Genomic DNA, 72,089 nt, shown 5'->3' on the forward strand with positions numbered 1-72,089 from the left:
GATGTCCATCTACGAGAGGGGATGAGTGATCTACGTACCCTTGTAGATCGTACAGCAGAAGCGTTAGTGAACGCGGTTGATGTAGTGGAACGTCCTCACGTCCCTCGATCCGCCCCGCGAATAATCCCGCGATCAGTCCCACGATCTAGTACCGAACGGACGGCACCTCCGCGTTCAGCACACGTACAGCTCGACGATGATCTCGGCCTTCTTGATCCAGCAAGAGAGACGGAGAGGTAGAAGAGTTCTCCGGCAGCGTGACGGCGCTCCGGAGGTTGGTGATGACCTTGTCTCAGCAGGGCTCCGCCCGAGCTCCGCAGAAACGCGATCTAGAGGAAAAACCGTGGAGGTATGTGGTCGGGCTGCCGTGGAAAAGTCGTCTCAAATCAGCCCTAAAACCTCCGTATATATAGGTGGGAGGGAGGGGACCTTGCCTTGGGGCTCAAGGAGCCCCAAGGGGGTCGGCCGAGTCCAAGGGGGAAGGCTCCCCCCCAAACCGAGTTGGACTTGGTTTGGTGGGTGGGAGTCCTTCCTTCCCTTCCCACCTCCTTTTTTTCCTTTTCTCTTTGATTTTCTTTCCTAGGCGCATAGGGACCTTTTGGGCTGTCCCACCAGCCCACTAAGGGCTGGTGCACCACCCCCATGGCCTATGGGCTTCCCCGGGGTGGGTTGCCCCCTCCCCCCCCCCCCCCCCCGGTGAACTCCCGGAACCCATTCGTCATTCCCGATACATTCTCGGTAACTCCGAAAACCTTCCGGTAATCAAATGAGGTCATCCTATATATCAATCTTCGTTTCCGGACCATTCCGGAAACCCTCGTGACGTCCGTGATCTCATCCGGGACTCCGAACAACATTCGATAACCAACCATATAACTCAAATACGCATAAAACAACGTCGAACCGTAAGTGTGCAGACCCTGCGGGTTCGAGAACTATGTAGACATGACCCGAGAGACTCCTCGGTCAATATCCAATAGCGGGACCTGGATGCCCATATTGGATCCTACATATTCTACGAGGATCTTTATCGTTTGAACCTCAGTGCCAAGGATTCATATAATCCCGTATGTCATTCCCTTTGTCCTTCGGTATGTTACTTGCCCGAGATTCGATCGTCAGTATCCGTATACCTATTTCAATCTCGTTTACCGGCAAGTCTCTTTACTCGTTCCGTAATACAAGATCCCGCAACTTACACTAAGTTACATTGCTTGCAAGGCTTGTGTGTGATGTTGTATTACCGAGTGGGCCCCGAGATACCTCTCCGTCACACAGAGTGACAAATCCCAGTCTTGATCCATACTAACTCAACTAACACCTTCGGAGATACCTGTAGAGCATCTTTATAGTCACCCAGTTACGTTGCGACGTTTGATACACACAAAGCATTCCTCCGGTGTTAGTGAGTTATATGATCTGATGGTCATAGGAATAAATACTTGACACGCAGAGAACAGTAGCAACAAAATGACAGGATCAACATGCTACGTCTATTAGTTTGGGTCTAGTCCATCACGTGATTCTCCTAATGACGTGAACCAGTTATCAAGCAACAACACCTTGTTCATAATCAGAAGACACTGACTATCTTTGATCAACTGGCTAGCCAACTAGAGGCTTGCTAGGGACGGTGTTTTGTCTATGTATCCACACATGTAAATGAGTCTTCATTCAATACAATTATAGCATGGATAATAAACGATTATCTTGATACATGAATTATAATAATAACTATATTTATTATTGCCTCTAGGGCATAATTCCAACAGTATCACCGTGGAGAACTCAAACACATGCAACTAATGCAATGGCAAGAACACACGAAGTGGTGAAATCCCTCACGCTCACATCCCTACACAACAACAAAGGCTATAGATGAATATGGGAGGAAGAGGAAGGAGCTCACAAAGAACTCCAAGACTAGATCCAAGGGGTTCCCCTAACATAGAGGACACAGTGACTGGTGTGAATGTAGATCTAGATCTCCTCTCTATTTTCTCTCAAGAATTAGCAAGAATAATTGGGGGGATTAAGAGTTAGCAACGTCGAACAAGGTCAACAGTGGGGGGCAAAAGTGAGCTCAAAGGATAGAAAATCATTGGGGAAGAAGACCCCTTAAATAGGTCTCCCCAAATCCAACAGTTATGCCCACAAGTCGTGCTCAAGCGGTACTACCGACCAGGGAAGCGGTAGTACCTCTTAGCACGGTCAAAACAGACCAACGAGACAGAAAAACACGAGCAATCATTCTGCTGGAGAGGTAGTGCCGCTCGAGGGAGAGGTAGTACCGCTTGTTAGGTACTACCGCTCTACTACTGCCCGCAACACAAAGAGATGAAAATAAGCAGAAGAGTTGCAGTAGAAGGAAGCAGAAGTACCGTGTAAGCGGTACTACTGCTCGGGGGGAGTAGTACTACCATTTAGAGCAGTACTACCGCTAGCTCTACTACCTCTTTATTTCCACTTAAAATAGAAGTAATGCCCAAGCAAAAGAGATGTATGCAATAAGACCCGAACTGCCATAACTTTCGCATACGAGCTCCGAATTGAGCAAACTCAAGCTTGTTGGATAGCCGACAACAAGAACAACCCATGTGGGAGTAGAAAAATGCTAATGATGTAGAGGTGTGAACCCTCTATGAATGAAGAACCGGCAAAAACTCCAACATCGAAAACATCATAGAAGATGCGTATGAACTCCGTTTTCGATGAACTCAAGCTTGTAATGAAGATGACCATAAGCTCAAGACCCCACATACATGAAAGCCAACCAAGAACCAAGAAAGGTGATGATGCCAATAGTGCAATGGTTTGAGCTCTCAATGGACCATACAATCAAGCTACTCACTTGAGAGTCCCCCTTGATAATATAGTGATCGATCCTATAACCCGGTCTCCCAACTAACGCTCTGAGACCAGTAAAATAGAAAACCTATCAAGGACAAAACTTGGCCTTGCGCATAGTACACTTGTGGTACATGATGTTGATCTTCTCCTACTCAAGATGGACCACCTTCCTTGATTGTGCCGGCTCGATGAAGACTAGTAGATTGATCCCCCATACTCCACTATGGGTGAGCCAATTTTTGGCAAATCTATTTTCACCACCATGGATGGCAAGCTTCAAGCATGATCTCTTCGTGATGCTCCACTTCAACTTACACACCACAAATTTGATGACCATGACCGCTTGATGTCAGCCTCTATTGGTTGCCGTGACGCCCCCATTTTGATCGTACGGTAATCATACACACAAATGCGTATGACCAAGATTAGGGACTCACGTGAAGATATCACAACACAACTCTAGACACAAATTAAAGTCATACAAGCTTCATATTACAATCTAGGTGCCTCGAGGGCTCGAATACACAAGCTCGGTTACACACGAGTCATCGGAAGAAAATAATATATGAGTACAGACATACGTCAACAAGTTTTGCCTTAAGAAGGCTAGCACAAACATAACAACAGATCGAAAAGGCAAGGTCCCCTGCCTAGGAGCCTCCTATCTACTCCTGATCGTCAGCGACCTCCACGTAGTAGTTGGCACTATCGGGGTTGTAGGTGTCGGCGGGATCAACCATCTCCTAGGCTCCATCATCTAGTCGCGACAATCGTATCAAGGGGAAAGGGGGGCAAAGCAACGATGAGTACTCATCCAAAGTACTCGCAAGACTAGCATCGGAACTATGCTAAGTATGCATCAATATCCAAAGAACGGGGCTATATCTTTGGACTAAACTACAGAAATGTCAGAATAGAGGAGGAATATCTGGTCCTATTGAAGACTAGCATCTTCAGAATCTTGCAGCATTAGAAGAATGTAGATTAGTAACACAAATGTAATAATTATGTTGCATAAAATTTATTAAGTACGCCCGGAGATTCTTCCTCGACTCCCTGCAAGAAAGCAATCTCGAATATGACATTTCAATTTAAGTCAAATTTCTAGTTGTATTAGATCGGGATACAACACCAAGTCATCGTATTACCATGGACACAACTATTCAAATAGTTTAATCATCCCTGCAAGGGTGCACCATGATGGGGAATGTTGCATGGGAAACAAAAAATTTCCTACGCACAAAGATCTATCATGGTGATGATCATCTACGAGAGGGAGATCAGATCTACATACCCTTGTAGATCGCTAAGCAGGAAGCATTAAGAAACACGGTTGGTGTAGTGGAATGTCTTCGTGATCCAAATCACCGCTGTCCCATGATCCGTCCCGATCTAGCACCGAACGGATGACACCTCCGCGTTCGGCACACGCACAACTCGTTGACGATCTCCGCCTTCTTGATCCAGCAACAGAGACGGGGAAGTAGATGAGTTCACCGACAGCGTGACGTCGCGCCGGTGGTGGTGGTGAATCTATTTCTGCAGGGCTTCGCCTAAGCACCGCAGAGAATCGATCTGGAGGAGAAACTGTGATCTAGAGTTGAGGTAGCACGTGGCTAAAATTGTGTGTCAAAAAGCCCTCAAAACTCTAGTATATATAGGAGGAGAGGAGGGAGGCCGTCAAACCTAGTATTTCCCCTTTGGGTCGGCCGAAGTGGGAGGTGAGGAGGATTCCTCCTCCAATCCTACTCCTAGTAGGATTCCCCTTCTCCCACTTGGAAACCTTTTTGACCTTGTGTTTTTTCCCTTATTCCTCATCCAGCCGCATGGGCCCTTAGAGGTGGCGTCGGCCAGCCCACCAGGGGATGGTTTGCTTCCTCTCTTGGCCCATGAAGCCCCTAGGGTCGTCACACCCCTCCCGGTGGTCCCCCGGTACCCTCCCAACACTCCCGGTAAACTACCGATGAGCCCGAAACCTTTTCGATGACCAAAACAGGACTTCCTATATATCAATCTTTACCTTCGGACCATTTCGGAGCTCCTCGTGACGTCCAGGATCTCACCCGGGACTCCGAACAACCATTGGTCCCCAACACCTATAACTGAACTATACCGAAACGTCACCGAACCTTAAGTGTGTAGACCCTACGGGTTCGAGAACTATGCAGACATGACCTGAGACACTCTCCGGTCAATATCCAATAGCGGGAGCTGGATGTCCATATTGGATCCTACATATTCTACAAGATCTTATCGGTTGAACCTCTATGCCAAGGATTCATATAATCCCGTATACCATTCCCTTTGTCCTTCGGTATGTTACTTGTCCGAGATTCGATCGTCGGTATCTCCATACCTATTTCAATCTCGTTACTGACAAGTCTCTTTACTCGTTCCGTAATACAAGATCCCGTGACTAACTCTTTAGTCACATTTCTTGCAAGGCTCATATGTGATGTTGTATTACCGAGTGGGCCCCGAGATACCTATCCGTCACACGGAGTGACAAATCCCAGTCTTGATCCATGCTAACTCAACGAACACCTTCGGAGATGCCTGTAGGGCACCTTTATAGTCACCCAGTAACGTTGCGATGTTTGATACACACAAGGCATTCCTTCGGTGTCAGTGAGTTACATGATCTCATGGTCATAGGAATGTATACTTGACATGCAGAAAACAATAGCAACAAAATGACACGATCATATGCTACGTTTATAGTTTGGGTCTTGTCCATTGATACGTCTCCAACGTATCTATAATTATTGATGGTTCCATGCTATTATCTTGTCAAACTTAGATGTTTTGTATGCCTTTTATATCTTTTTTGGGACTAACTTATTAACTCAGTGCCAAGTGCCAGTTCCTATTTTTTTCCGTGTTTTGACCCTTTTCACAGGAGGATTTTAAACGGTGTCCAAACGGAATAAAACTTCTCAAAAGATTTTTTTCGGAATAGAAGATACGCATGGGACTTGAGAACCAAGGCAGAGGCCACCAGGGGACCCCACAAGCCCCCTAGGCGCGGCCAGGGGCCCGCGCCTAGCAGGCTTGTAGGCCCCGTGTGACTTGTCTGCCCTACCTCATCCGCCTATAAATTCAGGAAAAATCCAAAACTGCGGGAGAGATCCACGAAAATACTTTTCCGCCGCCGCAAGCTTCTGTCTCCGCAAGATCCCATCTGGGGCACGTTCTGGTGCCCTGCCGGAGAGGCGATTCGGATATGGAGGGCTTCTTCAGCAACACCATGACCTCTCCGATGATGTGTGAGTAGTTCACCATAGACCTACGGGTCCATAGCTAGTAGCTAGATGGCTTCTTCTCTCTCTTGGATCTTCAATACAAAGTTCTCCATGATGTTCATGGAGATCTATCCGATGTAATCTTCTTTTGCTGTGTGTTTGTCCAGATTCGATGAATTGTGGATTTATGATCAGATTATCTATGAATCTTATTTGAGTTTCTTCTGATCTCTTATATGCATGATTTCGTATCCTTGTAATTCTCTTCGAGTTGTGGGTTTTGTTTGGCCAACTTGATCTATGATTCTTGCAATGGGAGAAGTGCTTGGTTTTGGGTTCATACCGTGCGGTGACCTCTTCCAGTGACAGAAGGGGCAGCGAGGCACACATCGTATTATTGCCATCAAGGGTAAAAAGATGGGGTTTACATCATTGGTTTGAGTTTATCCCTCTACATCATGTCATCTTGCTTAAGGCGTTACTCTGTTCGTCATGAACTCAATACACTAGATGCATGCTGGATAGCGGTCGACGTGTGGAGTAACATAGTAGATGCAGAAGTATCGGTCTACTTGTCTCAGACATGATGCCTATATGTATGATCATTGCCTTAGATATCATCATGACTTTGTGCGGTTCTATCAATTTCTCGACAGTAATTCGTTCACCCACCGTAATATTTTCTATTTTGAGAGAAGCCTCTAGTGAACACTATGGCCCCCGGGTCTACTCCACACCATATTTTTAGCCTTTCACTTTTACTTCGTTGCACTTTCCGCCTTCAGATCTCACTTTGCAATCAATCTTGAAGGGATTGAGAACTCCTTTATAGCGTTGGGTGCAAGCTCGTTTTTGTTTGCGCAGGTACTCTGGACACTTGGCTTGATTCTCCTACTGGATTAATACCTTGGTTCTCAACTGAGGGAAATACTTACAACTCCTGTGCTGCATCACCCTTTCCTCTTCAAGGTAAAAGCAACGCAAGCTCAAGAGGCCGATGAGGATTCCTGGCGCCGTTGCCGAGGAGGATCAAGTTCTAGGTGAAGCTCATCCAAGTAAGTGTCGCAAACTCATCTCTTGCATTTACTTTTTTGCCTCTCGTTTTCCTCTCCCCCACTTCTGAAAACAAAAATTTACAAAAATATTTGCCTTTTTTGTTTGCCTTTCCTTTGCTTGTGTGCTATGTGCCTTCAATATGCTTGCATCTTCACTCGCTGAAAATCTATTGATATGGATCCTCATCCACTTGCTAATCTCTTTAAGAGATCCAATTATGTTGAACCATTTGCTAGTGAGTTGAGTGCACTTGACTTTCTCTATGGAGTTTTGCTTGAGATGCGTGAATCTGAAAATCGTGATGAAGAAATTTATGAAGTGATTCACGAGGGCTACTAGAATGAAAAGCATGATTGCAATGATTTCATTATAAATTCTATTAATGACAATCATGCTAAAAATATGCAAAACCCTAAGCTTGGGGATGCTAGTTTTGCTATGTCCACTACTTGTTCCAATGATCATGATTGGGGTAATGATTTTTCTTATGATCTTGAAAATTTGTTTAAGCCTCATGATGATTATGATATTTGCAATAATATTGAAAGTGGGTTTGGAGAAGTCATGACTTTAGTTGATGATAATCCCACTATTTTTGAAGAGCATCGACTTCGCATGCATGTGGATCATGAAAAGAATATACTTTGTGATAGCTATATTGTTGAATTTGATTATGATCCCACATGTAATTTCTATGAGAAAGGAAAATATTGTGGTAGAAACTTTCATGTTACCAAATTACCTCTCGTTATTTTGAGATTGCTATTGTCTCTTTCTTCTTCCTTGCATTTGGTAACTATTGGTTGTCTTGACAATCTGTTTTCCTATAAAATGCCTATGCATAGGAAGTATGTTAGACTTAGATGTGTTTGTCACATGTTTCATGATGCTCTCTTCGTGTCCGATTGCTATCTTTTATGTGAGCATCATTGAATTATTAATGCCTAGCTAAAAGGCTTTAAACAATAGCGCTTGTTGGGAGGCAACCCAATGAATTTATCTTTGATTTTTGTTTTATGTTTTGTGGCGTCCACACCATCATAATTCTCTTATGATTGTGTCTTTTGTGTTTCTTTTTGTGTTGGAGCCAAGTATAACCTTTATGACTAGTTTGGTGATGGTTGTTTGATCATGCTGGAAAAAGACAGAAACTTTTCGCTCACAAAATTATTTTTCATTTTTATTCAGAAAGAGCTTTTGAGTTGATTCTTTTTGCTGCTGGTTGATATGACTATTTCGCAGGCTGTCGTAATTGGTCAGAATTTTTGAGGTACCAGAAGTATATGAAGTATACAGATTGCTACAGACTGGTCTGTTTTTGACAGATTCTGATTTTGTTGTGTTGGTTGTTTGTTTTGATGAAACTATGGATAGTATCGGGGGGTACTAGCCATGGAAAAGTGAGAATACAGTAATCTAACACAAATATAAATAGAAATCAAGATTTCTACAATATCAAAAGAGGCGGTAGTTTGTTTTCTTGTGCTAATGATATCACGAGTTTCTGTTTAAGTTTTGTGTTGTGAAGTTTTCATGTTTTGGGTGATGTTCTCTTGGACAAAGGGATAAAGAGTGGAAAGAGCTCAAGCTTAGGGATGCCCAAGGCACCCCAAGCCAAATTCAAGGACACCAAAAAGCCTAAGCTTGGGGATGCCCCGGGAAGGCATCCCCTCTTTCGTCTTCAATCCATCGGTAACATTACTTGGAGCTATATTTTTATTCACCACATGATATGTGTTTTGCTTGGAGCGTCTTGAATCGTAGGCGTATTTTATTATTGTTGTGTCACAATCATCCTTGCTGCACACCTTTTGAGAGATACATGCACTTATCGTGAATTTGCTAGAATACTCTTTGTGCTTCACTTATATCTTTTGAGCTAGACTATGTTGCTCTTTGTGCTTCACTTAGATCTTTTAGAGCACGGCGGTGCATAACTTGGTAGTTGGCTTGTGCTATGAAAGTAGTCCCAAAGGTGATAGGTATCCAAAGAGGATACAATAAAACTTCCATCTTCATGTGCATTGAGTAGAAAGAGAAGTTTGATTCCTCTCAATTAGTTTTGAGACGTGGATTTGGTAATCTTAAGAGTCATGTTAGTAGGGTGTTGTGAATCTAGAAATCCTTGTGTTGAAGTTAGTGATTCCCGTAACATGCACGTATGGTGAACCGCTATGTTAGGAAGTTGGAGCATAATTGATCTATTGATTGTCATCCTTTGTGTTGCGGTCGGGATCGCGCGATGGTTTACACCTACCAACCCTTCCCCTAGGAGTATGCGTTTAGCACTTTGTTTCGATTACTAATAAAAACTTTCGCAATAAGTATGTGAGTTCTTCATGACTAATGTGAGTCCATGGTATAGATGCACTTTCACTTTCCACCATTTCAAGCCTTTCTAGTACCGCGCAATTTTCGCCGGTGCACAAACCCACCATATGCCTTCCTCAAAACAGCCACCATACCTACCTACTATGGCATTTTCATAGCCATTCCGAGATATATTGCCATGCAACTCCCACTGTTCTGTCTCATGACTTGTGCCGTCACTCTCATATTGCCATTGCATGATCGTAAGATAGCTAGTGAGATGTTTCAACGTCATAGGCCAAGCTAGATCGTTGCACATCCCGGTACACTGCCGGAGGCATTTCCTATAGAGTCATCATCGTTCTAAGCTTTGAGTTGTGATTAATTAAAAGTGTGATGATCATCATTATTAGAGCATTGTCCCATGTGCGGAAATAAAAAAAAAGAGGCCAAAGTTGCTCACATAAAAAAAGAGAAAAAAGAGGCCAAAGAGCCCAAACAAACAAAAAAAGAGAAAAAGAGAGAAGGGACAATGGTACTATCTCTTTCCACACTTGTGCTTCATAATAGCACCATGTTCTTCATGATTGAGAGCCTCTTGTTTTTTCACCACCATATGCTAGTGGGAATTTTCATTATATAACTTGGCTTGTATATTCCAATGATGGGCTTCCTCAAAATTGCCCTAGGTCTTCGTGAGCAAGCAAGTTGGACGCACACCCACTAGTTCTCCTTTTGAGCTTTCACATACTTATAGCTCTAGTGCATCCTTTGTATGGCAATCCCTACTCATTCACATTGATATCTATTAATGGGCATCTCCATAGCCCTTTGATACGCCGAGTCAATGTGACCATCTCCTCCTTTTTTGTCTCACAACCACCACCACACTCTATGCCACCATAGTGCTATATCCATGGGTCACGCTCATGTATTGCGTGAGAGTTGAAAAGGGTTTGAGAAAGTAAGAGTGAGAAACAATTACTTGGCCAATACCGGGGTTGTGCATGATTTAAATTAGTTGTGTGGGGATGATGGAGCATAGCCAGACTATATGATTTTGTAGGGATAACTGTCTTTGGCCTTGTTATTTCGAAAGTTCATAATTACCTTGGTAGTTTGCTTGAAGTATTATTGTTTTCATGCCAATAGCAAACTATTGTTTTGAATCTTATGGATCTGAACATTCATGTCACATGAAAGAAGTTACAATAGACAACTATGCTAGGTAGCATTCCACATCAAAAATTCAGTCTTTATCACTTCCCTACTCGAGGACGAGCAAGAGTTAAGCTTGGGGATGCTTGATACTTCTCCAACATATCTATAATTTCTTATGGTTCCATGCTATTATCTTGTCAAACTTTGGATGTTTTGTATGCCTTTTATATCTTTTTGGGACTAACTTATTAACTCAGTGCCAAGTGTCAGTTCCTGTTTTTTCCGTGTTTTGACCCTTTTCAGAGGAGGATTTTAAACGATGTCCAAACGGAATAAAACTTCGGAAAAGATTTTTTTCCGGAACAGAAGATACGCACGGGACTTGAGAACCAAGGCACATGCCACCAGGGGAATCCACAAGCCCCCTAGGCGCGGCCAGGGGGCCCGCGCTTAGCAGGCTTGTGGGCCCCCTCTGGCTCGTGTCCCTACATCTTCCACCTATAAATTCAGGAATAATACAAAACTACGGGAGAGATCCACGAAAATACTTTTCCGCCGCCACAAGCTTTTGTCTCCGCAAGATCCCTTCTGGGCACGTTCTGGTGCCCTGTCGGAGGGGAGATTCGGATACGGAGGGCTTCTTCATCAACACCATGACCTCTCCGATCATGCATGAGTAATTCACCATAGACCTACGGGTCCATAGCTAGTAGCTAGATGGCTTCTTCTCTCTCTTGGATCTTCAATACAAAGTTCTCCATGATCTTCATGGAGATCTATCCGATGTAATCTTCTTTTGCGGTGTGTTTGTCGAGATCCCATGGATTGTGGATTTATGATCAGATTATCTATGAATCTTATTTGAGTTTCTTCTGATCTCTTATATGCATGATTTCATATCCTTGTAATTCTCCTCGAGTTGTGGGTTTTGTTTGGCCAACTTGATCTATGATTCTTGCAATGGGAGAAGTGCTTGGTATTGGGTTCATACCGTGCGGTGACCTGTCCCAGTGACAGAATGGGAAGCGAGGCACGCATCGTGTTGTTGCCATCAAGGGTAAAAAGATGGGGTTTACATCATTGGTTTGAGTTTATCCCTCTACATCATGTCATCTTGCTTAAGGCGTTACTCTGTTCGTCATGAACTCAATACACTAGATGCATGCTGGATAGCGGTCGATGTGTGGAGTAATAGTAGTAGATGCAGAAGTATCAATCTACTTATCATTGCCTTAGATATCGTCATGACTTTGCGCGGTTCTATCAATTGCTCGACAGTAATTCATTCACCCACCGTAATATTTTCTATTTTGAGAGAAGCCTCTAGTGAACACTATGCCCCCCGGGTCTACTCCACACCATATTTTTAGCCTTTCACTTTTACTTCGTTGCACTTTCCGCCTTCAGATCTCACTTTGCAATCAATCCTGGAGGGATTGACAACCCCTTTATAGCATTGGGTGCAAGCTTGATTGTGTTTGCGCAGGTACTCTGGACACTTGGCTTGATTCTCCTACTGGATTGATACCTTGGTTCTCCACTGAGGGAAATACTTACTGCTCCTGTGCTGCATCACCCTTTCCTTTTCAAGGGAAAAACGAACGCAAGCTCAAGAGGCCGCCGGGGATTCCTGGCATCGTAGCATCCAACACTTGTCTATGGCTAGGAAACCTTAACCATCCTTGATCAACAGCTAGTCAACTAGAGGCTCACTAGGGACATTGTTTTGTTTATATATCAACACATGCATTTATGTTTCCATTCAATACATTTATAGCATGGATAATAAACGATTATCTTTAAATAGAAAATATAATAATAACTATTTTATTATTGACTATAGGGCATATTTCCAACAGTCTCCCACTTGCACTAGAGTCAATAATCTAGCTTCACATCTCTATGTGATTTACAATGTAATGAATCTAACACCCATACAGTTCTGGTGTTGATCATGCTTTGCACGTGGAAGAGGTTTAGTCAGCGGATCTGCAACATTCAGATCCGTGTGGACTTTGCAAATATTTTTGTCCTCCTCCTTGATGTAATCGCGGATGGCATTGAAGCGTCGCTTTATGTGTCTGGTCCTCTTGTGAAACCTTTGTTCCTTGGTTAGAGCAATGGCACCAATGTTGTCACATAACAGATTTATTGGGTCCAGTGCACTTGGCACTACTCCAAGATCTGACATGAACTCCTTCATTCAAACACCCTCCATAGCCGCCTCTGAGGCAGTTATGTACTCCGCTTCGCATGTAGAATCTGCTACGATGCTTTGCTTGGAACTGCACCAGCTTACCGCACCCCTGTTAAGAATAAATACGTATCTGGTTTGAGACTTAGAGTCATCCGGATCAGTGTAAAAGCTTCCATCGACGTAACCCTTTACGACGAACTCTTCGTCACCTCCATAAACGACAAACATTTCCTTAGTCCTTTACAGGTACTTCAGAATATTCTTGACCGCCGCTGAGTGCTCCACTCCTGGACCACTCTGAAAACTTCTTGCCATACTTATGGCCAGGCTGACATCCGGTCTTGTGCACAACATTACATACATGATAGACCCTATGGTTGAAGCATAGGGGACGACACTCATATTTTCTCTATCTTCTGCAGTTACTGGACATTGAGTCTTACTCAACTTTATACCTTGTAACATAGGCAAGAACCCCTTCTTGGATTGTTCCATTTTGAAGTTCTTCAAAACTTTATCAAGGTATGTGCTTTGTGGAAGAGCTATCAGGCGCCCTGATCTATCTCTATAGATCTTTATGCCCAATGTGTAAGCAACTTCTCCTAGGTCCTTTATTGAAAAACTTTTATTCAAGTAATCATTTACGCTTTCCAAAAACTCTACATTGTTTCCAATCAGTAATATGCCATCCACATATAATATTAGAAACGCTATAGAGCTCCCACTCACTTTCTTGTAAATACAAGCTTCTCCAAAAACTTGTATAAACCCAAACGCCTTGATCACCTCATCAAAGCGCTGATTCCAACTCAGAGATGCTTGCACCAGTCCATAAATGGATCGCTGGAGCTTGCCTACTTTGTCAGAATTCTCTGGATCGACAAAACCTTCGGTTGCATCATATACAACTCTTCCTTAAGAAACCCGTTAAGGAACGCCGTTTTGATATCCATCTGCCAGGTTTCATATTCGAAAAATGCAGCTATTGCTAACATGATTCGAACGGACTTAAGTATCGCTACGGGTGGGAATGTCTCATTGTAGTCAACTCCTTGAACTTGTGAAAAACCCTTTTCCACAAGTCGAGCTTTATAAATGGTCACATTACCGTTTGCATCCGTCTTCTTCTTAAAGATCCATTTGTTCTGAATAGCCTTTCGACCTTCGGGTAATACTTCCAAAGTCCTTATTTTGTTTCATACATAGATCCTATCTCGGATTTCATGGCTTCTAACCATATGCTGGAATCTGGGCCCACCATTGCTTCTCCATAATTCACAGGCTCATTGTTGTCCAACGACATGATTGACAAGACACGATTCCCGTATCACTCAGGAGCAGTACGTGCTCTTATCGACCCGCGAGATCCGACAGTAACTTAATCTGAAGCTTCATGATCACCATCATTAGCTTCCTCTTCAACTGGTGTTGCCTCGACAGAAAGTTCTTTCTGCTCTGCGCCACCATCTTGTTGAAGTAGAGGTTCCACAACCTCATCAAGTTCTATCTGTTGGGTAATGTAGCATAAATTCAAAATTTTCCTACGCCATATTCAGATCTTCTTATGGAGAGACCAACAACGAGAGAGGGGTGAGTGCATCTTCATACCTTTGAAGATCGCTAAGCGGAAGCGTTGCTAGAACGCGGTTGATGGAGTCGTACTCGCGGCGATTCAGATTGCGGTGTGATTCCGATCTAGTGCCAAACCACGACACCTCCGCGCTCAACACACGTGCAGCCCGGTGACGTCTCCCGCACCTTGATCCAGCAAGGAGGAGGGAGAGGTTGGGGAAGATCTCTGGCAGCACAACGGCGTGGTGTCGATGGAGAGACGAGTTCTCCCGGCAAGGCTTCGCCAAGCACCGTGGGAGAGGAGGAAGGAGGGGAGCAGGGCTGCGCCGAGGGAGAGGCAAAATCGTGTGCAAAACAGCCCCAAAACCCTCTATATATATAGGAGGAGGGGAGGGGGGGTGCCACCCTAGGGTTCCCACCCTAGGTGGTGCGGCAGCCCCCCAGATGGGAGGTGCGGCGGCCAGGGCAGGGGGTGGCGCACCCCTAGGTGGGCCTTAGGCCCACCAGCGCCTAGGGTTTCCCCCCTCTCCACCTCGTGTGCCTTGGGACTCTTTGTGGGAGGCGCACCATCCCACTTTGGGCTGGTTTCCCTCCACCTTTTGGCCCATGCTACCTCTTGGGGCTGGTGGCCCCTCCCGGTGGACCCCCGGGACCATTTCCGGTGGTCCCGGTGGTCCTGGTACGCTACCGGTGACGCCCGAAACATTTCTGGTGTCCAAACCCATCCATCCTATATATCAATCTTTACCTCCGGACCATTCCGGAGCTCCCGATGACGTCCGGGATCTCATCCGGGACTCCGAACAACTTTCGGTAACCTCGTATAATATTTTCCTATAACCCTAGCGTCATCGAACCTTAAGTGTGTAGACCCTACGAGTTCGGGAGGCATGTAGACATGACCGAGACACTCTCCGGCCAATAACCATTAGTGGGATCTGGATACCCATGGTGGCTCATGATACGTCTCCAACGTATTTATAATTTTTGATGGTTTCATGCTATTATCTTGTCAAACTTTTGATGTTTTGTATGCCTTTTATATATTTTTTGGGACTGACTTATGAACTCAGTGCCAAGTGCCAGTTCCTGTTTTTTTCATGTTTTTGACCCCTTTCAGAGGAGGATTTTGAACGGAGTCCATACGAATGAAACTGCCAAAAAGATTTTTTCTGAAACAGAAAAAGATCGCGAAGCCGGAGAATCAGGGCAGGGGGCCTTCAGGGACCCCACAAGCCATCATGGCGCGGCCAGGGGGGCCGCGCCACCGTGGCTTGTGGGCTCCCTGGGCTACCTCTGCCCTAGGTTTTGCGCCTATATATTCCCTAAAATCCCAGAAAAAATCAGGAGATCATCGAAAGTACTTTTCCGCCTCCGCAAGATCCCATCTCGGGCACGTTCTGGTGCCTTGCCGAAGGGGGGATTCAGATACGGAGGGCTTGTTCATCAACACCATGACCTCTCCGATGATGCGTGAGTAGTTCAACATAGACCTACGGGTCCATAGCTAGTAGCTAGATGGCTTCTTCTCTCTCTTGGATCTTCAATACGAAGTTCTGCATGATCTTCATGGAGATCTATCCGATGTAATCTTCTTTTGCGGCGTGTTTGTCGAGATCTGATGAATTGTGGATTTATGATCAGATTATCTATGAATCTTATTTGAGTTTCTTCTGATCTCTTATATGCTTGATTTCATATCCTTGTAATTCTCTTCGAGTTGTGGGTTTTGTTTGGCCAACTTGATCTATGATTCTTGCAATGGGAGAAGTGCTTGGTTTTGGGTTCATACCGTGCGGTGACCTCTCCCAGTGACAGAAGGGGTAGCGAGGCACGCATCGTGTTGTTGCCATCAAGGGTAAAAAGATGGGGTTTTCATCATTGGTTTGAGATTATCCCTCTACATCATGTCATCTTGCTTAAGGCGTTACTCTGTTTGTCATGAACTCAATACACTAGATGCATGCTAGATAGCGGTCGATGTGTGGAGTAATAGTAGTAGATGCAGAAAGTATCGGTCTACTTGTCTCGGACGTGATGCCTATATTATGATCATTACCTTAGATATCGTCATGACTTTGCGCGGTTCTATCAATTGCTCAACAGTAATTTGTTCACCCACCGTAGTACTTGCTATTTTGAGAGAAGCCTCTAGTGAACACTATGCCCCCGGGTCTACTCCACACCATATTTTCAGCCTTACACTTTTTACTTTGTTGCACTTTCCGCCTTCATATCTCACTTCGCAATCAATCTTGAAGGGATTGACAACCCCTTTAAAGCGTTGGGTGCAAGCTCTTTTGTGTTTGCGCAGGTACTCTGAACTTGATAAGATTCTCCTACTGGATTGATACCTTGGTTCTCAAACTGAGGGAAATACTTACTGCTCCTGTGCTGCATCACCCTTTCCGCTTCAAGGGAAAAACCAACGCAAGCCCAGTCTCCGTCAACGTGTCAATTTCTGGCGTTGTTGTCTGTTGCCGTAGCTGCTCCCACATGTTCCACGATGATCTTATCGGATGAACCACGATGTCAGGGATTCAATCAATACCGTATACAATTCCCTTTGTCGATATAGAACTTGCCCGAGATTCGATTGTCGGTATACCTATACCTTGTTCAATCTTGTTACCGGTAAGTCTCTTTACTCGTTCCGTAGCACGTCATCGTGTGACTAACTCCTTAGTCACACTGAGCTCATGATGATGTTCTACCGAGTGGGCCCAGAGATACCTCTCTGTCACACGGAGTGACAAATCCCGATCTCGATTCGTACCAACCCAACAGACACTTTCACACATACCCGTAGTGCATCTTTATAGTCACCCAGTTACGTTGTGACGTTTGATACACCCAAAGCACTCCTACGGTATCCGGGAGTTGCACAATATCACGGTCGAAGGAAAAGACACTTGACATTAGAAAAGCTTTAGCATACGAACAATACGATCTAGTGTTATGCTTAGGATTGGGTCTTGTCCATCACATCATTCTCCCAATGATGTGATCCCGTTATCAATGACATCTAATGCCCATGATCAGGAAACCATGATCATCTATTGACTAACGAGCTAGCCAACTAGAGGCTTGCTAGGGACACATTGTGATCTATTTATTCACACATGTATTACTGTTTCCTATTAATACAATTATAGCATGAACAATAGACAATTATCATGAACAAGGAAATACTCGTTACCGGTAAGTCTCTTTACTCGTTCCGTAGCACGTCATCGTGTGACTAACTCCTTAGTCACATTGAGCTCATGATGATGTTCTACCGAGTGGGCCCAGAGATACCTCTCCGTCACACGGAGTGACAAATCCCGATCTTGATTCGTACCAACCCAACAGACACTTTCGGAGGTACCCATAGTGCACCTTTATAGTCACCCAGTTACGTTGTGACGTTTGATACACCCAAAGCACTCCTACGGTATCCGGGAGTTCCACAATCTCACGGTCGAAGGAAAAGACATTTGACATTAGAAAAGCTTTAGCATACGAACAATACGATCTAGTGCTATGCTTAGGATTGGGTCTTGTCCATCACATCATTCTCCCAATGATGTGATCCCGTTATCAATGACATCTAATGCCCATGATCAAGAAACCATGATCATCTATTGATCAACGAGCTAGCCAACTAGAGGCTTGCTAGGGACATATTGTGATCTATTTATTCACACATGTATTACTGTTTCCTGTTAATACATTTATGGCATGAATACTAGACGATTATCATGAACAAGGAAATATGATAATAACCATTTTATTATTGCCTCTAGGGAATATTTCCAACAGTCTCCCACTTGCACTAGAGTCAATAATCTAGTTACATTCTGATGTATCGAACACCCATAGAATTATGGTGTTGATCATGTTTTGCTCGAGGAAGAGGTTTAGTCAACAGGTCTGCAACATTCAGATCCGTGTGTACTTTACAAATATCTATTACTCCACTCTAGACATGGTCCTGGATGGAGTTGTAGCGGCGTTTGATGTGCTTCGTCTTCCGGTGAAACCTGGGCTCCTTGGCTATGACAATGGCCCCAGTGTTATCACAGAAGAGTGTCATTGGACCCGACGCGCTTGGAACCACTCCAAGGTCGGTGATGAGCTCCTTCATCCAAATTCCTTCATGAGCCGTTTCTGAAGAAGCTATGTACTCCGCTTCACATGTAGATGCTGCCACGACTTCTTGCTTGCTGCTGCACCAGCTCACTGTCCCACCATTCAAAACATACATGTATCCGGTCTATGACTTAGAGTCATCCGGATCTGTGTGGAAGCTAGCATCGACGTAACCCTTTACGATGAGCTCTTCGTCACCTCCATAAACGAGAAACATCTCCTTAGTCCTCTTCAGGTACTTAAGGATATTCTTGACCGTGGTCCAGTGTTCCATACCGAGATCACTTTGGTACCTCCCCATCAAACTTATGGCAAGGTTTATATCAGGTCTGGTACACAGCATGGCATACATTAGAGAGCCTATGGCTGAAGCGTAGGGGACAGTACTCATCTTCTCTCTATCTACTGCCGTGGTCGGTGACTGAGTCTAACTCAATCTCATACCTTGCAAAACTGGCAAGAACCCCTTCTTTGAGTTTTCCGTATTGAACTTCCTCAATATCTTGTCAAGGTATGTACTTTGCGAAAGACCTATGAAGCGTCTCGATCTATCTCTATAGATCTTGATGCCTAATATGTATGCAGCTTCTCCAAGGTCCTTCATTGAAAAACTCTTGTTCAAATAGGCCTTTATGCTCTCCAATAACTCTATGTTATTCCCCATCAATAATATGTCACCCACATACAGTATGAGGAAAGCTACAGAGCTCCCACTCACTTTCTTGTATAGACAGGCTTCTCCATAAACCTGCATGAACCCAAACACTTTAATCGCCTCATTAAAGCGAATGTTCCAACTCCGAGATGCTTGCACCAGCCCATAGATGGAGCGCTGGAGCTTGCACACTTTGTTAGCACCCTTAGGGTCGACAAAACCTTTTGGTTGCATCATATATAACTCTTCCTTAAGATTCCTGTTAAGGAATGCTGTTTTGACGTCCATTTGCCAAATTTCATAATCATAAAAGGCGACAATTGCTAACATGATTTGAACTGACTTCAGCTTCGCTACGGGAGAAAAAGTCTCTTCGTAGTCAACTCCTTAAATTTGTCGAAAACCCTTTGCGACAAGTGGATCTTTATAAATGGTCACATTACCGTTTGCATCAGTCTTCTTTTTGAAGATCCATTTATTTTCTATGGCTCGCCGATCATCGGACAAGTCCACCAAAGTCCATACTTTGTTCTCATACATGGATCCTATCTCAGATTTCATAGCTCAAGCCATTTGTTGGAATCCAGGCCCGCCATTGCGTCTTCATAGTTCGAAGGTTCACCGTTGTCTAACAACATGATTTCCATCACAGGGTTGCCGTACCACTCTGGTGCGGAGCGTACCCTTGTGGACCTTCACGGTTCAGTAGCAACTTGATCCAAAGCTTCATGATCATTATCATTAACTTCCTCTTCAGTTGGCGTAGGCGCCACAGGAACAATTTCCCGCGTTGCGCTACTCTCCAGTTCGAGAGGGGGTGTAATCACCTCATCAAGTTCTACTTTCCTCCCGCTTACTTCTTTCGAGAGAAACTCTTTCTCTAGAAAGGATCCGTTCTTGGCAACAAAGGTTTTACCTTCGGATCTAAGATAGAAGGTATACCCAATAGTTTCCTTAGGGTATCCTATGAATACACATTTCTCCGCTTTGGGTTCGAGCTTTTCTGGTTGAAGTTTCTTCACATAAGCGTCGCAGCCCCAAACTTTAAGAAACAACAGCTTAGGTTTCTTGCCAAACCATAGTTCCTACGATGTCGTCTCAACGGATTTAGACGGTGCCCTATTTAAAGTGAATGCTGCAGTTTCTAATGTGTATCCCCAAAATGATAGCGGTAAGTCGGTAAGAGACATCATAGATCGTACCATATCTAATAAAGTGCGATTACGATGTTCAGACACTCCGTTGTGTTGCGGTGTGCCACGCGACGTCGGTTGTGAAACGATTCCACACTTCCTTAGGTGTGTGCCAAACTCATGACTCAAATATTCTACTCCACGATCAGATCGTAGACACTTAATTTTTTTGTCACGTTGATTCTCAACCTCACTCTAAAATTCCTTGAACTTTTCAAACGTCTCAGATTTGTGCTTCATCAATTTGATATACCCATACCTACTCAAATCATCAGTGAGAGTGAGAACATAACGGTAGCCACTGCGAGCTTCAACGTTCATTGGACCACACACATCAGTATGTATTATTTCCAATAAGTCGGTCGCTCTCTCCATTATTCCCGAGAATGGAGTCTTAGTCATCTTTCCCATGAGGCACGGTTCGCATGTGTCAAATGATTCAAAGTCAAGAGACTCTAATAGTCCATTAGTATGGAGCTTCTTCATGTGCTTAACACCGATATGACCAAGGCGGCAGTTCCACAAGTATGTGGGACTATCATTATCAACTTTACATCTTTTGGTACTCACACTATGAATATGTGTAACATCACGATCGAGATTAATCAAGAATAAACCATTCACCAATGGAGCATCGCCATAAAACATATCACTCATATAAATAGAACAACCATTATTCTCTGACTTAAATGAGTAGCAGTCTCGCATTAAGAAAGACCCTGATACAATATTCATGCTCAAAGCTGGTACTAAATAACAATTATTAAGGTCTAAAACTAATCCCGACGGTAGATGTAGAGGCATTGTGCCGACGACGCTCACATCGCCCTTGGAGCCATTCCCGACGCGCATCGTCACCTCGTCCTTGGCCAGTCTCCGCTTATTCTGCAGTTCCTGCTTTGAGTTGCAAATGTGAGCAACAACACCGGTATCAAATACCCAGGAGCTACTACGAGCGCTGGTAAGGTACACATCAATAACATGTATATCACATATACCTTTAACGTTGCCGGCCTTCTTGTCCGCTAAGTACTTGGGGCAGTTCCGCTTCCAGTGACCTTTTCCCTTGCAATAGAAGCACTCAGTCTCAGGCTTGGGTCCATTCTTTTTCTTCTTCCCAGTATCTGGCTTACCGGGCACGACAACGGCTTTGCCGTCTTTCTTAAAGTTCTTCTTACCCTTGCCCTTCTTGAAACTGGTGGTCTTGTTGACCATCAACACTTGATGCTCTTTCTTGATTTCTACTTCTGCAGACTTGAGCGTCGACTACAACTCGGGAACGGTCTTCTCCAATCCTTGCATGTTGTAGTTCAGCACAAAACCTTTGTAGCTTGGTGGGAGAGACTGGAGGATTTTGTCAATTATAGCATCATTCGGAAGTTTGACTCCAAGTGAAGTCAGACGACCATGTAACCCAAACATTTTGAGTATGTGCTTGCTACGGCAACAAAAGACCTTACCCTGCAACAGCGCCAGAAATCCTTCTGCTGCTGGTTGTGCCTATAGGGATTTCCTTGGCAAATATGCAAAGGATTCCCCCACGGCCTTGGAGCCTTGCGTTGGTGTTCCCTTGAAGAGGAAAGGGTGATGTAGCACATCGGCGGTAAGTATTTCCTTCAGTTTGAGAACCAAGGTATCAATCCAGTAGGAGGATCGCGTCAAGTCACAAGTACCTGCACAAACACAAAGAGCTTGCACCCAATGCTATGAAGGGGTTGTGAATCCCTTATAGATTGTTTACAAAGTGAGAACTGAAAGCAAAAAGTAAACAAAGCAAAGTAAAAGTGAAAGCTGAGATGATAGTTGTGAATAGACCCGGGGGCCGTAGTGTTCACTAGTGGCTTCTCTCATGAAAGCAAGTAGACGGAGGGTGAACGAATTACTGTTGAGCAATTGATAGAACCGCGCAAAGTCATGACGTTATCTATGACAATGATCATACATATAGGCATCACATCCAAAACAAGTAGACCGATACTTTCTACATCTACTACTATTACTCCACACGTCGACCGCTATCCAGCATGCATCTAGTGTATTGAGTTCATAAGAACAGAGTAACGCCTTAAGCAAGATGACATGATGTAGATGGACAATCTCAAATCTATGATGAAAGCCCATCTTGTTATCCTTGATGGCAACAACACGATGCATGCCTTGCTGCCCCTTCTGTCACTGGGAAAGGTCACCGCACGGTATGAACCCAAAACCAAGCACTTCTCCCATTGCAAGAATCGTAGATCTAGTTGGCCAAACAAACCCAAGACTCGGAGAGACTTACAAGGATATCAAATCATGCATATAAGAAATCAGCAAAGACTCAACTATAATTCATAGATAATCTGATCACAAATCCACAATTCATCGGATCTCGACAAACACATCGCCAAGAGGATTACATCAGATAGATCTCCATGAAGATCATGGAGAACTTTGTATTGAAGATCCAAGAGAGAGAAGAAGCCATCTAGCTACTAACTGCGGACCCGTAGGTCTGAAGTGGACTACTCACGAGTCATTGGAGAGGCAATGATGTTGATGTAGAAGCCCTCCACCTCCAAAGTCCCCTCCAGCAGGGCACCGGGAAGGGTCTCCAGATGAGATCTCGCGTAAACGGAAGCTTGCGGCGGCGGAAAAGTGGTTTCATGGACGCCCTGATTTTTTCTGGGATTTTAGGGAATATATAGGCCAAAGAGCTAGGGCAGGGGAGCTCCAGGGAGGCCACAAGCCTGGTGGCCGCGGGCCCCCTGGCCACGGCCACAGGGCTTGTGGGCTCCCTGTGGGCCTCCTGCCTTGGCCCTCAAGTCCCCCGATCTTCTTCTGTTCTCGAAAAATTTATTTCGGGGATTTTATTCCGTTTGGACTCTGTTCCAAAATCAGATCTGAAAAGAGTCAAAAACACAGAAAAAACAGGAACTCGCACTTGGCACTGAATTAATAAGTTAGTCCCAAAAAAGATATAAAAGGTATATAAAACATCCAAAGCTGACAAGATAACAACATGAAACCATCAAAAATTATAGATACGTTTGAGACGTATCAAGCATCCCCAAGCTTAACTCCTGCTCGTCCTCGAGTAGGGAAGTGATAAAGAATGAATTTTTGATGCTTTCATGCTACCTAGCATAGATGTCCTTTGTAACTGCTCTTATGTGACGTGAATGTTCAGATCCATTAGATTCAAAACAATAGTTTGCTATTGACGTGGAGACAATAATACTTCAAGCAAACTAGCAAGGTAATCATGAACTTTCAAAATAACAAGGCCAAAAGAAAGTTATCCCTACAAAATTATATAGTCTGGCTATGCTCCATCATTCTTGAAAAACGAATTTAAATCATGCACAACCTCGGTATTGGCCAAGTAATTGTTCTCACACCTTTACTTTCTCAAACCTTTTCAACTCTCACGCAATACATGAGCGTGAGCCATGGTTTTAGCACTATAATTGGAATAGAGTGTGGTGGAGGTTGCAAGGCAAACAAGGAGAAGATGGTCACATTGACTAGGCATATCAACGAGCTATGGAGATGCTCATCAATAGATATCAACGTGAATGAGTAGGGATTGCCATACAAATGATGCACTAGAGCTAAGAGTATGTGAAAGCTCTTAAACAAAACTAGTGGGTGTGCATCCAACTTGCTTGCTCACGAAGACCTAAGGCAATTTTGAGGAAGCCTATCATTGGAATATACAAGCCAAGTTACATAATGAAAATTTCCCACCATCTATATGGTGGTGGCAAAACGAGAGACTCTCAATCATGAAGATCATGGTGCTTAATAAGCACAAGTGTGGAAAGATAGTAGCACGGTCCCTTCTCTATTTTTCTCTTATTTTTTTGGTGGACTCTTTGGCCTCTTTTATATATGTATATATATATATATATATATATATATATATATATATATATATATATATATAATGGGCATCTTTGGCCTCTTTTTGTAAATGGGCTTCGCTGGCCTCTTTTATTTCCTCACATGGGACAATGCTCCATCAATGATGATCATCACACTTACAACTCAAAACTTAGAGCAATGATGACTCTATAAGGAATGTCTTCGGTAGTGTACCGTGACAATGATCTAGCATGGCATAGACATCAATGGAAACATCATGCTAGCTATCTTATGATCATGCAATGGCAATGTAGAAGTGGTGGCACATGTCATGTTGGTAATTGCATGGCAATATATCTCGGAATGGCTTTGAAAATGCCATAGTAGGTAGGTATGGTGGCTGTTTTGAGGGAGGCTAATGGTGGGTTTTATGCACCGGCGAAAGTTGCACGACACTAAAGAAGATAGTGATGGTGGAAGGTGAAAGTGCATCTAAACCATGGACTCAACATTAGTCATGAATAACTCATATACTTGTTGCAAAAGTTTTAGTAGTAATCGAAACAAAGCATTCAACACATACTCCTAGGGGAAGGGTTGGTAGGTATAAACCATCGCGCGATCCCGACCGCTACACAAAGGATGACAATCAATAAACTAATCATGCTCAGACTTCATCACATAGCGGTTCACCATATGTGCATGCTACGGGAATCACTAACTTCAACACAAGAATTTCTAGATCCACAACACCTTACTAGTATAACTTCAATATTACCACAACCACAACTCAAAACTAATTGAGAGAATCAAACTTCTCTAACTACTCAATGCACATGAAGGTGGAAGTTTTCATATCCCTTTGGATAACTACCCCTTTTGAGACTACTTTCATAGCATAGATCAACTACCATGCCACACACTGCCATGCTCTAAAAGATATAAGTGAAGCACAAAGAGCAAAATCAACTAGCTCTAAAGATATAAGTAAACACATGTGAGCTGAATTGCCTAACCAAAGGATATAAGTGAAGCTCGACAAAATCACGGTGAGTGCATGTCTCTCTCTCTAGGTGTGCTGGAAGGAAGATTGTGGACACAACAAAAATAAAAGACTCCTACGATACAATACACTCCAAGTAAAACACATAACATGTGGTGAATAAAAATATAGCCCCAAGTAACGTTACCGATGGATTGAAGATGAAAGAGGGGATGCCTTCCCGGGGCATCCCCAAGCTTAGGCTTTTTCGACATCCTTGAATCAACTTGGGGTGCCTTGGGCATCCCCAAGCTTGAGCTCTTGCCACTCCTTATCTCTTTATCCATAAGAACTTCACCCAAAACTTGAAAACATCACAACACGAAACTTAAACAGAAACTCGTGATAACATTAGTATAAGAAAGCAAACCACCACTTCCTTAGGTACTGTAGCAAACTTAAATTCTACTTATCTTGATGTTGGGTTACTGTATTTTCAATCTTCCATGGCTAATACCCCCCGATACTATCCATAGTTTCATCAAAATAAGCAACCAACTCAACAAAAACAGAATTTCTTAACAGCAGACCAGTCTGTAGCAATCTGTATACTTCGTATAATTATGGTACTTCAAAAATTCTGAAAACTTACGACAGTCTGAAGAATTTGCGTAGAGATAAGTAGCAAAAAGAATCAAGTCAAAATCTCTTACATAAAAAAAAGAAAATTCTTTTCATAAGCAGAAAGTTTCTGTCTTTTCCAGCATGACCAAACGATCATCCCCAAGACTAATCATAACGGTTTTTCTTGGCACAAACGCAAAAAGAAACACAAAAAACACAATCATCACAGAATTATGAAAGTGTGGAAAACACAAAACAGAAAGAAAAAGGATAGATTTGTTGGGTTGCCTCCCAACAAGCGCTATTGTTTAACGCCCTTAGCTAGGCATAAGGTGATGCAATCACGTATAGTCATCTTAAGTGCTCAAACCATAAGTAGTGTGATCATTTATCATCTTAAGATCTTCATCTTTTCTGGATGACTCACCACTAGCTTTAGGAACAAAAACAGACTTGAGGTCTTTTTGAGAGTGAGATTTGGAGTATTTTGCACAGCGGCAAAAGCGGAACCCAAGTTGGTTATGACATCTTCTAGTTTGCCAATTCTAGAGGAGTCATTAACTATAGGTTCCTTCTCCCTTAAATTTTTCAAAACCATTCCCACTTTGGATCCATATTGAGTAATTTGATTGTGGATCTTTCTATCCAAATCCTCAATAAGTTCAATTGTGGCAATTTTGTTTTCAATGGCGTCAAGCCTTTGCATCACGTGTTCCAAGGTCAAGGTAGTTCCATTGACCATAAGCGGGGGTGAGCCTACCAAATTCATGATAGCTCCATAGGAGTCAATAGTATGGCTCCCCAAAAAATTCCCGCCTACGATGGTATCAAGAATATACCTATTCCAAGGAGATATTCCAACATAAAAACTGCGAAGAAGAACGGTAGTGGATTGCTTACGAGTAGATCTACTTTGAGCATTGCAAATCCTGTACCAAGCGTCCTTTAAATTTTCTTTCTCAATCTGCTTGAAATTGAGAACTTCGTTCTCAACGGTATCGTTTGGAGTGGTGAGTCTAGCCATTGATGGACTATCCCACACACCAACGAGCAGGAAGTAAGCGAGTGAAACGGGCAAAAGAGAACGGCAAAACGACAAATGAAAACGGCAAATGTGAAGTGGGGGAGAAGAGAACGAGAGGTAACTGGCAAAAAAGGTAAATGCAAGAGATGAGTTTGTGACACTTACTTGGATAGATCTTGACTTGATTTCTCCCCGGCAACAACGCCAAAAATCCTTCTGCTACAGCAACAAAACACCTTCCCCGGCTACGGCGCCAGAAATCCTTCTACTGCTGGCTGTGCCTATAGGGATTTCCTCGGCAAATATGCAAAGGATTCCCCCGTGGCCTTGGAGCCTTGCGTTGGTGTTCCCTTGAAGAGGAAAGGGTGATGTAGCACAACGGCGGTAAGTATTTCCCTCAGTTCGAGAACCAAGGTATCAATCCAGTAGGAGGATCGTGTCAAGTCACAAGTACCTACACAAACACAAAGAGCTTGCACCCAACGCTATGAAGGGGTTGTCAATCCCTTATAGATTGTTTGCAAAGTGAGAACTAAAAGCAAAAAGTAAACAAAGCAAAGTAAAAGTGAAAGCTGAGATGACAGTTGTGAATAAACCCGGGGGCCGTAGTGTTCACTAGTGGCTTCTCTCATGAAAGCAAGTAGACCGAGGGTGAACGAATTACTGTCAGCAATTGATAGAACCGCGCAAAGTCATGACGTTATCTATGGCAATGATCATACATATAGGCATCACGTCCAAAACAAGTAGACCGATACTTTCTGCATCTACTACTATGACTCCACACGTCGACCGCTATCCAGCATGCATCTAGTGTATTGAGTTCATAAGAACAGAGTAACGCCTTAAGCAAGATGACATGATGTAGATGGACAATCTCAAATCTATGATGAAAGCCCATCTTGTTACCCTTGATGGTAACAACATGATGCGTGCCTTGCTGCCCCTTCTATCACAAGAAAAGGTCACCGCACGGTATGAACCCAAAACCAAGCACTTCTCCCATTGCAAGAATCATAGATCTAGTTGGCAAAACAAAACCCAAGACTCGGAGAGACTTACAAGGATATCAAATCATGCATATAAGAAATCAGCAAAGACTCAAATATAATTCATAGATAATCCGATCACAAATCCACAATTCATCGGATCTCGACAAACACACCGCCAAGAGGATTACATCGGATAGATCTCCATGAAGATCATGAAGAACTTTGTATTGAAGATCCAAGAGAGAGAAGAAGCCATCTATCCGACCGTAATTTGTTCACCCACCGTCTACTTGCTTTCATGAGAGAAGCCACTAGTAAACACTACGGCCCCCGGGTCTATTCACATCCATCGTTTACACCTCCGCTTTTACTTTGCTTTGTTACTTTGTTGCTTTTAGTTCTCACTTGGCAAACAATCTATAAGGGATTGACAACCCCTTCATAGCGTTGGGAGAAAGCGTTTGTGTTTGTGCAGGATCTTGAGATACTCCTCCACTGGATTGATACCTTGGTTCTCAAACTGAGGGAAATACTTACCACCGCTATGCTACATCACCCTTTCCGCTTCGAGGGAACACCAACGCAAGGCTCCAAGGCCACGGGGGAAATCCTTTGCATACTTGCCTAGGAAATCCCTTAAGGCGTAGCCATAGCAGAAGGATTCCTGGTGCCGTTGCTGAGGAGCACGTCAAGATAATTTTCCGACAACGTGCCTATTTATGGCGCCATTGGAAGGTATTTTGTTGCAGTAGCAATAAACATTACATGCAATCATATAGTGACATGATATGGCCATTATCATCTTTGCTCTTTCGATCTCCATCTTCAGGCATCGCATGATCATCATTGTCACCGGCGTGACACCATGATCTCCATCATCATGATCTCCATCATCGTGTCTCCGTGAAGTCATCACGCCAACTACTACTATCACTACTACTATAGCTAACCGTTAGCAATGAAGTAAAAGTAGTAAACACATGGCGTTGCATCTCATACAATAAATTAGGACAACTCCTATGGCTCCTGTCGGTTGTCATACTCATCGACATGCAAGTCGTGAATCCTATTACAATAACATGATCATCTCATACATCACACATGCAGCATCACAACTTTGGCCATATCACATCACATGTCAAACCCTGCAAAAACAAGTTAGACGTCCTCTAGTTGTTGTTGCAAGTTTTACGTGGCTGATTTGGGTTTCTAGCAAGAACGCCTTCTTACCTACGTGATAGCCACAACGATGATATGCCAAAGGTATTTACCCTTCATAAGGACCCTTTTCATCAAATTCAATCCGACAAGAGTGGGAGAGACTGACACCCGCTAGCCACCTTTATGCACGGTGTGCATGTCTGTCGGTGGAACCAGTCTCACGTAAGCGTACGTGTAAGGTTGGTCCGTGCTGCTTCATCCCACAATACCACCGAAAAAGAATAAGACTAGTAGCGGCAAGTAATTGACAAATCATCACCCACAACCTATTGTGTTCTACTCGTGCATAGAATCTACGCATAGAAAACCTCGCTCTGATGCCACTGTTGGGTAACGTAGCATAAATTCAAAATTTTCCTACGCCATATTCAGATATTCCTAAGGAGAGACCAGCAACGAGAGAGGGGTGAGTGCATCTTCATACCTTTGAAGATCGCTAAGCGGAAGCTGTGACAACCCGAGACCGACGTTCCAGAAGATTCCCCTTTCTTTCTGTTTTCGTCGTGTGTCTATTTTCTTTTGTCGCATCATCATCGCATCATGCGCATCATCTGCATTGCATCAGCACCTCTGTTGCCGCCAGTTTTCAAAATTTGCATCCGTTGTTAGTTGCCGGTTCTCGTCGTTGTCCGTTCTGAGCCCGACCGCACTCGCACGCGCCCGCGACATTGTCAAAACCCTGTTTTAAAAAGTGTGTTGAAAACTTTCTCCGATTGAGCTGGAACTTGGCGTGCGGTATTAATTTAGTGTAGGTAGGCCGTCCGTCAAATTTCATCGCGATCGGAGCTCGTTTGTTACCCGTGCCATTTATTATATAGCGGCACTATAGCCGGTCAATTGTCGGATGTTTCAGTATTTTAAACTCTGTCACCGGGTTGCCCGTTTTTCCCTGTCATCTCCGCCTAGAGCCTCTCCACAGTGCACCGCCCCTACGCGCAACCTGGTCCGAAAACCTCCCGGTGCCCGAAACACACGGTTGTGACCGTTGGATCCGGTCCAACCCCGTAATACCACAAACCATCATCGGTTTGTCCATTGGACTCCCTAACCTAGTTATTCTCGACCGTCTGATCTGCATCGGAGGGTCCTGATAAACTCTAGCCCAATTTAATAGCTATATATAAAAGAGGTTCAACCCTAATTCCTAGGGATCTAGTCCCATCACCGCCGTTGCCGCTCCTCCTGTTTCCTCGGGATCTCGTTCCCCTGTCCAACCAGCAAGAAGCATGCCCTGAGCCACCTTCTGCTCTGCATGTTGGACGCGTCCAGGAGCTGGCAGATGCCAGCGTCCGTCACCGGTAGCTCCCTGCATCCGCGCCGGTGCCCCTGCTCCTCTCTCCTCCTCTCTTCCCTGGTTCTTCTCTCTTCCTCACCCCGCTCTCTTGTCCTTTTCTTCAGGAGCATCGCTCCATGGCCGCGCTTGAAGGAAGCCAGCACCAGCCCCTTTCTCGCGTCGCCAGCAGTCGATCCCGTCGGATTTGGAGCTGTTCGTGCCACCGCCTCGGTTCCCCTGCGTCGGCCCACGTGCACATGGCCACTGCGGCGCGCCTGGTGCGCCTCGACGTGTCCAACGCCTGTAGCGGCAGCACGGCCTGAGCTTAGTGCAGGTGCCCGGTTCCTCCGTCTCTTTCGTCCTCCTTTCTCTCTCTATTGCTCAGTTCTTCTCGTCTCTTTTTTTCCAGAGAAGAACCATAGTCGCCTCCCCAAGAAGCTCCCCGCCGGCCGGCCTCGCGATGCCAGACGCCGCCGTCACCGGGAATGGAACGGCGACGCCGAGACCCTCCGGATCCGACTCGAGCTCGCCACCATGCCCATCCAAGTCGCCACAGGGGTGCTCCCCTGTTCTTGCCTCTGTTCGTCAGAGAAACGGGAGAGCCAGCGCCCGCCTCTGCCTCGAGCGAGCAGGAGGCCGCCCGTGGTGACCTGTCGCACCTCCTGTACCGGAGCGCGCCGCTGCCCTCGCCTGGACCTGCGTCCCCGGCGACCTAGCCTGCCTAGCCCGCCATGGCGTCTCCTTTCCCCGTTGTGAGAAGTTCCTCTCGATCCGATCCCTTTCTTTTCTAGATCCGTCAGGATATGCGCTATTTAGAGTAACATACTGTTTCTAGTACTAATCACATGCTATAGCGTAGTGGTTAGTGCTAGCTACTTTTGCCATGGGATCCAGGGATCAAATCCCCAACCATGATATTTTCAGGTTTTGTGCCTCTCCCTGCGCAACAGCTTCTGCCATATTTAGTTTTGTGTTGTTTTGTCAATTTTGACACAACCACTTAATTAGTCTAGTGGTAGGGCTACCAATGTCCATCCAAGGGATTTGGGGTTCAAATCCTAGCAATTCCATTTTTATTTTTATTTTGGACAGATTCAAATGCCCTTTTGTAAAATTCATATAAATTTAACCGTGCAACGGATCGAGTGATTCAAATTTGTAGCTTGTCTAGAATTTCATGTAGATCAACAATGTACAACTCTCATGCACAATTAGAATTGTTTATTGTGATGTTTGCATCAGTTTGCGTGTCATGTCGTGTCGTGCTAATACCGTTTTAACCGTAACTTTTGATCCGTAGCTCCGTTGAAGATGATCTATATATGTAAGTCGAGTATAACGACGAGTAGAATAACATGAACCACTTTGTTTTGCCGTTTAACAAACCTAAAACGTGGTTAGCACAGATCTGGACAGAATTAAGATTTACACGTGGGGTCATTTCGGAGGAACTATATGTCGTTTCCGGTCTCATTTAAAATGCCTAGCTAGGTAGATTAAATTTTTGCTTCACCTCTTGCCATGTTTAACCACATTTAATATTGTCGTGTATCTAATCGGGATAGAACTAAATAATTAACGTGGAGTTTCGTCAATATGCAACCCGTTGCATATTGAACTTCACTTAATGTGTAGTGTTTGATTGTGTGATTTGTCATGCCGTGACTTGCATGTATTCAACTGCTCATGCATCATATGTGTTGTGCATCGTGTGGTGAATATCGTGTGTTGATGCTTGTTTCCGGTTTTCCCCATCTCGATAGAGTTCTGCAAGCGTGTCGGATGTGAGGACCCGTTCGACAACGTTGGTTCGTCTGCTTCACGGAGTCATTCTTCTTCCAAGCGGGATCTCACGCAAGATGACCATTTCCCCAGATACCATTACTATCAATGCCATGCTAGTTTTATCGCTTCTATAGATTATGTCTCGTTGCCTACCACATGTTAAATATCAGCCTCTCAACAATGCCTTGTTAACCTTCAACCTGTTCGACCTAGCAAACCACTGATTGGCTATGATACCGCTTGCTTAACCATGTTGTTAGCGTTGCTAGTTGCAGGTGCAGTTGCTTCCATGTGAAAGCATGGGTTCCTTGTTATATCACCATATTAAATGCTATTTAATTTAATGCACCTATATACTTGGTAAAAGGTGGAAGGCTCGGCCTTTCTAGCCTAGTGTTTTGTTCCACCTTTGCCCCCTTAGTTTCGACTACCGGTGTTATGTTCCATAATTGAGCGCTCCTAACACGATCGTGGTTGTTATGGGGACCCCCTTGATAATTCGTTTTAGATTAAAGCTGGTCTGGCAAGGCCCAACTTTGGTACTACATTTTCCTAAACACCTAATAAAATTGCATAGGGACTTTCCGGACCAGTGCTCCTCATGAGTGTTGGTCCAAAAAGGACAGAATGTGGGGCCACCACGGGGCAACTCGAGGTTTGGCACCTGTAGGCTTTTCCATCCGTCGTGTCCTGAGAACGAGATACGCGGCTCCTATCAGGATCGTCGACACGTCGGGTGGCCTTGCTAGATTAGTTTTACCTTTGACGAGATATCTTGTGCATCGGGATTCCGGTGATGCTTTGGGTAATCTCAGAGTTGAGGTTTTCCACTAGGGAATCCGACGAGATCGCGAGCTTCGTGATTGAGGATTTCTATGCGGCTTGTGGTAATTTGTGATGGACTAGTTGGAGCACCCCTGCAGGGTTAAATCTTTCGGAAAGCCGTGCCCGCGGTTATGTGGCAACATGGAAACTTTGTTTAACACTGGTTCTAGATAACTTGAAGTTAACTTAATTAAAATATGCCAACTGTGTGCGTAACCGTGACTATCTCTTTCGTGAGTTCCTTCTCCGATCGAGGACACGGTGGGGTTATGTCTGGCGTAGGTAGGTGTTCAGGATCATTCATTTGATCATGAGTAGTTCACGTCCGTTATGCGTAGAACTTCCCCCTCTTATTTCTGGTACTCGTAAGTTAGCCACCAAATATATGCTTAGCCGCTGCTGCAACCTCACCACTTAACCATACCTCACCCATTAAGCTTTGCTAGTCTTGATACCTTTGGAAATGAGATTGTTGAGTCCCCTGTGGCTCACAGATTACTACAACACCAGTTGCAGGTACATGTAAAGGTTCCTTGACGCGAGCGCGTTGATTGTTCATTTGGAGTTGCTTCTTCTTCTTCTTCATCATCAATCTAGGATGGGTTCCAGGCCGGCAGCCTGGGATAGCAAGGATGGACGTCGTTCTTCTTTTGTCGTTTGTTTTCGTCCGTAGTGGGACCCTGCTCTTTCTCTTGATGAATTGGTAATGTACTGATGTGACTCTGATGTAGCTTGTGGCGAGTGTAAGCCAACTCTATATATATCTCTTCTTTTTAGTACATATACTTGTAACGATATCCATTCTTGCGACACGACGAGATGCGCTTCTATCCCTGACGAGGCCCTCGTGCCAAATTGAGGACAGGGTCGCATCATGGGCGTGACAAGTACGGGCGGCCTCCTGCTCGCTCGAAGCAGAGGCGGGCGCTGGCTCTCCCGTTTCTCTGACGACCAGAGGCAAGAACAGGGGAGCACCCCTGTGGTGACTTGGATGGGCATGGTGGCGAGCTCGAGTCGGATCCGGAGGTTCTCGGCGTCGCCGTTCCATTCCCGGTGACGGCGCGTCTGGCATCGCGAGGCCGGCCGGCGGGGAGCTTCGTGGGGAGGCGACCATGGTTCTTCTGTGGAAAAAAATAAGAGACGAGAAGAACTGAGCAATAGAGAGATAAAGGAGGACGGAAGAGACGGAGGAACGGGGCACCTGCACTAAGCTCGGGCCGTGCTGCCGCTACAGGCGTTGGACACGTCGAGGCGCACCAGGCGCACCGTGGTGGCCATGTGCACCTGGGCCGGCGCAGGGGAGCCGAGGCGGTGGCACGAACAGCTCCAAATCCGACAGGATCGACTGCTGGCGACGCGAGAAAGGGGCTGGTGCTGGCTTCCTTCAAGAGCGGCCATGGAGCGATGCTCCTGAAGAAAAGGAAAAGAGAGCGGGGTGAGGAAGGGAGAAGAACCAGGGAAGAGAGGAGGAGAGAGGAGCAGGGGCACCGGCGCAGATGCAGGGAGCTATCGGTGACGGACGCTGGCATCTGCCGGCTCCTGGACGCGTCCAACATGCAGAGCAGAAGGTGGCTCAGGGCATGCTTCTTGCTTGTTGGGCAGGGGAACGAGATCCCGAGGAAACAGGAGGAGCGGCGGCGGCGGTGATGGGACTAGATCCCTAGGAATTAGGGCTGAACCTCTTTTATATATAGCTATTGAATTGGGCTAGAGTTTATCAGGACCGTCCGATGCAGATCAGACGGTCGAGAATAACTAGGTTAGAGAGTCCAATGGACAAATCGATGATGGTTTGTGGTATTACGGGGTTGGACCGGATCCAACGGTCACAACCGTGTGTTTCGGGCACCGGGAGGTTTTCGGACCAGGTTGCGCGTAGGGGCGGTGCATTGTGCAGAGGCTCTAGGTGGAGATGACAGGGAAAAACGGGCAAACCGGTGACAGAGTTTAAAATACCAAAACATCCGACAATTGACCGGCTATAGTGCCGCTATATAATAAATGGCACGGGTAACAAACGAGCTCCGATCGCGATGAAATTTGATAGACGGCCTACCTACACTAAATTAGTACCGCACGCCAAGTTCCAGCTCAATCGAAGAAAGTTTTCAACACACTTTTAAAACAGGGTTTTGACGATGTCGCGGGCGCGTGCGAGTGTGGTCGGGCTCAGAATGGACAACGACGAGAACCTGCAACTAACAACGGATGCAAGTTTTGAAAACTGGCGGCAACAGAGGTGCCGATGCAATGCAGATGATGCGCATGATGCGATGATGATGCGACAAAAGAAAATAGACACACGACGAAAACAGAAAGAAAGGGGAATCTTCTGGAACGTCGGTCTCGGGCTGTCACAACTCTCCTACACTACAAGAGGATCTCGCCCCGAGATCCAAGAATGAAAGGGGGAGAGGATGAGAAAGAACAAGGTAAAATTTAGTCGCTTCTTGACAAACGAGTGAAACCAACGATTCTTGAAGGTTGCAAGGAGATGAGGAATGACATGAGAAAGAAGCCAGAATTCACGGAAAATTTTGGCAGCACTTCGGTAGGAAAATGGGACAAAAATTTCGAAAAGATGGAAGAAATAGACAATATTCATAACAAACAAGTAAATAGAACAAGGGAGCACCATGAACTTGAGAGAACAACATAATAGACCCAAAAGAGCAACATCACAATGCCTCCGGAGCAAGAGAATATGAACTAGCTCATACGGAAGAAGAGAATGAAGAAAAGAATGACAACTACTAACTCCAATGAACTGGACAAGCACCCTTGCGAGAAGAATTGAACGGAGTTGTTGGAAAAACAACAACGAAAAGAACAAGATAGTAGTGGGCTTACGAAAATCATCTCAACAAATATGAGGTGACAACCAACCACTAAAAGAAACAAGGATTGATTGGGAGAAACAAGATATGAACAAATCTTACACCAAGAGGATACATTGAGAACTTGGATTAATGACAAGCACCATGATAGCAACAATCCATAGGAAAAGCTTTAGGTGAAATCCAAACCAAGATAGCTCAATGAAGAAATCATGGGTTGAAATATCTCATGATCAAAGAATTGGTGGGTTTAATTATCTCATTCTTGAAAGGAAATCTCTTCGAGACTCCTACACTAACAAAAATGCTATAAAACCACCTCAAAGGATAAACGAAGAACAATTGCACACAGAAATGCAAGAGAAAGGATACTTGAGGTTCTCCAACAAGAATCTTGAAGAACACTTTGAGAACGAATTGAAACCTTGATGAACGACCATGAAGGACCTCCGTATACAAATGAATGATGCAACGTTATGAAGGTAGAAAAGAATAAGATTATGACCTTGCCAAGATTTAGATGAAGCCTCACAAAGAGATACTTGAGAAAACTTGGAACTCCGCAAAAGAAAAGATAAGAACACTTGAGAAAAGGGAATTGACATAATGAGCCGCTCCGGAAGAAGAATTCAGATTACTATGAACAAGAATAAGAATTATGTTATACTCATCCTTCATCAAATTAAGTTGATGAAAAAACAACGGATTAAGCATACAACTTATTCCTCTAGAAATGAATCTTGGAGAAAGAGAGAGAAACACCACTTGAAGCAAAATTGAAGGAAGCACCGGTAAGAATTCACAATTGAATGGGAACACCACGAATTAATGGATATACATGAGAATGAAGAGATCATAAGCCACCTGAGAGAATACTAGAACAAGGCACCAGATAAACGAGAGACGACGAAGAGGCAACAATTGAGAAGAATTGAGGATGAAAGCTGCAAGCTGAGAACAAAGAATCTTCAGAAATGATGAACTTCGGAGGATCGAGAATGCACCGGATAGCAAGAAAGGGATTACTCATGATTGACACAAATGAGAGGATAACACGAAGCTGAGATGACAATCTTCACCAGAATGGAACAAGATTTGAGAGAAACACCCCTTCGAATTTGCAAGCTGAGAATGATGACGAGGAATAACACCAAGAATAGCTAAGACACTCCAGAATAAAGAAGAATGAAAGGTTGAGCCAATAAGAGAATTAATTCAAATAGATCTTGACGAAGGGATAGGACTGATGAAATTCCTACTTACGTCATAGTTGAAAAGATTTAATGATCTCCGGGAAAGATTACAAGAGCTATATAAGATCCTGGGAAAAAAACCTATGGGTTATGGGCCCACTCAAAGAACCACCGTTGAAAAGATTACTAGAACGGGAGATATTGCACCGATACAAGAAAACTAGATGAGGTTAGCACCCCAAAATAAATGAAAGAATTGAAAACAAGAATTTCTGAGATAACTTCAGCACTCCGGATAGAATAGAGAGAAATGACAACAAGAAGATAGACTGGTAAAAATTTCCAACATAGGAAAGAATTACAAGGATGAAAAGGATATGATGAACACGGACAACTGAATTAAATTCACCGGGTAAGAGAGAAAGAACACACAAAGGAAGCACAAAGAAGAGGAAACTCTTGGATGAAAATTGAATCACTAAAGAAAAAGGGCGGGAGGGTGGGAAAAAACAAAGACGACCTGGGCTAAATGAGATGAACTCCGGAATAAAATGAGAGGAAGATCTTGCAAAAATAGATAAGATTGAATTCAGCTGCAGAGAAGCACACGTTGAATGGAATTGATACGATGACTCCGGATGAAAGGAATTGAAAAGACAATTGATAGAGCAAAGAATTAATACTCTCATAAAAAAAATGAGAACACCTCTTAGAAAAGATCTGAAATCACCACTTGACATCGAAGCAACACGAATTACCATATTCCAACAAAACAAAGGGTGAGGCTTATGAAACAAGCTAGAACAAACTCATGAGAAAGATTTCGTCCGATATTTTCATGGACAGGATCGCACGGGCTCGATTTACAGTAGCCATCAAGTGCAAGGCAGTGCACCTGACATACGAAGCGTCCCCGAGTCGTAGCAAGCTACAAGGACTCTTTAAGACACAACGTGTACCGCTGTAAGTCGACCGCGAACAAACGAATCCACTAGATGTCGAACCCCAACCTAACATCATGTATTTGTTAGAAGATTGTCCTATAAGCAACTACTAGAATTCCCACCTATGAATTCCCGAAATATCTGGTTATGCAATCTGGTACACGGATACAAGGAGTAATATTCACACAACTCCTATACTAACCCGTCACCTGTATCACATCAGTCAACACACAACCAAAATCTCGGACCTTCATCTACAACAAACCCTCGTGATCACAACGATACAAAGTATGGCAGTGCTCCCAAACAATCTGCACCAGTACTGGGGACATCTGGGTTATCTCGCCACTACTAGTATTGAAGCAATTACGAACATCCTTCGTTCTGAGATACTAAGAAATCTGAATGATAACGATGTGCTCAAGAATCCCCTGGAGCTCAACTCCCCTGAAATTCAAAGCAGATAGGAGGCACCAAGACAGAACTCCGTCACATCGGCATCATATAGATTCCAAAAATATCCGCGTGATCCTAAAAAAAATTTGAGTGAGAAGAGGAGTAGAGTAAATTATTACGTCAAGATTCCTCACCAGAGCATAGAAGAGGAGAAAAAAGAATCCTACTCTCCGATATATAACTAGACTCAAAGCAGTTTTTCACTAGACTCGACTCGGCCAAGTTCGATCAATGAAGGGGGCTCCTAGGTCTGTACTGGTCTGATACCAACTTGTCACGCCCATGATGCGACCCTATCCTCAATTTGGCACGAGGGCCTCATCAGGGATAGAAGCGCATCTCGTCGTGTCGCAAGAATGGATATCATTACAAGTACATGTACTGAAAAGAAGAGATATATATAGAGAGTTGGCTCACACTCGCCATAAGCTACATCAGAGTCACAGCAGTACATTACCTATTCATCAAGAGTAAGAGCAGGGTCCCACTACGGACGAAAACAAGCGACAAAAGAAGAACGACGTCCATCCTTGCTATCCCAGGCTGCCGGCCTGGAACCCATCCTAGATCGAAGAAGAATAAGAAGACGAAGCAACTCCAAATGAACAATCAACGCGCTCGCGTCAAGGAACCTTTACATGTACCTGCAACTGGTGTTGTAGTAATCTGTGAGCCACAGGGGACTCAACAATCTCATTTCCAAAGGTATCAAGACTAGCAAAGCTTAATGGGTGAGGTATGGTTAAGTGGTGAGGTTGCAGGAGCGGCTAAGCATATATTTGGTGGCTAACTTACGAGTACCAGAAATAAGAGGGGGAAGTTCTATGCATAACGGACGTGAACTACTCATGATCAAATGAATGATCCTGAACACCTACCTACGCCAGACATAACCCAAACGTGTACTCGATCGGAGAAGGAACTCACGAAAGAGACAGTCACGGTTACGCACACAGTTGGCATATTTTAATTAAGTTAACTTCAAGTTATCTAGAACCAGTGTTAAACAAAGTTTCCACGTTGCCACATAACCGCGGGCACGGCTTTCCGAAAGATTTAACCCTGCAGGGGTGCTCCAACTAGTCCATCACAAATTACCACAAGCCGCATAGAAATCCTCAATCACGAAGCTCGCGATCTCGTCGGATTACCTAGTGGAAAACCTCAACTCTGAGATTACCCAAAGCATCACCGGAATTCCGATGCACAAGATATATCGTCAAAGGTAAAACTAATCCAGCAAGGCCGCCCGACGTGTCGACGATCCCGATAGGAGCCGCATATCTCGTTCTCAGGACACGACGGATGGAAAAGCCTACAGGTGCCAAACCTCGAGTTGCCCCGTGGTGGCCCCACATTCTGTCCTTTTTGGACCAACACTCATGAGAAGCACTGGCCCGGGGGTTGATTAAATTGTCCTCGGGGTCCGGAAAGTCCCTATGCAATTTTATTAGGTGTTTAGGCAAATGTAGTACCAAAGTTGGGCCTTGCGAGACAAGCTTTAATCTAAAACGAATTATCAAGGGGGTCCCCATAACAACCCCGATCGTGTTAGGAGTGCTCAATTATGGAACATAACACCGGTAGCCGAAACTAAGGGGGCAAAGGTGGAACAAAACACCGGGCTAGAAAGGCTGAGCCTTCCACCTTTTACCAAGTATATAGGTGCATTAAATTAAATAGCATTTAATATGGTGATATAACAAGGAACCCATGCTTTCACATGGAAGCAACTGCACCTGCAACTAGCAACGCTAACAACATGGTTAAGCAAGCGGTATCATAGCCAATCAGTGGTTTGCTAGGTCGAACAGGTTGAAGGTTAACATGGCATTGTTGAGAGGCTGATATTTAACATGTGGTAGGCAACGAGACATAATCGATAGAAGCGATAAAACTAGCATGGCAATGATAGTAATGATATCTGGGGAAATGGTCATCTTGCCTGAGATCCCGCTTGGAAGAAGAATGACTCCGTGAAGCAGACGAACCAACGTAGCCGAACGGGTCCTCACATCCGACACGCCTGCGGAACTCTATCGAGACGGGGAAAACCGGAAACAAGCATCAACACACGATATTCACCACACGATGCACAACACATATGATGCATGAGCAGCTGAATACATGCAAGTCACGGCATGACAAATCACACAATCAAACACTACACATTAAGTGAAGTTCAATATGCAACGAGTTGCATCTTGACGAAACTCCGCGTTAATTATTTAGTTCTATCCCGATTAGATACATGATAATATTAAATGTGGTTAAACATGGCAAGAGGTGAAGCAAAAATTAATCTACATAGCTAGGCATTTTAAATGAGACCGGAAACGACATATAGCACCTCCGAAATGACCCCACGTGTAAATCTTAATTCTGTCCAGATTTGTCCTAACCACGTTTTAGGTTTGTTAAACGGAAAAACAAAGTGGTTCACGTTATTCTACTCGTCGTTATACTCGACTTACATATATAGATCATCTTCAACGGAGCTACGGATCAAAAGTTACGGTTAAAACGGTATTAGCACGACACGACACGACACGCAAACCGATGCAAACAGCACAATAAACAATTCTAATTATGCATGAGAGTTGGACATTGTTGATCTACATGAAATTCTAGACAAGCTAAAATTTGAATCTGTAACATCCCAAAATTATAAATTTTGGAATGTTAATATAATTATTAGATTGATTGTTTGTTTGTTTGCTGAGTGACTGAAACTTGTGTGAAATTTGAAATTTTTCGAAACTTTTGAATGAGAGGGAATAAAATGACTTTCCCCTTCTCCGGCGAATTCAAATTCAATCTTTTATAAGCAAAGAGAGAAGATGACATGACTTCTTCAACTATAAAGAATTTGGACGGAGATATTTGCATTGAATTCTTTTGCATTTCCATTCGTTTTCTTCGTACAAGAAATGCCGGGAAATACATTCTGTCAAACAGAAAAGAGCGGAGGAACATGACCCTCAAATACCCGGGCATTTTGAATGTTATTTGCACCCTAAAACTTAGAGGGTCATTTGAAAATTATTTGCAAAAGAAAATAAACCTTTTTGGCAATTTGGTGAAAATAATTTTTTCTGAAGTTTTTATTTTTGCCGTGGAAAAATGCCCATCATCTATATTTTATTTTTCTGATAACTTTAGTATATAAAAACTCTTTATTCCTAATTGATTTGATTTCCTTTTTAACGTTTTAGTTTCCTAGTTTTGAAAATAGGAATAGAATCACTTTTATTAGGAAATAGGAGTTGGCCCATTAAGCACTTTCCAAATTTGGCCCAAGAAGATCATCTCCTACCTCCATCTCTTCCTCACGTGACAAAGAAACCTTCCTTCCATGGAGAGGAGATCCCCACCTCCGGGATTCGCGAAGCACATTCCTTCCCGGCGCCTCCCGTCGCCTCTATAAGAAGCCCCACGTCCTCCTCGTTCCATTCCCGTTGAAAAGTTCACCTCTCCTCGCCTCTAGCTCGCGCACCCCTCGCCGGAGTCGTCACCGGAAAACTCACTGGAACTCCTCCACCTCGCCACCCCTGCACCTCCTCCACCTCCACCCTTCGGCCACCTCTCCCCACCACCTCGGCCCCCTCCACCGCCGCCCCCTTGCCACCCCGTCGCCATACACCCTGCTGCTCCTCCCCGTCCCCATCGCCCCTACAGCGAGCAGCAGCACCACCAGCAGTTTTTTTTCCACCTCGCCCCACCCCCCTGCACTCCCTCCCCTTCGGCCTCCCACCCCTCCCTCGAGCGCCCCACCCCCCTTCGCCCCCCCCCCCCCTTCCCCTCTCCCGCCGGCCCCTCCCCACCACACCGGCACCCCACCCCACCTCGACTAGGAGGCCAGCAACTCCCAGCCAAGGTAATCTCCCTCCCCTCTCTGTTCTTTGTTTTGTTTTTTTATATAGTAGCCCTTAGATCCTAAGTACCTCTTCGGTTTATATTAGAAAGCGAGCGGTTTTATTTCACATATGTATTAGCCAGCAGGTTTTGCTTAGCCTCGGCCGTTATCTCAAAACGTTGCAACAAACGCCCCCTCGGCCTATAGTAGCATGCCACGTGTACCCCCATTAGTTAGCTAGATTAGCTTCAGTTTTTTCTGTCTAAATTGCAAAAACAGAAAGTTTCTGTTTTGTTTTGGCCACAACTTTTGATCCCGAAGTCCAATGATATTGATTCTTGTTCGAGTAGCTCACAAATTTCCTGTAGTTTGTAAAAACATATAATTGGTCTATGTTTGAAATTTTCAAATACAAGTTAGATCAGATTTAGTTTAAACCTTGTTTTGCCTATTCCAGGAGTTTAAAAATAGCTTTTAATTTGATTCCTTTTGGTACTGATCACTAGTGATCTTATGTATCAGCGGTAAAAAGTTAAGATTTGTTTGAATATTTTAGCTCACTGTTTCATGTGAAACAATTTCTGTTTCACCTCCTTTAAGATTTCGGCTAATTCGTTTTCTATATTTGTTTTTAAAATATTTTCTTTATTATTTCAGAAACAATATTATGTTTTGTTTCTGTTAGTTAACGGTAGCTTTGCAACAAGTGATGAATTATTTTTATTTTGTTTTCATGAAATCAATTCTAGTTCCTTAGTAACTTGCAATTGGTTTCCGCACAGTTTCCAATCCCGTTTGGGAATACTTTCAAATAGTTTTGTGAAAAACACTCCATTTTATCTTAGTTAGATTTATACCTTAGTTCCTTGTTATTATTTTCTGTTAGACAAAAACTATTTAGTGTTTGACGTAGTAGAAGACTCCCTGGTCTTATTTGAAGTTTCTTTCGGATTCTTATTCGCTCTCTCTTTTGTTTTGATTGCTAGAATGATTGCTAGTATGAGTGCTTATGTGAATGATATGTTTGCTATATAGATTTCATCGGAGAGTGACGAGTAGTCTATCAAGTTATTTTTCTCGAGGAATTCTTCTTCGTCAACATCACAGGCAAGTCACTTTGATCATACTATCACCTATGTTTTATGCATCGTAGTTCTACCATCCTATGCCCAATTGCATGCTGAGTAGGTACTTGGAAATTTTAGTAAAGGTTGTAGTATCATGTGGTAGGCACACAACAACCCCGATACTTGGCCCCGGGACGACAAATTTCACATTACTATGCTTGAGTAGACGGGATTTTGGTTGAGTGCATAACACGAGTGATGCGAGGTTGATTAAATAATCAAGACCGGTTAAGACAAGATTTTCAAGACCTTGGACGCAATGCAACTCTGGGTGAAGGACGGTTGATCGGCTCACTGGAGAACCCAGTGGATAACCCGGGATGCTGGAGAGGCCATGACATCCTGCGGAAAGCTTCACCCAGGCTCAAAGGGACGGACGGATATTTTCAAGACCCCAGGCTTACCTGCACAGCCACAAGTCATTATGGGCTCTGGCTTGGTTGGACAACGCGACGACTCTGGACAGGCGGTGCTAGCAGATGTAGAAGAACGGTAGGAATGGATGGGCACCGACTGGGATTCAGAGGGACCCGTTGAAAGACCATGTTTTGATCATCCGGTCTTCAAACACCCTGAAGTGCGAGGACTTACACGGAGGCGATCAAATCTTGTGGGGAACGTGTGCAAAACTCTGCAGAGTACTCAAACCTAATCGATTAGCCGTGTCCATGGTCATGGACAACTTGAGCCAAAGGAACTGAAGTTATCTGGATTTCTCAACACCATTAAATATATTTGATGAGGGTAATTATTGACAACTCGGGTACGAGAACTGGTTGGCGGAACCATCTCGTTAACCACCAACAAAGTAGTAACATTTTGCTTTTAGCCCTCTCTTGTTGTAGGAGAAAACTTTGCTTTACGCTAAAACTTACAACCCCACCTGCCATATATGCATATAGTATAGATGACATTTTACCCCTCTCTTATGTGACTTGCCAGCATATTCAATATGCTGACCTCCATTGACTGCTTCCGCTGGTGTTTATTGGGACTCCACTCCATTGACTGCTTCCGCTGAAATATTTATGGTATATATCAGTTTTACGCTATTTACATGTGATTGCACTTTGATATATACATTGATGTATTGTGTGTGCTAGCATACTGATCCAGGGATGGCACAGAAATACAGAGGCTTGACTCGTCTTGAGTCGGGTCGCTACAGAAATGGTATCAGAGCACATGTTGACTGTAGGACGTGACCCCTAGAAACTGGAAATTTCTTAGGATAGGATCTCTCAAAAAAAATCTTATTTTCGAGAACACCTTTCACTTCTCATCTTTTCTGATTTCATAAAACGTTCTCTCTCACCTCAAATAGTTAGACAATGCCCTTTCCCTTTTGACCACATGAAGGATCAACCGACTCCCACATCAAAGTAAAGAGGATATCACCATGCAATTGAAGAATTGAAGCTACACCCATTGAAGACTCTCAAGACCCGAAGAACTCGAAGACCCTGAAGCGTTCGAATATTTATATGACCATTAGAAGGCCAAACCCCAATTATATACCCACGTTAGTTACGATGATTTGTGAGCCGTCATTGGTGTGTGTTTTCCGACGGCCACAAATAAAATCTATTCTCAAAAATATTGTTTGTATTGTGTGTATCTCCCTCCCTCTCTTACCCGTCTCATCCCCAAAACCTCAACCCTACGAGATGGAGTATGAAGCTGGACTTGTAGTCTCTAGACCAATGACCCAGCTGGAAGCTGAGATATGGATTCAAAACATGGAGAACCACTTCGGGAGTAACTTGATCTCAAGGAAGTATGAAGTGGAACACGCTCTCCAGTACTTTACCCAAAGTGTTGCTATCTGGTGGAAAATGCATCATGCCATACAAGGATTTAGTGGAGCAGAAAGTTGGGAAGAATTCAAGAAGACTTTGTTAAGATCCCGTCTTATTCAGAAGTGCTATGATAATCCGAAGAAGAAGACTTGTGCATGCAAGATCTGTGGAGAAATAGGACACACCCAGGAGGAACACAAGGATGGATGCACGCATTGTGAAGAAAATCACCCAGCTGAGGAATGCCCAACTAGTCAGGTGACTTGTTTCTTGTGTGAAGGAACCACCCACTACCCAGCTCAGTGTCACATTTACCCCAAGGTGCAACAAGTTGTCAAGCAGCAGAAAGATGCAGTGAAGGAAACCCTCAAGAAGAATACTCTGGAAGAACCGGTGATGAACGAAAATATTGAAGACCCTGATGAACAAGGTCTGACCAGATTTTTCTCCAATGCATGCTACTCATGTGGAGAAGACGGACATTATTCACAGGATTGCACGAAGGGAAGCTAAGAGTATCTGGGAAACTTCCCGATGGAAGAAGTGGAGTTTGATCCACTTGAAATAGAAGAACTGGCCAAAATAAAGGAGTCCGGAAAGAAGAACAAATACCCTCGGAAGAACCAAATCTCTGCAGACATAGACCTGAGTCATGTCAGATGTTACAAGTGTATGAAATTTGGCCACCACAAATACATGTGCTCAGGAAGGAAGCCAGGAATCCAAGGAGCAAAAGAAGTAGCTAAGAAGCCTCGAGACTTGTCAGAAATCATTTGTTTTTGTTGAAAGGAAGCTGGACATTTTGCCAGCGATTGTCCACAAAGGAAGAAATCTAGAATGGAGTAGTTAAGTTTTGACCATGGCAATAAGTGTAATCTGAAGCACTCTTGTTTTTCATGAGATCATGGAGTGAAATTTTTGTAACAGAAGTCCCTGAGATTGTAATAACATCATGAATAAATGGAATTTATTGTCTCATGATTGTCTATGTTGAAACTGTATGCGTTGTTTCTCTTCGAACAAAGATCTCTGAACAATTATGAGGATATGAGAAAATATGGTCTATGCAGGCATGAGTATAATTCATTTAAGTGTGGTAGTAATCGGTAAACCCCACAGGATCCACTGAGTAGGAATGTACCATGAGTACCAAGGAGACACATACATTCCTCTGAGTACCTATTTACTGACACCTGCAGATGACAACTCTCTACGAGTCATTCCTCAAGGGCCCAGAAACGATCATGACCCTGACCAGTGATCACGATTACCCGAAAATCCTGAAGGACATGATGAAGCACATTCACCTTGAAGGAGATGCAGTCTACAAAGGCTACCCATTCATGGAGAATGGAGTGGAACTTTGGTACGTGGAAGTACACCTCCACCATGTGAAAGGAGTTTGTCCAAAGACTATGGGGCAATACTTTTTCATTTCACGTGTACCACGAGCAACCTTCTTTGATGTTGTTCGTGAAGCTGCCATGGAAGCCATACGTCAATCGGAGAAATACTTGAAGCAAGACTCCGTCATACCCAGGAATACCTGAGTGAGGTACGTGCGGAGATGATGGAGATGAAGCTCATGACCACCATGATGAAGCAAAAGATGGATGATTTCAAGGAGCACCTCGGAAAGTTCGAGTGGAACTAAAGTACCTCCAAGAGAGGTAGATGAATAAAGTTGGCAGAAATGCTTGACCATACCGAACAATGTGGATGGCAGCAATTGTAATAGAGTACCTTTTGAATTGAAGTTTTTGAGAAGAAAGCAAGGATGTAATAAAGGATTGATTATGAAATGAATATGATTTATGGAAGAAGCTATGATAGATCAGCAAACATTTTCTTAGGAACATACGAAAAACTGAGAGTTGTGAAGATATGATAGATGTTTTGTTCAGCTTGCAGAACCAATGGTTTATCCGAACTTCGTTCGTGGACAAGAGAAATTCTGCAACGCTTGTTAGGATGCCCAAGTGTTAGAATGCGAGATTCGCTAAACCTTATACAGAGAAATGATTTGGGTGCGGAATGGATTGATGACCATGATGACTTACTATTATCATTCTCTTGCTATTCGGAATGGTAAATCTGAGAGACTTACCCATAGTGAGAGACGACGTTCTTTGAAGCTTTTGTTTAAGCCTTAGAATGGTATGATGAAAGCCCCATGTACATGGCAATCGTTGTCATGCGTCGGACATTTTACGGTGAGGGTGAAGCCAAGACCCCTCTCTCTGCAGGATAACCACAAATGGTAGACCACCATGAGAACCATCGATAGGTTATTTAGAATTGATCACGAGACTGTCAGTTAAAGAAGACCCAGTGACGGAAGAAGCTTATATCAACGGGAGAGCATCACCAAAGGATTTAATATGAAGACTGTGTGATGTCACTTGCCAAAACCCCAGAGGATTGTTAAAATCTTAAGGGACCAGTACCTCTCATTTTAAGTGTGGTAGCATCCCACTTTGCGGGAGATTGGATTTGTTAGAAGACCCCCAAACCCTAACCTTTATTTCTAGCCTCTTCGAATCTCGAGGACGATATTCATTTTAAGTGTGGTAGTTTGTAACATCCCAAAATTATAAATTTTGGCATGTTAATACAATTATTAGATTGATTGTTTGTTTGTTTGCTGAGTGACTGAAACTTGTGTGAAATTTGAAATTTTTCGAAACTTTTGAATGAGAGGGAATAAAATGACTTTCCCCTTCTCCGGTGAATTCAAATTCAATCTTTTAGAAGCAAAGAGAGAAGATGACATGACTTCTTCAACTATAAAGAATTTGGACGGAGATATTTGCATTGAATTCTTTTGCATTTCCATTCGTTTTCTTCGTGCAAGAAATGCCGGGAAATACATTCTGTCAAACAGAAAAGAGCGGAGGAACATGACCCTCAAATACCCGGGCATTTTGAATGTTATTTGCACCCTAAAACTTAGAGGGTCATTTGAAAATTATTTGCAAAAGAAAATAAACCTTTTTGGCAATTTTGTGAAAATAATTATTTCTGAAGTTTTTATTTTTGCCGTGGAAAAATGCCCATTATCTATATTTTATTTTTCTGATAATTTTAGTATATAAAAACTCTTTATTCCGAGTTGAATTTATTTCCTTTTTAACGTTTTAGTTTCCTAGTTTTGAAAATAGGAATAGAATCACTTTTATTAGGAAATAGGAGCTGGCCCATTAAGCACTTTCCAAATTTGGCCCAAGAAGATCATCTCCTACCTCCATCTCTTCTTCACGTAACACAGAAACCTTCCTTCCATGGAGAGGAGATCCCCACCTCCGGGATTCGCGAAGCACATTCCTTCCCGGCGCCTCCCGTCGCCTCTATAAGAAGCCCCACGTCCTCCTCGTTCCATTCCCGTTGAAAAGTTCACCTCTCCTCGCCTCTAGCTCGCGCACCCCTCGCCGGAGTCGTCACCGGAAAACTCACTGGAACTCCTCCACCTCGCCACCCCTGCACCTCCTCCACCTCCACCCTTCGGCCACCTCTCCCCACCACCTCGGCCCCCTCCACCGCCGCCCCCTTGCCACCCCGTCGCCATACACCCTGCTGCTCCTCCCCGTCCCCATCGCCCCTACAGCGAGCAGCAGCACCACCAGCAGTTTTTTTTCCACCTCGCCCCACCTCCCTGCACTCCCTCCCCTTCGGCCTCCCACCCCTCCCTCGAGCGCCCCACCCCCCTTCGCCCCCCCCCTTCCCCTCTCCCGCCGGCCCCTCCCCACCACACCGGCACCCCACCCCACCTCGACTAGGAGGCCAGCAACTCCCAGCCAAGGTAATCTCCCTCCCCTCTCTGTTCTTTGTTTTGTTTTTTTTATATAGTAGCCCTTAGATCCTAAGTACCTCTTCGGTTTATATTAGAAAGCGAGCGGTTTTATTTCACATATGTATTAGCCAGCAGGTTTTGCTTAGCCTCGGCCGTTATCTCAAAACGTTGCAACAAACGCCCCCTCGGCCTATAGTAGCATGCCACGTGTACCCCCATTAGTTAGCTAGATTAGCTTCAGTTTTTTCTGTCTAAATTGCAAAAACAGAAAGTTTCTGTTTTGTTTTGGCCACAACTTTTGATCCCGAAGTCCAATGATATTGATTCTTATTCCAGTAGCTCACAAATTTCCTGTAGTTTGTAAAAACATATAATTGGTCTATGTTTGAAATTTTCAAATACAAGTTAGATCAGATTTAGTTTAAACCTTGTTTTGCCTATTCCAGGAGTTTAAAAATAGCTTTTAATTTGATTCCTTTTGGTACTGATCACTAGTGATCTTATGTATCAGCGGTAAAAAGTTCAGATTTGTTTGAATATTTTAGCTCACTGTTTCATGTGAAACAATTTCTGTTTCACCTCCTTTAAGATTTCGGCTAATTCGTTTTCTATATTTGTTTTTAAAATATTTTCTTTATTATTTCAGAAACAATATTATGTTTTGTTTCTGTTAGTTAACGGTAGCTTTGCAACAAGTGATGAATTATTTTTATTTTGTTTTCATGAAATCAATTCTAGTTCCTTAGTAACTTGCAATTGGTTTCCGCACAGTTTCCAATCCCGTTTGGGAATACTTTCAAATAGTTTTGTGAAAAACACTCCATTTTATCTTAGTTAGATTTATACCTTAGTTCCTTGTTATTATTTTCTGTTAGACAAAAACTATTTAGTGTTTGACGTAGTAGAAGACTCCCTGGTCTTATTTGAAGTTTCTTTCGGATTCTTATTCGCTCTCTCTTTTGTTTTGATTGCTAGAATGATTGCTAGTATGAGTGCTTATGTGAATGATATGTTTGCTATATAGATTTCATCGGAGAGTGACGAGTAGTCTATCAAGTTATTTTTCTCGAGGAATTCTTCTTCGTCAACATCACAGGCAAGTCACTTTGATCATACTATCACCTATGTTTTATGCATCGTAGTTCTACCATCCTATGCCCAATTGCATGCTGAGTAGGTACTTGGAAATTTTAGTAAAGGTTGTAGTATCATGTGGTAGGCACACAACAACCCCGATACTTGGCCCCGGGACGACAAATTTCACATTACTATGCTTGAGTAGACGGGATTTTGGTTGAGTGCATAACACGAGTGATGCGAGGTTGATTAAATAATCAAGACCGGTTAAGACAAGATTTTCAAGACCTTGGACGCAATGCAACTCTGGGTGAAGGACGGTTGATCGGCTCACTGGAGAACCCAGTGGATAACCCGGGATGCTGGAGAGGCCATGACATCCTGCGGAAAGCTTCACCCAGGCTCAAAGGGACGGACGGATATTTTCAAGACCCCAGGCTTACCTGCACAGCCACAAGTCATTATGGGCTCTGGCTTGGTTGGACAACGCGACGACTCTGGACAGGCGGTGCTAGCAGATGTAGAAGAACGGTAGGAATGGATGGGCACCGACTGGGATTCAGAGGGACCCGTTGAAAGACCATGTTTTGATCATCCGGTCTTCAAACACCCTGAAGTGCGAGGACTTACACGGAGGCGATCAAATCTTGTGGGGAACGTGTGCAAAACTCTGCAGAGTACTCAAACCTAATCGATTAGTCGTGTCCACGGTCATGGACAACTTGAGCCAAAGGAACTGAAGTTATCTGGATTTCTCAACACCATTAAATATATTTGATGAGGGTAATTATTGACAACTCGGGTACGAGAACTGGTTGGCGGAACCATCTCGTTAACAACCAACAAAGTAGTAACATTTTGCTTTTAGCCCTCTCTTGTTGTAGGAGAAAAATTTGCTTTACGCTAAAACTTACAACCCCACCTGCCATATATGCATATAGTATAGATGACATTTTACCCCTCTCTTATGTGACTTGCCAGCATATTCAATATGCTGACCTACAGGGCTGCAACGTCTTATGTTGCAGATATTTTTCTTCGACGAGTAAGAGTACAATTGAGGGTTACGGTCTACACTCAACTTGCCGTTGGTGTTTATTGGGACTCCACTCCCTTGACTGCTTCCGCTGAAATATTTAAGGTATATATCAGTTTTATGCTATTTACATGTGATTGCACTTTGATATATACACTGATGTACTGTGTGTGCCAGCATACTGATCCAGGGATGGCACAGAAACACAGAGGCTTGACTCTTCTTGAGTCGGGTCGCTACAGAATCACTCCGATCCGATGCACGGTTAAATTTATATGAATTTTACAAAAGGGCATTTGAATATGTCCAAAATAAAAATAAAAATGGAATTGCTAGGATTTGAACCCCAAATCCCTTGGATGGACATTGGTAGCCCTACCACTAGACTAATTAAGTGGTTGTGTCAAAATTGACAAAACAACACAAAAATAAATATGGCAGAAGCTGTTGCGCAGGGAGAGGCACAAAAACTGAAAATATAGCATGCATGGTTGGGGATTTGATCCCTCGATCCCATGGCAAAACTAGCTAGCGCTAACCACTACGCTATAGCATCTGATTAGTACTGGAAACAGTATGTTACTCTAAATAGCGCATATCCTGACGGATCTAGAAAAGAAAGGGATCAGATCGGGAGGAACTTCTCACAATGGGGAAAGGAGACGCCATGGCGGGCTAGGCAGGCTAGGTCACCGGGGACGCAGGTCCAGGCGAGGGCAGCGGCATGCCCCGGTACAGGAGGCGCGACAGGTCACCACGGGCGGCCTCCTGCTCGCTCGAAGCAGAGGCGGGCGCTGGCTCTCTCGTTTCTCTGACGAACAGAGGCAAGAACAGGGGAGCACCTCTGTGGTGACTTGGATGGGCATGGTAGCGAACTCGAGTCGGATCCGGAGGGTCTCGGCGTCGCCATTCCATTCCCAGTGATGGCGGCGTCTGGCATCACGAGGCCGGCCGGCGGGGAGCTTTTCGGGAGGCGACCATGGTTCTTCTCTGGAAAAAAAATAAGAGACGAGAAGAACTGAGAAATAGAGAGAGAAAGGAGGGCGGAAGAGAGTGAAGAGACGGAGGAACGGGGCACCTGCACTAAGCTCGGGCCGTGCTACCGCTACAGGCGTTGGACACGTCGAGGCGCACCAGGCGCGCCGCGGTGGCCATGTGCACCTGGGACGGCGCAGGGGAGCCGAGGCGGTGGCACGAACAGCTCCAAATCTGACGGGATCGACTGCTGGCGATGCGAGAAAGGGCCTGGTGCTGGTTTCCTTCAAGCGCGGCCATGGAGCGATGCTCCTGAAGAAAAGGAAAAGAGAGCGGGGTGAGGAAGAGAGAAGAACCAGGGAAGAGAGGAGGAGAGAGGAGCAGGGGCACCGGCGCGGATGCAGGGAGCTACCGGTGACGGACGCTGGCATCTGCCGGCTCCTGGACGCGTCCAACATGCAGAGTAGAAGGTAGCTCAGGGCATGCTTCTTGCTGGTTGGGCAAGGGATCGAGATCCCGAGGAAACAGGAGGAGCGGCGGCGGCGGTGATGGGACTAGATCCCTAGGAATTATGGTTGAACCTCTTTTATATATAGCTATTGAATTGGGCTAGAGTTTATCAGGACCCTCTGATGCAACTCAGACGGTCGAGAATAACTAGGTTAGGGAGTCCAATGGACAAACCGATGATGGTTTGTGGTATTACGGGGTTGGACCGGATCCAACGGTCACAACCGTGTGTTTCGGGCACCGGGAGGTTTTCGGACCAGGTTGCGCGTAGGAGCGGTGCACTGTGCAGAGGCTCTAGGCGGAGATGACAGGGAAAAATGGGCAACCCGGTGACAGAGTTTAAAATACCGAAACATCCGACAATTGACCGGCTATAGTGCCGCAATTTAATAAATGGCACGGCTAACAAACGAGCTCCAATCGCGATGAAATTTGACAGACGGCCTACCTACACTAAATTAATACCGCACGCCAAGTTCCAGCTCAATCGGAGAAAGTTTTCAACACACTTTTAAAACAGGGTTTTGACGATGCCGCGGGCGCGTGCGAGTGTGGTCGGGCTCAGGACGGACAACGACGAGAACCGGCAACTAACAACGGATGCAAGTTTTGAAAACTGGCGGCAACAGAGGTGCCGATGCAATGCAGATGATGCGCATGATGCGATGATGATGCGAGAAAAGAAAGTAGACACACGACGAAAACAGAAAGAAAGGGAAATCTTCTGGAACGTCGGTCTCAGGCTGTCACAGAATCATTTCTAGAACGTGGTTGATGGAGTCATACTCGTGGTGATTCAGATCACGGTGTGATTCTGATCTAGTGCCGAACCACGGCACCTCCGCATTCAACACACGTGCAGCCCGGTGACGTCTCCCGCACCTTGATCCAGCATGGAGGAGGGAGAGGTTGGGGAAGATCTCCAGCAGCACGATGGCGTGGTGTCGATGGAGAGACGAGGTCTCCCGGTAGGGCTTTGCCAAGCACCGTGGGAGAGGAGGAAGGAGGGGAGCAGGGTTGCGCCGAGGGAGAGGGAAAACCGTGTGCAAAACAGCCCCAAAACCCTCTCTATATATAGGAGGAGGGGAGGGGGTGCCACCCCTAGGGTTCCCACCCTAGGTGGTGCAGCAGCTCCCCCAGATGGGAGGTGCGGCGGCCAGGGCACGGGGAGGGGGTGGCGCACCCCTAGGTGGGCCTTAGGCCCACCAGCGCCTAGGGTTTCCCCCCCCCCTCTCCACCTCCTGTGCCTTGGGCCTCTTTGTGGGAGGCGCACCAGCCCACTTTGGGCTGGTTTCCCTCCACCTTTTGGCCCATGCTACCTCTTGGGGCTGGTGGCCCCTCCCGGTGGACCCCCGGGACCATTTCTGGTGTTCCCGGTACGCTACCGGTGACGCCCGAAACATTTCCGGTGTCCAAACCCATCCATCCTATATATCAATCTTTACCTCTGGACCATTTCGGAGCTCCTCGTGACGTCCGGGATCTCATCCGGGACTCTGAATAACTTTCAGTAACCTCGTATAACATTTTCATATAACCCTAGCGTCATCGAACCTTAAGTGTGTAGACCCTACGGGTTCGGGAGGCATGTAGACATGACCGAGACACTCTCTGACCAATAACCATCAGTGGTATCTGGATACCCATGGTGGCTCCCACATGTTCCATGATGATCTTATCGGATGAACCACGATGTCAAGGATTCAATCAATCCCATATACAATTCCCTTTGTGTGTCGGTATAGAACTTGCCCGAGATTCGATCGTCGGCATACCTATACCTTGTTCAATCTCGTTACCGGTAAGTCTCTTTACTTTGGGTTCCAGCTTTTCAAGCTGAAGCTTTTTGACATAAGCACCACATCCCCAAGCTTTAAGAAATGACAACTTTGGCTTCTTGCCATACCATAGATCATATGGTGTCGTCTGAACGGATTTTGATGGTGTCCTATTTAAAGTGAATGCAATTGTCTCCAATGCATAGCCCCAAAATGATAATCGCAAACCGGTAAGAGACATCATAGAACGCACCATATCTAATAAAGTATGATTACGATGTTCGGACACACCATTACGCTGTGGTGTTCCAGGCTGTGTCAACTGTGAAACAATTCCACATTGTCTTAAGTGAGCACCAAACTCGTAACTCAGATATTCACCTCCTCGATCAGATCGTAGTAACTTGATCTTCTTGCTACGATGATTTTCAAATTCACTCTGAAATTGCTTGAACTTTTCAAATGTTCATACTTGTGCTTCATCAAGTATATATAGCCATACCTACTCAAAAAGTTTGTGAAGGTGAGAAAATAACGATATCTGCCGCGCGCCTCTATGCTCATCGGTCCGCACACATCAGTGTGTATGATCTCCAACAAGTCACTCGCACGCTCCATTGTTTCGGAGAACACAGTCTTAGTCATATTGCCCATGAGACATGGTTCGCATGTGTCAAGTGATTCAAAATCAAGTGACTCCAAAAGTCCATCAGCATGGAATTTCTTCATGCGCTTTACACCAATATGACGTAAGCGGCAGTGCCACAAGAAAGTTGCGCTATCATTATCAACTCTACATCTTTTGGTCTCAATGTTATGGACATGAGTGTCATCACAATCGAGATTCAATATGAACAAACCCCTCACATTGGTGCATGACCATAAAAGATAGTACTCATATAAATATAACAACCATTATTCTCTGACTTAAATGAGTAACCGTCTCGCAATAAACAAGATCCAGATATAATGTGCATGCTTAACACAGGCACTAAATAATAATTATTTAAGTTCATCACTAATCCCGATGGTAACTGAAGTGAGAGTGTGCCGACGGCGATCGCATCAACCTTGGAACCATTTCCCACACACATCGTCACTTCATCCTTCGCCAGTCTTCGTTTATTCTGTAGTTCCTATTTCAAGTTGCAAATGTGAGCAACAGAACTGGTATCAAATACCCACGCACTACTACGAGAGCTGGTGAGGTACACATCAATAACATGTATATCAAATATACCTTGTTTGGCGTTGGCCGCTTTCTTATCGGCCACATACTTGGGGCAGTTGCGCTTCTATTGACCAGTCCCCTTGCAATAATAGCACTCAGTTTCTGGCTTAGGTCTAGCCTTGGGTTTCTTCGTTGAAGGGGCAACAGCTTTGCCACTCTTCTTGGAGTTACCCTTCTTGCCTTTGGTGTTTTTTTCTTAAAACTAGTGTTCTTTCTGGATTTCTGACTCAGCGACTTTCAGCATCGCAAACAACTCGCTAGGTGACTTATTCATCCCTTGCATGTTATAGTTCAATACGAAGCTCTTATAGCTAGGTGGCAGTGATTGAAGAATTCTGTTAGTGATAGCTTCTTGTGGGAGTTCAATCCCCAGCTCAGCTAGACGGTAAGAGTACCCAGACATTCTGAGCACGTTTTCACTGACAAACGAATTCTCCTCCATTTTGCAAGCATAGAACTTATCGGAGGTCTCATACCTCTCGATCTGGGCATTCTTCTCAAAGATAAACTTCAACTCCTAGAACATCTCATATTCTTCATGACGTTCAAAACATCTTTGAAGTCCCGGTTCTAAGCCATACAAAACTGCACATTGAACTAGTGAGTAGTCATCCTTACGCGCTTGCCAAGCATTCAAAACATCTTGGGTCGCCGTAGTGGGTGGTGCATCACCTAGCGCAGCATCAAGGACATATTGATTTTGGCCAACCGTGAGGATAAGCCTCAGATTACGAGTCCAGTCAACAAAGTTTCTTCCATCATCTTTCAGCTTAGCTTTCTCTAGGAACGTATTAAAATTCAGGTTGCTACTGCGTGAGCCATTGATCTACAACATATTTTTTTTTGCAAAGATTGCTTAGACTATGTTCAAGATAATTGAGTTTAGCTAATCATATTACTAATAATCTCCCACTCAAATAGACATTCCTCTAGTCATTTGAGTGTCGCATGATCCAAATTCACTAACTCAAGTCCGATCATCACGTGAGTTGAGTATAGTTTCAGTGGTGAACATCTACATGTTGATCATATCAACTATATGATTCATGCTCGACCTTTCGGTCTCTTGTGTTCCGAGGCCATGTCTGTACATGCTAGACTCGTCAAGTTTAACCCGAGTGTTCCGCGTGTGCAACTTTTTTGCACCCGTTGTATGTGAACGTTGAGTCTATCACACCCGATCATCACGTGGTGTCTCGAAACAACGAATTGTCGCAACGGTGCATAGTCGGGGAGAACACAATTTTATCTTGAAATTTTAGTGAGGGATCACCTTATAATGCTACCATCATTCTAAGCAAAATAAGGTGCATAAAAGGATTAACATCACATGCAAATCAAAAAGTGACATGATATGACCATGAACTTGTGCTTCTTGATCTCCATCACTAAAGCATCGGTATGATCTCCATCATCACCGGCGCCACACCATGATCTCCATCATTGTGCTGCCATCGAGGTTGTCGCGCTATCTATGTTGTTACTACTCAAGCTACAGCCTAGCGATATAGAAAGAGCATCTGCAAGCGAAAAATAAATTTAAGACAACCCTATGGCTCCTGCCGGTTGTCGTAGCATCGACGTGCAAGTCGATATTTAACTATTACAACATGATCATCTCATACATCCAATATATCATATCATGTATTTGGCCATATCACATCACAAGCATACCCTGCAAAAACAAGTTAGACGTCCTCTAATTTGTTGTTGCATGTTTTACATGGCTGCTATGGGTATCTAGTATGATCGCGGCTTACTTACGCAAAGCCACAACGGTGATATGCAAATTGCTATTTAACCTTCTCCAAGGACCACCTCGGTCAAATCCGATTCAACTAAAGTTGAAGAAACAAACACCCGCCAGTCATCTTCATGCAACAAATTGCATGTCAGCCGATGAAACTGGTCTCTCGTAAGCGTACGAGTAAAGTTGGTCCGGGCCGCTTCAATCCAACAATGACTTTGAATCAATAAAAGACTAAGGAGGGCAGAAAATTAAACATCAACGCCCACAAACTCTTTTGTGTTCTACTCGAGATATCATCTACTCATGAACCTAGCTCATGATGCCACTATTGGGGAACGTTGCATGGGAAACAAAAAAATTCCTACGCACACGAAGACCTATCATGGTGATGATCATCTACGAGAGGGAGATCGGATCCACATACCCTTGTAGATCGCTAAGCTTGAAGCATTAAGAAACGCGGTTGATGTAGTGGAACGTCTTTGTGACCCAAATCACCACCGTCCCATGATTCGTCCCGATCTAGCACCCAACGGACGGCACCTCCGCGTTCAGCACACGTACATCTCGATGATGATCTCCGCCTTCTTGATCTAGCAAGAGAGACAAAGGGGTAGCTGAATTCTACGGCAACATAATGGTGTGGCGGTGATGATGGTGGAGCTACTCCGACAGGGCTGCGCTATGCCGTACCGAACTAGCTACAAGGTGTCACGAAGTAGTTGAGGGAGAGAGGGATGCACAAAGGCTTGGGGTGCAAAAACCCTCTCAAATCTCCACTATATATAGGAGGAACAAGAGGGAGAGTTGGCTTGCCTCCTACTACAAGTAGGAGGGTTCGGCCGAGCCCAAGAGGGAAGATTCCTCCTCCAATTCGGTTTGGTGGAGGAGTCCTTCCCATCTTGTCCACCTCCTTCCTTTTTTCCCTTTTTCCTTTTTATTTTTGCTTCAGCCGAAATAGGCTTATTGGGATGGCCTCACCAGCCCACCAAGGGTTGGTGCGCCACCCATGGGCCTATTAGGTCCTCTCCCGGGTGGGTGGCCCCTCCTAGTAAAACCCCAAAACCCATTCGTCACTCCCAGTACTTTACCGGCAATGCCCGAAATCTTTACGGAAGCCAAATGCAACAATCCTATATATCAATCTTTGTTTCCGGACCATTCCGGAGACCCCATTGATGTTCGGGATCTCATCCGGGACTCTGAACAACATTCGGTTACCAACATCAATAATTCAACTATACCGAAAACGTCACCGAACCTTAAGTGTATAGACCTGCGGGTTCGAGAACTATGTAGACATGACCTTGACACTCTCTGGTCAATATTCAATAGTAGGACCTGGACGTCCATATTGGATTCTACATATTCTACGAAGATCTTATCGGTTGAACCGCTATGTCAAGGATTCACAGAATCCTGTATATCATTCCCTTTGTCCTTCGGTATGTTACTTCCCCGAGATTCGATCGTCGGTACCGACATACCTATTTCAATCTCGTTACCGGTAAGTCTCTTTACTCATTCCATAATACAAGATCACGTGGCTAACTCTTTAGTCACATTGCTTGCAAGGCTTGTTTGTGATTCCATCACACGGAGTGACAAAACCCAGTATTGCTCCATGCTAACTCAACGGACACCTTCGAAGATACCTGTAGAGCACCTTTATAGTCACCAAGTAACGTTGCGACGTTTGATACACACAAGGTATTCCTCCGGTGTCACTGAGTTACATGATCTCATGGTCATGGAAATGTATACTTGACATGCAGAATACAATAGCAACAAAATGACACGATCATATGCTACGTTTATAGTTTGGGTCTTGTCCATCACATCATTCTCCTAATGATGTGATCTCGTCCTCAAGTGACAACACTTGTCTATGGCTAGGAAACCTAAACCATCCTTGATCAACAAGCTAGTCAACTAGAGGCTCATTAGGGACATTGTTTTGTCTATATATCCACACATGCATCTATGTCTCCATTCAATACAATTATAGCATGGATAATAAACGATTATCTTGAAACAGGAAAGATAATAATAATTGTTTTATTATTGACTCTAGGGCATATTTCCAACACAAGGTGTCCCTCTTCAACACCCCCAGCGAGAACAGCATTGTCAAGTGCCTTATGGCCAAGGTATCCAACAAGGAGTTTGCTTCCGGTGGGGAGTCATGGTTGCTTGATAGTGGAGCAACAAATCATATGACCGGAATCAAGGACTTGGTGGTGGACGTTCATCCCGACCCATCCATAGGTTGTTGGAAATATGCCCTAGAGGCAATAATAAAGTTGTTATTATTATATTTCTAGTAAATGATATTTGTCTATTATTCATGCTATAATTGTATTAACCAGAAACTGTAATACATGTGTGAATATATAGATCACAATGTCTCCCTAGTGAGCCTCTAGTTGCCTAGCTCGTTGGTCAATAGATGATCATGGTTTCTTGATCATGGATATTGGATGTCATTGATAACGAGATCACATCATTGGGGAATGATGTGATGGATAAGACCCAATCCTAAGCATAGCACTAGATCGTGTTGTTCGTTTGCTAAAGCTTTTCTAATGTCAACTATCATTTCCTTAGACCATGAGATTGTGCAACTCCCAGATACCATAGGAGTGCTTTAGGTGTACCAAATGTCACAACGTAACTAGGTGATTATAAAGGTACACTACAGGTATCTCCGAAAGTGTATGTTGGGTCGTACAAATCGAGACTGGGATTTGTCACTCCATGTGACGGAGAGGTATCTCTGGGCCCACTCGGTAATCCATCATCATATTGAGCTCAGTGTGGCTAAGGAGTTAGCCACGGGATGATGTGTTACGGAACAAGTAAAGGGACTTGTCAGTAACGAGATTGAACAAGGTATGGGGATACCGACGATCGAATCTCGGGCAAGTATCATAACAATAGACAATGGGAATTGCATACGGATTGATTAAATCCTTAACATAGTGGTTCATATGATGAGATCATCATGGAACATGTGGGAACCAACATGGATATCCATACCCCACTGTTCGTTATTGGCCGGAGAGATGTCTCGGTCATGTCTGCATGTCTTCCGAACCCGTAGGGTCTACACACTTAAGATTCGATGATGCTAGAGTTGTAAAGGGAATAGTATGTGGTTACCTAAGGTTGTTCGGAGTCCCGGATGAGATCCCGGATGTCACGAGGAGCTCCCGAAGGGTCCGGAGGTAAAGATTGATATATAGGAAGTCCTGTTTTGGTCACCGGAAAAGTTTTGGGCTCATCGGTAGAGTATCGGGAGTGCCGGGAGGGTGCCGGAGGACCCCCGGGAGGGGTGTGACGACCAAAGGAGATTATGGGCTGTTAGAGGAGGTGTACCAGCCCTTATTGGGTAGCCAAGGCCTTCCTTAAGGTCCCATGCGCATGGGGATAAAGGGATAAGGGAAGAAAGGCTGAAAAGGAAAGGAGGGAGAGTCCTTCCAAGAGAGTCCACCTCCCTTGTGGGAGGAGGAGTCCTCCTTGGCTTCGGCCGAACCTATACTCCTTGTAGGAGGGTCCAAGGCAGCCCTCCCTCTCCCTCCTTCTATATATACTTGAGGTTTTGGCCTTTTGGGAACAGACAATTGATCTCTCCCAAGGCGCAGCCCTATGCTACTGCAACAAAAGACCTTCCAATGGCGCCAGAAATAGGCACGTTGTCGGAACATTATCTTGACATGCTCCTCAGCAACGGCACCAGGAATCCTTCTGCTACGGCTACGCCTTAAGGGACTTCCTAGGCAAGTATGCAAAGGATTTCCCCCGTGGCCTTGGAGCCTTGCGTTGGTGTTCCCTCGAAGCGGAAAGGGTGATGTAGCGTAGCGGTGGTAAGTATTTCCCTCAGTTTGAGAACCAAGGTATCAATCTAGTGGAGGAGTATCTCAAGATCCTGCACAAACACAAAAGCTTGCTCCCAACGCTATGAAGGGGTTGTCAATCCCTTAAAGATTGTTTGCCAAGTGAGAACTGAAAGCAACAAAGTAACAAAGCAAAGTAAAAGCGGAGGTGTAAACGTTGGATGTGAATAGACCCCGGGGCCGTAGTGTTTACTAGTGGCTTCTCTCATGAAAGCAAGTAGACGGTGGGTGAACAAATTACTGTCGAGCAATTGATAGAACCGCGCAAAGTCGTGACAATATCTATGGCAATGATTATATCTATAGGCATCACGTCCAAAACAAGTAGACCGATACTTTCTGCATATACTACTATTACTCCACACGTCAACCGCTATCCAGCATGCATCTAGTGTATTAAGTCCATAAGAACAGAGTAATGCCTTAAGCAAGATGACATGATGTAGAGGGATAATCTCAAACCAATGATGAAAACCCCATCTTTTTACCCTTGATGGCAACTACTTAATGTGTGCCTTCCTGCCCCTACTGTCACTGGGAAAGGTCACCACATGGTAGAACCCAAAAACAAGCACTTCTCGCATTGCAAGAATCATAAATCTAGTTGGCCAAACAAAACCCAAGACTCGGAGAGACTTACAAGGATATCAAATCATGCAAATAAGAAATCAGCAAAGACTCAAATATATATCATAGATAATCTGATCACAAATCCACAATTCATCGGATCTCGACAAACACACCGCCAAAGAAGATTACATCGAATAGATCTCCATGAAGATCGTGGAGAACTTTGTATTGAAGATCCAAGAGAGAGAAGAAGCCATCTAGCTACTAACTACGGACCCGTTGGCCTGAAGTGAACTACTCACGAGTCAATGGAGGGGCGATGATGATGATGAAGAAGCCCTCCAACTCCAAAGTCCCCTCCGTCAGGGCGCCGGGAAGGGTCTCCAGATGAGATCTTGCCGAAACGGAAGCTTGCGGCGGAAGAAAAGTATTTTCGTGGCTCCCTGATTTTTTTGCTGAATTTTTGGGAATATATAGGCCAAGGATCTAGGTCAGGGGGCGGCCAGGGCGGCCACAAGCCCTGACACCGCCGCCTCCCCCTGGTGGCGGAGTGGGAGCTTGTGGGCTCCCTCGAGCCCACCTGGCTTGGCCCAAAGGCCCCCTGATCTTCTTCCGTTCGGGAAAAAATCATTTCAGGGTTTTTATTCCGTTTGGACTCCGTTCCAAAATCAGGTCTGAGAAGAGTCAAAAACACAGAAAAAACAGGAACTGGCACTTGGCACTGAATTAATAAGTTAGTCCCAAAAAAGATATAAAAGGTACATAAAACATCCAAAGATGACAAGATAACAGCGTGAAACCATAAAAATTATAGATACATTTGAGACGTATCAAGCATCCCCAAGCTTAACTCTTGCTCGTCCTCGAGTAGGGAAGTGATAAAGAATGAATTTTTGATGCTTTCATGCTACCTAGCATAGATGTGCTTTGTAATTCCTCTTGTGTGACGTGAATGTTCAGATCCATTAGATTCAAAACAATAGTTTGCTATTGACGTGGAAACAATAATAATTCAAGCAAACTAGCAAGGTAATCATGAACTTTCAAAATAACAAGGCCAAAAGAAAGTTATCCCTACAAAAGCATATAGTCTGGCTATGCTCTATCATCATTGCACAACGAATTTAAATCATGCACAACCCCGGTATTGGCCAAGTAATTGTTTCATACCTTTACTTTTTCAAACCTTTTCTACTCTCACGCAATACATGAGCGTGAGCCATGGTTATAGCACTATAGATGGTGTGGAGTGTGGTGGAGGTTGCAAGACAAAAAGGAGAAGATAGTCACATTAACTAGGCATATCAATGAGCTGTGGAGATGCTCATCAATAGATATCAATGTGAATGAGTAGGGATTGCCATACAAATGATGCACTAGAGCTACAAGTATGTGAAATCTCTTAAAGAAAACTAGTGGGTGTGCATCCAACTTCCTTGCTCACGAAGACCTAAGGCAATTTTGAGGAAGCCTATCATTGGAATATACAAGCCAAGTTATATAATGAAAATTTCCCACTAGCTATATGGTGGTGACAAAACGGGAGACTCTCAATCATGAAGATCATGGTGCTTTAATATGCACAAGTGTGGAAAAAGTGGTAGCATTGTCCCTTCTCTCTTTTTCTCTTTTTCTTGTTTGGTGGGCTCTTTGGCCTCTTTTTTTATTTTACTTTTATTTTAGTGGGCTTCTTTGCCCTCTTTTATTTCCTCACATGGGACAATGCTCCATTAATGATGATCATAACACTTTCAACTCAAAACTTAGAGCAACTATGACTCTATATGGAATGCCTTCGATAGTGTACCATGGCAATGATCTAGCATGGCATAGACATTAATGGAAACATCATGCTAACTATCTTACGATCATGTAATGGCAATGTAGACGTGGTGACACATGTCATGGTGGTAGTTGCATGGCAATATATCTCGGAATGACTTTGAAAAAGCCATAGTAGGTAGGTATGGTGGCTGTTTTGAGGGAGGCTAATGGTGGGTTTTGTGCACCGGCGAAAGTTGCACGGCACTAAGAAGATAGTGATGGTGGAAAGTGAAAGTGCATCTAAACCATGGACTCAACATTAGTCATGAAGAACTCATATACTTGTTGCAAAAGTTTTATTAGCAATCGAAACAAAGCATTCAACGCATAATCCTAGGGGAAGGGTTGGTAGGTATAAACCATCGCGCGATCCCGACCGCCACTCAAAGGATGACAATCAATATACCAATCATGCTCAGATTTCATCACATAGCGGTTCACCATACGTGCATGCTACGGGAATCACTAACTTCAACACAAGTATTTCTAGATCCACAACACCTTACTACTATGACTTCAATATTACCATAGCCACAACTCAAAACTAATTGAGATGAATCAAACTTCTCTAACTATTCAATGCACATGAAATGGAAGTTTTTGTATCCCTTTGGATAACTACCCCTTTTGGGACTACTTTCAAAGCATAGATCAACTACCAAGCCACGCACCGCTGTGCTCTAAAAGATATAAGTGAAGCACATAGAGCAAAAGTATCTAGCTCAAAAGATATAAGTGAAGCACATGTGAGCTGAATTGTCTACCAAAAGATATAAGTGAAGCTCGACAAAATCACGGTGTGTGCATGTCTATCTCTCTAGGTGTGCAGAAAGGATGATGGTGACACAAAAAAAAAATAATCCTACGATACAAGACGCTCCAAGCAAAACACATAACATGTGGTGAATAAAAATATAGCCCCAAGTAACGTTACCGATGGATTGAAGACGAAAGAGGGGATGCCTTCCCGGGGCATCCCCAAGCTTAGGCTTTTACGGCATCCTTGAATCTCTTGGGGTGCCTTGGGCATCCCCAAGCTTTATCTCTTGCCACTCTATCTTTTTGTCCATAAGAACTTCACCCAAAACTTGAAAACTTCACAACACGAAACTTAAACAGAAACTCGTGATAACATTAGTACAAGAAAGCAAACCACCACTTCCTTAGGTACTGTAGCAAACTTAAATTCTACTTGTGCTGATGTTTGGTTACTGTACTTTCAGTCTTCCATGGCTAATACCCACCGATACTATCCATAGTTTCATCAAAATAAGCAACCAACACAACAAAAACAGAATCTATTAACAGCAGACCAGTCCGTAGAAAGCTGTATATTTCGTATACCTATGGTACTTCACAAATTCTGAAAAATTATGAAAGTCTGAAGAATTTGCGTAGAAATCAGCAGCAAAAAGAATCAACTCAAAAGATCTTACAGAACAAAAATGAAAATTCTTTTCGTGAGCAGATAGTTTCTGTCTTTTCCAGCATGACCAAACGATCATCCCCAAGACTAATCATGACGGTTTTGCTCGGCACAAACCCAAAAAGAAACACAAAAAAAACAATCATAACAGAAATATGAAAGTGTGGAAAACACAAAACAGAAAGAAAAAGGATAGATTCGTTGGGTTGCCTCCCAACAAGCGTTTTTGTTTAACGCCCTTAGCTAGGCAAAAAGTGATGGAATCACGTATAGTCATCTTTGGTGCTCAACCCATAGGTAGTGTGATCATTTATCATCTTAAGATTTTCATGTTTATTGGATGACTCACCACTAGCTTTAGGAACAAAAACAGGCTTGACGGTCTTTTTGAGAGTAAGATTTGGAGTATTTTGCACAGCGGCAAAAGCGGAACCCAAGTTGGTTATGACATCTTCTAATTTGCCAATTCTAGAAGAATCATTAACTATAAGTTCCTTCTCCTTTAAATTTTAAAAAAAGTTTCCCACTTTGGATCCGTACTGAGTAATTTGATTGTGGATCTTTCTATCCAAACCCTCAATAAGTTCAACTGTGGCAATTTTGTTTTCAACAGCGTCAAGCCTTTGCATCACGTGTTCCAAGGTCAAGATAGTTCCATTAACCATGAGCGGGGGTGAGCCTACCAAATTAATGATAGCTCTATAGGAGTCAACAGTATGGCTCCCAAAAAAGTTCCTGCCTACAATGGTATCAAGGATATACCTATTCCAAGGAGAAATTCCTACATAGAAACTGCGAAGGAGGACGGTAGTGGATTGCTTACGAGTAGATCTACTTTGAGCATTGCAAATCCTGTACCAAGCGTCCTTCAAATTTTCTTCCTCATTCTGCCTGAAATTGAGAACTTCATTTTCAGGGGTGTCGTTTGGAGTGGTGGGTCTAGCCATTGATGGACTATCTCACACACAAACGAGCAGGAAGAGAGAGTGAAACGGGCAAAAGAAAACGACAAAAGAGAAAGGCAAATGAAAACGACAAATGTGAAGTGGGGGAGAGGAAAATGAGAGGCAACTGGCAACAAAAGTAAATGCAAGAGATGAGTTTGTGAGACCTACTTGGATAGATATTGATTTCTCCTCCCCGGCAACGGCACCAGAAATACTTCTGCTACTGCAACAAAAGACCTTCCAATGGCGCCAGAAATAGGCACGTTGTCGGAAAATTATCTTGACGTGCTCCTCAGCAACGGCACCAGGAATCCTTCTGCTACGGCTACGCCTTAAGGGACTTCCTAGGCAAGTATGCAAAGGATTTCCCCCGTGGCCTTGGAGCCTTGCATTGGTGTTCCCTCGAAGCGGAAAGGGTGATGTAGCGTAGCGGTGGTAAGTATTTCCCTCAGTTTGAGAACCAAGGTATCAATCCAGTGGAGGAGTATCTCAAGATCCTGCACAAACACAAAAGCTTGCTCCCAACGCTATGAAGGGGTTGTCAATCCCTTATAGATTGTTTAACAAGTGAGAACTGAAAGCAACAAAGTAACAAAGCAAAGTAAAAGTGGAGGTGTAAACAATGGATGTGAATAGACCCGGGGCCGTAGTGTTTACTAGTGGCTTCTCTCATGAAAGCAAGTAGACGGTGGGTGAACAAATTACTGTCGAGCAATTGATAGAACCGTGCAAAGTCGTGACGATATCTGTGGCAATGATTATATCTATAGGCATCACGTCCAAAACAAGTATACCGATACTTTCTGCATCTACTACTATTACTCCACACGTCGACCACTATCTAGCATGCATCTAGTGTATTAAGTCCAAAAGAATAGAGTAACGCCTTAAACAAGATGACATGATGTAGAGGGATAATCTCAAACCAATGATGAAAACCCCATCTTTTTACCCTTGACGGCAACTACTTAATGTGTGCCTTGCTGCCCCTACTGTCACTGGGAAAGGTTACCACATGGTAGAACCCAAAACCAAGCACATGGTAGAACCCTTGACTTACAAGGATATCAAATCATGCAAATAAGAAATCAGCAAAGACTCAAATATATATATCATAGATAATCTGATCACAAATCCACAATTCATCGAATCTCGACAAACACACCGCCAAAGAAGATTACATCGGATAGATCTCCATGAAGATCATGGAGAACTTTGTATTGAAGATCCAAGAGAGAGAAGAAGCCATCTAGCTACTAACTACGGACCCGTAGGTCTGAAGTGAACTACTCACGAGTCATTGGAGGGGCGATGATGATGATGAAGAAGCCCTCCAACTCCAAAGTCCCCTTCGGCAGGGCACCGGGAAGGGTCTCCAGATGAGATCTCGCGGAAACGGAAGCTTGCGGCGGCGGAAAAGTATTTTCGTGGCTCCCCTGATTTTTTTGCTGAATTTTTGGGAATATATAGGTCAAGGATCTAGGTCAGGGGCGGCCAGGGAGGCCACAAGCCCTGACAGCGCCGCCTCCCCCCTGGTGGCGGAGTGGGAGCTTGTGGGCTCCCTGGAGCCCACCTGGCTTGGGCCAGAGGCCCCCTAATCTTCTTACGTTCGGGAAAAAATCATTTCACAGTTTTTATTCCGTTTGGACTCTGTTCCAAAGTCAGATTTGAAAAGAGTCAAAAACACAGAAAAAACAGGAACTGGCACTTGGCACTGAATTAATAAGTTAGTCCCAAAAAAGATATAAAAGGTACACAGAACATCCAAAGATGACAAGATAACAGAGTGAAACCATCAAAAATTATAGATACGTTTGAGACGTATCACCCTACCTCTCTCTTCTTCCTCCTCCGCAGCGCTTGGCGAAGCCGTGCCAGAGAACCACATAGCTCCACCGCCACCACGTCGTTCTGCTGCTGGAACTCTCCCTCAACTTCTCCTCTCTCCTTGCTGGATCAAGAAGGAGGAGACGTCACCGGGTTGTACGTGTGTTGAACGCGGAGGTGCCGTGGTTCGGCACATAGATCTGAATCGGTGCGAGTACGACTCCATCAACCGCGTTCATAGTAACGCTTCCGCTTAGCGATCTTCAAAGGTATGAAGATGCTCTACAACCTCTCTCATTGTTGGTTTCTCCATAGATGGATCCTTGTACGGCGTAGGAATTTTTTTGAAATTACTATGATCCCCAACAGTGGCATCCGAGCCAAGGTTCTATGCGTAGATTCTATGCACAAGTAGAACACAAAAGTTGTGGCCGCTGGTTTGTCAATTTTCTTGCTGTTACTAGTCTTATCTTGATTCAGTGGCATCGTGGGATGAAGCAGACCGGACCGACTTTACACGTACGCTTACGTGAGATTGGTTCCACCGACTGACATGCACTGGTTGCATAAGGTGGCTAGCGGGTGTTTGTCTCTCCCACTTTAGTCGAATCGGATTCGATGAAGAGGGTCCTTATGAAGGGTAAATAGCATTGTCATATCAACGTTGTGGCTGCCACGTAGGTAAGAAGCGTTCTTGCTAGAAACCCTAACCAGCCACGTAAAACTTGCAACAACAATTAGAGGACGTCAAACTTGTTTTTGCAGGGTATGCTATGTGATGTGATATGGCCAAAAGGATGTGATGTTACATATGTGATGTATGAGATTGATCATGCTCTTGTAATAGGATTCACGACTTGCATGTCGATGAGTATGACAACCAGCAGGAGCCATAGGAGTTGTCTTAATTTATTGTATGAGATGCAACGCCATGTTGATTACTTTACTTTATCGCTAACGGTTAGCTATAGTAGTAGAAGTAATCATTGGCGTGATGACTTCGCGACGACACAATGATGGAGATCATGGTGTCATGCCGGTGACGATGATGATCATGGTGCCCCGAAGATGGTGATCAAAGGAGCAAGATGATATTGGCCATATCATGTCACTATATGATTGCATGTGATGTTTATCATGTTTTACATCTTATTGCTTAGAACGACGGTAGCAAAGATAAGATGATCCCTCATGAAAATTTTGAGATATGTATTCCCCTAAGTGTGCACCGTTGCGAAGGCTCGTTGTTTTGAAGCACCACGTGTTGATTGGGTAAGATAGATTCTAACGTTCGCATACAACGGGTGTAAGCCAGTTTACACACGCTGAACACTTAGGTTGACTCGACGAGCCTAGCATGTACAGACATGGCCTTGAATACGGGAGATCGAAAGGTCAAACATGAGTCATATGGTTGATACGATCAGCATAGAGATTCTCACCATCGATGACTAGTCTGTCTCACGTGATGATCGGACACGGGCTAGTCCACGTGGATCATGTAACACTTGGATGACTAGAGGGATGTCGATCTAAGTGGGAGTTCATTAGTAATTTGATTATATGAACTTAATTATCATGAACTTAGTCTAAAAGTGTCTTTACAAATATTGTAGATCCAATGGCCAACGCAAATGTCCCATTCAACTTCAACGCGTTCCTAGAGAAAACCAAGCTGAAAGACGATGGGAGCAACTATGCGGACTGGGCTCGTAACTTAAAGCTCATCCTCATGGCTTCCAAGAAGGTATATGTCCTTGATGCACCGCTAGGTGATCCTCCCGTTCCCGCGGTGGACCAGGACGCTAGGAACGCCTGTCAGTCACGGAGTGATGACTACTCTCTCGTTCAATGCGGCATGCTTTACAGTTTAGAACCAGGGCTCCAAAGGTGTTTTGAGCAACACGGAGCATATGAGATGTTCGAGGAGCTTAAACTTGTTTTTCAAGATCATGCTCGGGTCGAGAGATATGAAGTATCTGACAAGTTCTTTAGTTGTAAGATGGAGGAGAATAGTTTTGTCAGTGAGCACATACTCAGAATATCTAGGTTGCACAACCGCTTGACTCGGCTGGGAGTTGAACTTCCAGATGATGCGGTCATTGACAGAATCCTCCAGTCGCTTCCACCTAGCTATATAGGCTTTGTGATGAATTACAACATGCAAGGGATGGAAACGACTATTCCCGAGTTGTATTCAATGTTGAAATCTGCGGAGGTGGAAATCAAAAAGGAGCATCAAGTGTTGATGGTCAATAAGACCACCAGTTTCAAGAAGGGAAAGGGTAAGAAAAACTTCAAGAAAGACGGTAAAGTTGTTGCCGTGCCCCGTAAGCCAGTTGCCGGGAAGAAGTCAAAGAAAGGACCTAAGCCTGAGACTGATTGCTACTACTACAAGGGAACCGGTCACTGGAAGCGGAATTGCCCCAAGTACTTAGCGGACAAGAAGGCCGTCAACGTCAAAGGTATATGTGATATACTTGTTATTGATGTGTACCTTACCAGCGCTCGTAGTAGCTCCTGGGTATTTGAAACCGGTGTTGTTGCTCACATTTGCAACTCTAAGCAGGAACTGCGGAACAAGCGTAGGCTCGCTAGGGACGAGGTGACGATGCGCGTCGGGAATGGTTCCAAGGTTGATGTGATCGTCGTCGACACGCTACCTCTACATCTACCTTCGGGATTAGTTATAAACCTTAATAACTGTTATTTATTACTAGCTTTAAGCATGAACATTGTATCGGGATCTCGCTTGATGCAAGATGGCTACTCATTTAAATCTGAGAATAATGGTTGTTCTATTTATATGAGTGGTATGTTTTATGGTCATGCCCCGCTGGTTAATGGTTTATTCCTAATGAATCTCTATCATGATGATACACATATTCATAGTGTGAGTGCTAAAAGATGCAAGGTTGATAATGATAGTCCCACATACTTGTGGCACTACCGCCTTGGTCATATCGGCATAAAGCGCATGAAGAAACTCCATACTGGTGGACTTTTGGAGTCTCTTGATTTTGAATCATTTGACACATGCGAGCCGTGCCTCTTGGGCAAGATGACCAAGACACCATTCTTCGGAATAATGGAGCGAGCGACCAACTTATTGGAAATAATACATACCGATGTATGCGGTCCAATGAGCGTTGAAACTCGCGGAGGCTATCGTTATGTTCTCACCCTCACTGATGATTTGAGTAGATATGAGTATGTCTACTTAATGAAGCATAAGTCTGAAACCTTTGAAAAGTTCAAGGAATTTCAGAATGAGGTGGAGAATCAACATGACAAGAAAATAAAGTGTCTATGATCTCATAGTGGGGGAGAATATTTGAGTCATGAGTTTGGCACACACCTAAGGAAATGTGGAATTGTTTCACAACTCAGGCCGCCTGGCACACCATAGCGTAACGGTGTGTCTGAACGTCGTAATCATAGTCTATTGGATATTGTACGATCTATGATGTCTCTTACCGATTTACCGCTATCATTTTGGGGATATGCATTGGAAACTGTTGGATTCACTTTAAATAGGGCACCGTCTAAATCCGTTGAGACGACACCATATGAATTATGGTTTGGCAAGAAACCTAAGCTGTCATTTCTGAAAGTTTGGAATGCAATGCTTATGTGAACAAACTTCAACCAGAGAAGCTCGAACCCAAAGCGGAAATATGCGTCTTCATAGGATACCCTAAGGAAACTATTGGGTACAACTTCTATCTTAGATCCGAAGGCAAGATCTTTGTTGCTAGGAACGGATCCTTTCTAGAGAAAGAATTTCTTTTGAAAGAAGTAAGTGGGAGGAAAATAGAACTTGATGAGGTAATTGTACCTCCTCTCGAACCGGAGAGTAGCGCAGCGCAAGAAAATGTTTCTGGGGCACCGACGCCGGCTAGAGATGAAGTGAATGATGATGATCATGACATTTCGGATCAAGTTGCTATTGAACTTCGAAGGTCGACACGGTTACGTTCCGCACCAGAGTGGTACGACAACCCTGTCATGGAAATCATGTTGTTAGACAACATTGAACCTTCGAACTATGAAGAAGCGATGGCGGGCCTGGATTCCAACAAGTGGCTTGAGGCCATGAAATCCGAGATAGGATCCATGTATGAGAACAAAGTATGGACTTTGGTGGACTTGCCCGATGATCGGCGAGCCATAGAAAATAAATGGATCTTCAAGAAGAAGACTTGTGCGGATGGTAATGTGACCATCTATAAGGCTCGGCTTGTCCCTAAGGGTTATCGACAAGTTCAAGGGGTTGACTACGATGAGACCTTCTCACC

The sequence above is a fragment of the Hordeum vulgare genome, chromosome 6H (assembly GCF_904849725.1).
Source record: "Hordeum vulgare subsp. vulgare chromosome 6H, MorexV3_pseudomolecules_assembly, whole genome shotgun sequence".
NCBI classification, from domain to species: Eukaryota; Viridiplantae; Streptophyta; class Magnoliopsida; order Poales; family Poaceae; genus Hordeum; species Hordeum vulgare.